Source organism: Nelumbo lutea, chromosome 2, assembly GCF_056320005.1.
Source record: "Nelumbo lutea isolate HS-2025 chromosome 2, American lotus-T2T, whole genome shotgun sequence".
Classification (NCBI taxonomy): Eukaryota; Viridiplantae; Streptophyta; class Magnoliopsida; order Proteales; family Nelumbonaceae; genus Nelumbo; species Nelumbo lutea.
In genome coordinates, this window is record NC_142685.1 from 51,998,869 (window position 1) to 52,070,957 (window position 72,089).

The 72,089-nt window shown below is 37.9% G+C and overlaps 3 protein-coding genes across 6 annotated transcripts in view; 2 read left to right on the forward strand and 1 right to left on the reverse strand.

The window, feature by feature from the left end:
• Positions 1 to 580, forward strand: part of LOC148870657 (mannose-1-phosphate guanylyltransferase 1-like) — a 3,606-nt gene extending 3,026 nt beyond the window's left edge. For all 4 annotated transcript variants that reach the window (XM_088970650.1, XM_088970652.1, XM_088970653.1 and 1 more), the window contains one exon: positions 1 to 580. This exon is cut by the window's left edge and continues 366 nt beyond it. In XM_088970650.1, coding sequence (XP_088826776.1) covers positions 1 to 306 — 306 coding nt within the window. In that variant the 3' untranslated portion in view covers positions 307 to 580.
• Positions 581 to 31,946: 31,366 nt separating this feature from the next.
• On the reverse strand, positions 31,947 to 37,139 carry LOC148870658 (CASP-like protein 5B2). The gene is made up of 3 exons (XM_088972617.1): positions 36,435 to 37,139; positions 34,484 to 34,616; positions 31,947 to 32,291 (listed from the first exon to the last, which is right to left on the reverse strand). The coding sequence occupies exons 1-3, from the start codon at positions 36,563 to 36,565 to the stop codon at positions 32,091 to 32,093; spliced, it is 465 nt and encodes a 154-aa protein (XP_088828743.1). The 5' UTR covers positions 36,566 to 37,139; the 3' UTR covers positions 31,947 to 32,090.
• Positions 37,140 to 48,945: 11,806 nt separating this feature from the next.
• Positions 48,946 to 54,138, forward strand: LOC148870659 (NADPH-dependent aldo-keto reductase, chloroplastic-like). Its single transcript, XM_088969130.1, has 7 exons — positions 48,946 to 49,709; positions 51,197 to 51,247; positions 51,524 to 51,600; positions 51,700 to 51,787; positions 52,994 to 53,269; positions 53,370 to 53,618; positions 53,787 to 54,138. Exons 1-7 carry the CDS (start codon positions 49,590 to 49,592, stop codon positions 53,871 to 53,873), a joined length of 948 nt encoding a protein of 315 aa, XP_088825256.1. The 5' UTR covers positions 48,946 to 49,589; the 3' UTR covers positions 53,874 to 54,138.
• Positions 54,139 to 72,089: the final 17,951 nt, after the last annotated feature.

The following is a 72,089-nucleotide window of genomic DNA, read 5'->3' on the forward strand; positions in this document are numbered from 1 at the left end:
GCTGTGATTGGAGATGGCTGTCTGATTGGGCCAGATGTTGCCATAGGTCCAGGATGTGTAATTGAGTCAGGGGTTAGACTTTCGCGTTGTACAGTAATGCAAGGAGCTCTCATTAAGAAGCATACTTGCATCTCGAGCAGCATCATTGGGTGGCATTCCACCGTCGGGCAGTGGGCTCGTATTGAGAACATGACCATCCTTGGGGAAGATGTTCATGTAAGCGATGAAATATACAGCAATGGGGGTATTGTCCTACCCCACAAAGAAATCAAGAGAAGCATTTTGAAGCCTGAAATTGTTATGTGAGAGTGAGAACCAGAGAACAAACTGAAGCCTTGAATTAAATTAGAATGTGTCTAGATTTTAAGGTTGTGTGCGAAAAGCTTTTGTTTTTTCTCCTTTCTTTCTTTCATAAATGTAAAATTAAGTTTTAGTTTGAGCAAAATTGGTGGATGGTTCTGTTTTCCTTTTTCCTAGGATACATATGTATATTGGTGTGAGTTGTAAGCTTGCGTTTGTAGATCTGTAGATATAAATTATCAATGCCAATGGCTTCTCTGGAGTTCTATTTTCTGCACCAGGAATTGCCTTTATTGTTCACCAATCAGCACATTTTGATAAATCTCTTTTCCTAAAAGCATTTGAGGATCAATCATCAAACAAGCAATATGATTTTTTTTTTTTTTTTTGGGGGGGGGGGGGGGGGGGGGGGGGGGGGGGGTGGGGGGGAAAGTGAATAAAAAACACTAGAATGAAATAAACTGTTCAATACAATACAAGGAGGGCTACTCCACCACACCCGATCCTCACTCAAACAAACAATGTGATTCAACTCTGGAATGAGTTGTCGGTGGGCAATATTATTGCATTTTCACTGCAAAAAGCGCCTCATTTCTTTTTGGTAATGTAATTGTAGGCTACCAAGGAGGCACATGACTGCCCGATGGTTGGGGCGTCATGTGTTTCAGAAGTCCCCACGATTAGAAAAATAGCTCTGCCAGTCTGCAACCCGATCCTGTATACAATATTGTTTGATTGGTTATTAACTTATTATTCAATTGTTGATGTTATGATAGTGACGCAGCACTTAAGCGGCCAGGATTAGCAGGAAGCATGTGAGCCCGTTGATCGCTTTGATTTATTGGTGGGGCTGCACCAAAAGAATGGCGCTATAGATGGGCGGTTAGCATGGGGCCAAACCATCTATTTGTCTAGTTTAGTGTAAGAGACAATGACTCTAGTTGATCTGTGCCTTAAATCAAGAGATGAAGAAAGAGGCAGAGAGTGTGTATCAGAGAGAGATGAGAGATGAGAGATGAGAGATGAAAATGAATGAAGCGTTGGTTTGATAGGAAGAGAGGAGTATTAAATATTAACTACCAAGTGTTTGATTAGGTTTGCTTTGTGGTCTGCGAGAGTTGAGGAAGACCCCCGAGTGCGACTAGTGTGCGGTTAGCTTCTTGCTGCCTTAAGATGGAGAAGCCTTTGGGGGTTTATGGCATGAATTGAGTTGTGGGTGGCAGTCCACATCTTTCCACATACATATTGGCCGAGTTTCTCGAAAGAGCAATTAAAAATTACAATTGCTATTACATGTTTCTTTCGGGATCTTGGCATGGTTTCCTGGAAAGAATCGTGGAAAGCTCCCACTGTTCCAGAAATGAATAAGACATTAAGATTGATGTATATATTATAATGTCAAGTGGATAAAACGAGAAGAAAACAAACCAAACACGTATATTGGCTGATATGTGAAATTGCAATTTTCGTCATTTTCGTGTGAAAAATAATAGCAATTTGGAAAACCACTAATCCATATTATGGGGAAGATGACGGTGGCAATGAAGCATTATTCCAACTACTTAGGGACCGTTTTCTTCACTGATTTAGTGAGGTGTTCTAGTGGTTCAAAAAAATTTAGGTGCTTGTGTTCCATAATCTCACCACATTTTTCTCTGGGAAATGGCAATATATTTTTGAATTATGTATAACGTTTTTCTTTTCTTTTTTTTTTCACAAGATCGTGGTTGTCTTTTGAGCCACATAATATCACAACCCACTGTCCTCTTTGTGGTTCATTTTCTAAACTAGACATGTGGTGAGTTTTTCTATATGACTTACATGTACAATACTGTTTCATCTATTATCATTAAATTTAAGGGTTTGACTATGATACCGGAAAAGATATGGATTCTGAAAAACTTATGATCAATCAACCCGTCCCATAAATGTGATAATCAATCAGGTGGTATTTATCAAAATTCACGGATGGATTTTAATTGCTCAAAACTCTTTTGATATCATATCTTTCCGGCATCATAAATTTCCCTAAAATTAACCATACGACAATTTTTTATCAAATGCCTATGGGCCCAAATGAAAAATGTGATTTGGATTTTAGTTCATCATTTTATGATATGTTTAAAATAAATCATACCTACTTTGTGGTAGGTATACTAAAAATAAATAAATTAAAGGATGGGCCATCTTATGGCTATGAATTTTAGTCCATCCTTTGATACACGTAAAATATATAATATAAGCACATGCAGAATTATATATTAAAAATAACATGTCAAGGAAGATAACAAGATGATAATATATCTAAGAGGAGCCCAAAGGTAATGCATTTCCCATTCTAAGACGGAAAATTGGTGATGTGAGATACAACTAATCTTTTGATAGCGTCAGCATACTTTTTGAACCATGTTGCGGGGTTCAAGAAGCTATCTATCTTAAGTCTTTGCAAACTGCTGAAATTTTTGGTTCTATCTATCATTCTAGAACTAGAAACAATGCCCCTATAAACTATAAAATAGTATTGCATTCATGAATCAAAAGAAACATAAAACACTCCCTTGCTCCTAGTGAAACAAGATAAATAACTTATTTATTGATCTTAGGGCCTGTTTCATTTGTCGTTAGAATCGGAATAGAATCGAAATCTTTTAGAATCGGAGTTAGAATAGTCTATTGTTATAGTTTGTTTGATTCAAACAGGAATGAAAATGTGAATTAGAATCAGCAGGAATGGGATTTCCTCAAATGGGGGATCCGATTTCATCCAACCAAACAATTAGAATTTAAATAGCCCGTTTTGATTCCAAACCCCTATTCCCATGAACCAAATGGGGCCTTACATCTTGTGAGTTTTATCCATGCCTCCACATTCAGTGGGATGTTGAGTGACCATTTCAGCCTTTGGATCATCCTCAAGAATATAATTTAATTAATACATATGCATGATAAATAAATGCTTAGATACATCTGACGTTGTCTGATATGAGGTGTTCCAAATCGAGGACACGATTAGATAGTCTTGCCAACTGGATGAGACCAAGGTGGAATGACGAAGCCGCACATCGAGATCTACAACTAGGAGAAGGGTCAGAGGGCCGAGGAGTTGTTCCCCAGGTAGGCACTTCGATGCTCTAGTTAATAGGATAAAGAGAGATGTGGTTAGGACAAGCAAGTTGAGGTAGTGTTGGTCTAAGCCGAGGGGATAGTGCAAAGAAGTATTCAAAGAATGTAGTTCCAAAAGTCCCTTACCTCGAGCGGGGAATACCTACTTATGGTCGGGCGTTCGTGTCCCATATGGATAAGGTTTTTGGGGCTGTTGAGATGAGAGCATCCGCTGAGGTCTTTGGGAGTTTCCCTCTTCCTCAGTGGAGTCTGCTTCCTTATCCATGTAGGACACTCCTTAGTTGTGCTCTCCCGTTACGGGTGGCATTGACATGGGCCGAGAGGGGGTGGCCGTGGAGATAGCCACATGGCATCCTTGGCCAACTCAACCATCACCCGAACACTACTCCCCCAGTTCTGAAGTTGAGGAGTGTAGTGCTTATCCACGGTTGGGTGTGTAAGAGTTCTACGGTCTTTGGTTGAAGAACTTTAGTATCTTCGAGTTGACTAACCCGGGGTAAGATCGGTGCTAGGAAGACCAGATGGTTCAACACTCGTGCCATTCCCGTTATAGATTGGCTGATGCATCGTTTTGTCTTCTCGAGGTCATGCACATGCAAAGTGTGGCGTCGTTGGTTTGAGCTGATCTAGACCGTTGGTCTTCTCTAAAAACAGGGAGGTGGAGAGCCATTTTACTTGTCATTTTGAGTGAGTGATAATAGGAGCTCGGCGAGTGTTAGTCCTCGGCTGGTGTTTCATGTGTTCCATGGTGTAGTTCTTCAATAAGATGTCTTTGTCTTCCTCCAAGTCTTCTTGCTATTCCTCTTTCTTTAGTAGCACGTCCGATAGTGAGTTTGAGCCAGGGTTTCACCCTGAAGCTACCGCACTCAAGGTTTGCGAGACTGACACCCGCGGAGCCGAGGTCGATGGGCCTGAGGGTGAGGGTGTCGTGGCAGAGGAGGCTACAATCCTTCAACGGGATGATGTTGAGGAGATTGGCAAGGCCAAAGTGGACATTGTGTCAAAAGAGGTGTTTGACGCTCTTGCGCAGTTTGGTAGTTGCTTTTCGTCTTCACCCTCTAGGTTAAAACTTGGAGACCTAGACCAAATTAGGGCCCTTTACTGCATTCCCAAGGAGTACAAGCTGAGGTACCCCAACATCGGTGAGAGGGCCACCTCTCCTCAACCGGGGAGCTTTCCGTCTATGAGCACAACCTAATAGCTGGGCTGAGGTTTCCTCTAAGCGAGGGTATTGCAACGATGCTAAGGTGGTACCGCGCCCAACCAATCCAACTGATGTCCAATTCCCTTAGATACTTGGTTAGACTTCTTTGCTACTACTCGATCATCACCCTGCCGATATTCACATACTTCCTACACTTGAAGAAGCACTAAAGGGCTATTATTACATATCAGCTCGACACAATAATAAGGTGTTCGTCGGAGCCCCCTTCTTGGTGAAACACTGGCCTAAAGGAAGGGTTCTTCTTTGTCCGCTGTCTGGGGGTTGGTCGGTCCCTACCGAGCTGTCAATCCTGAGGACTAGGGTGAGAATGCCAATCGAGACTAAGCTTTCAAGGGAAGAGTTAACAGCCATTAAGAGGATAGTGCCAAGAGGTATTCAAATAATGTACTTCCAAAAGTCCCTTACCTCGAGCATGGAATACCTACTTATAGTTGAACGTCTATGTCTTCGGGATGCTACCTCTTCCCCGATGGAATCCACTTCCTTGTCCATGTGGGACACTCCTTAATCATTCTCTTCTGTTATGCATGACGTTGACTGAAAAGGAGACGGGTGTGGAGATAGCCACGTGGCATCCTTGGCCAACTCAACCATCACCTGAACAACATCTTACATAACCCGAAAATCCTTTCCAACATTGTGGCTGGATTGCCAAAGCTATGAAATATACTTTTTTAGTATACTTTTAAACCTTAGAGGTGGTGCCCTAACAACTTAGCGGGTGTTCGAACACCCTCCTATTCATAAATCATTTTTCAAATGGTGTACAAGAAAGTTAGTTTTTTTTTTTTTTTTGTGTATATATATATATATATATATATATATATATATATAGAGAGAGAGAGAGAGAGAGAGAGAGAGAGAGATTATCAGTTACAATATTTTTAATTGAAATCAAGTACTGAGTTTTTTTAGGAAAATAATGATAACAACGTATTAATAATTATTACAAAAAATTATTAATAATTTAATTAACAGTAGTTTTCAAATAATCTATAAAGTTACATGTGTAGAAAACAATAATATAATTTATAATAATAAATTAGTATATTATTTTTCAATATTAGGAATTAATGATAACAACTTATTAATAATTATTATCAGTTATTGTAATTATCAGTTAGAAATCCCAAGAAATTATCAGTTACAAATTTCCGATAACTTTCATTTTTTCAAACAGTACACAAAATTCAGTATTTTTAACTGAAATCAAATACTTTCTTAGGAAATAATGATAACAACTTATTAAGGATAATTAAGAAATTAAACTACAAATAGGAAATGGTTTTTAAATAGCTAGTATTTATTAATTATGGTAATTAATTACAACAATTAGGAAATTTGTAGTTATTTTAAATAATTAATAATTAATTTATAGAATTATTTTAATGAAATAATTTTAATCCATATAAGAAAGTGTTTTAAAATTGCTAATAATTAATAATTAGTGTAATTTATTACAAATTTTAGGGAATTATTAGTTATTTTAAATAACTAACAATAATTAATTCTATAGAACTTACAAATATTATTGAAACATTTCAGTAATTTTTTGGAGCAAAATTAATTATCAGCTGAAATTAGTAACACTGAATTCTAATAATTTACATATTTTTAATGCAAAATTAATTATTAGCATATTATTTAAAAAGCATAAAAAGAGAAAATATAAATACATAAACTTGAAATGGGATCGAATCTCTGGTCATCGTCATCGGCATGAAATGAAAAAACAAGGGATGGGTGGAGGCATCATTTTTTGTTAATTTTTAATAGGGGCACACTTATGAGATAAAATTTTCTCTCCCATGTTTGTTTTCATTTTAACGGAAATAGGTCTTTGCAAGTAGCAGCTTCGAGCATCTTCTTCGTCGAATCTTCGCCGTATTGAAGAAGACGAAGAGTCCATGAACAGGGGCATCTACTTTGATCGAGAGAGTCTACAACTCATAGGTTGATGCAGCTGAAGCTTCAAGGTCACCAGAAAGCTATTATGTGTTTCATTCGGCGCCAAAACTTCTGCAAAAGAAAGTGAAGACTTCCATTTCTCCCTTGCGGGAACTTCTATAATTCCTATCGGGCAATTCCTCTTTCTCTCTCTCTCACTGTAATTCCTATGTAATTCCAATCAGGTATCAACTGTGGGTGTGTATGTCTCTATCTCTAGTTTCGTTGCCATTCTGATATACCTTAGTGGGTTCTCTCTACTTTCGTCTCTCTCTCTCTCTCTCTCTCTCTCTCTCTCTCTCCTCAAAGGTAAATGAGTTTTCCTAGAATCCAACTACCCGCCTAAGTGGAACGGGTAAAGCTAGCATGGCCACCAAGGAGATACTCTGAGAATATGGCTCCTCTTAGACAAAATTCCAATAGCAAATTGAGAAGGTCGAGGGAGTCAATTAGCGAGTTACTTGAAAAGAAACTGACAATAACTAACCTGCGACGTTCTTCCATGGGGTATAGGTATATACATATTGTCAGTTTTGGATGCATTGGTCTTCTTGTCAATGGACAACTAATGGTGTAGTTATAAATTTTTTTGTACTCACATTACGAGTCCTCAAATGTGGAAGATGATTAGGAGGCAGAAGCTGCAATGGAGGACAGCGAAAGCGATGATGATTAAAGGCCAGACAGCCTTGTTGTTAATGACAAAGCAAGAAAGAAGGAAATGAGAAAGAGTATTGATCTAACTACTACGCTGGAATATATTGAGAAGAACTTCATCATTACTGATTTGAGATTGCCTGATAACCCCTTCGTAAGATTTCAATTCTCTGTTCCCTAAACTTGGTAAATTGTACGTAGTCGAAATATTGAACGTAGCCCACCTTCCAGTAAGTGAATTCCTAATTCGTACCAATCATATTTGCCCAATTCTGACCGCTCAAATTCGCAAATATTTGCTCGGACAGCTTCTTGGAACTCACAGAGTATAGCCGTGAAGAGATCTTGGGAAGAAATTGCAGGTAATTCTGGCCTTCAATGTCTCTACATGTACTACGAAAACTTGTTAACATGTACTAAAGTATACCATTCTGGTATACCTTAGTAGGTTCTTCTCTCTACTTCTGTGAATTTGCAAATATAGCATGTTTAACAGGATTGAACTGGGAATGAAAGAAACTGAAAAAAAAACAGTAAACTGTAAAAAATAGAGCATGTATTACTAACTCAACTAACCTGATCGAGAAAGGTTGCAGCATTGTAGATGATGAAGCTTGAGATATGAAAAATTGTCGTTTGTTGCACTTGAGAGGGAAAATGATAGTTCGGTTAGATGAAGAATATAGGCAGAAATAGGTGTGGATAAATTTTTGTTTTTGGCAACAACTATTTATAACTGTAATATGTGATTGTTGCCAAATGTCGATTTTCTTGTAGTGTGAACAGCTATTTATTCAGTTAATCTGAATTCCCGAGAAGGCTTTTTTATATATATTTTTTTTTGAAGTAATATCTCTGATTCAAAAAGAGCACTGCCCTTAAGGAAGCTCCTGATAAATTCCATAGAAAATAACTTTATTTAATAGGGACATGATAGAATTCTTCAGTTTTTTTTTTTGGTAATAAATTCTTCAGATATTTAGACCATTGCTAATTAATAATTTCTCATTTTGAGATTCTAGAAAATAGACTCTCATTTTTAGATAAATATAAATATTAAGTTTAACTATAAAGGGACCTGCATGCCCTTATGGAAGTCAAAACTAATTTTTTCTTCTGAATGTTGGATAAATTGAAGAAAATATCTTCTAAAAACTGAACCACAGCGTCATCTTGGGGGATGCTCTACAAGATGAATGTTTTTTCTTTTATTTGTTTTTGAAATTGTATTGAACTCTATTTTTGTTTTTGGTTTTGTTAAAAAAAGAAAAAACAATACATGTTTTTGGATCCATCAAAACAATCGTTTTTAGAACAAAAATAAATTTTGTAGTGTAGAGCTTATATGATTTATAGAACATGATATTAAATAACTGAAACATGTTTTTGAAACTACAAATTAAAGAACATGCTTTTGGTTTCAACATTTCCCAATGTATTTTGATAATTCCACTTTATATAAACTACCAAGTATGCATTTTTTATGCATATATACCTCATTTATAGTAATATAAGACTCAGATTCAGTTTTATTGACATATTTTGGAGAATTTATTTGAATTTCTCTAGCATATCCATGTGTATTTATGAGTATCCAAGGCATATCTCAATGCATCTGTTAAAATAACCTTTACAATATTCTTTATGTTTCTATACTTTAAACCAATGTTTTTCGAATCATCATTGACCTGGACCATCGGACCATTTGGCTCAAGAACCATTCAGGCAACTGGTTACATTTTACCCCAAACCCGGTCCTTGTCTAAAAACCATTGAATTGATCAGTAACCCACTGGCCGAGCAATCAAACCGTTGATCTGTTCGACTCATTCAACAGTTTTTAGTTGTTTTTTTTTATTTTTTATTGAAACAAGCCATCCATTTGAACCAGACGATAAAATCATCAACCCAAAAACCAGTGGTCAGAATGGTTCCAATTCTGGATTAATTTTTAAAACCTTGCTTTAAACCCTAGTTGGCATAGCTTTATTAATAATCTCTTTGGTTCTATCAATTGAATATCAATTTCTATTAAAGTAATTCATCCATGAAGTTGTGATCTTACACCAACCAATCACTTTGTGGCAGGTGTTCCCATTTTACATATGTAGCATACACAGTTTCTTTTGAAAGCCCTGTTCCTATGTTTAATTCCAATTCATCAAAAGAAATCATTACAGATCATTGTCTAAAGTGGGGCATAAAAAAAGATAGTGGTGAACCTTAACCTCACCTTTTGTATTTGCAAATTTTACAACACAATGGGGAATAGCATTACATAAGGCGGGGGTTAAAAGAAACAGTTGCACTAGAGAATAGCTGAGATGTAGTAGTCTTTAATCTTTATTGATGTCTTCTTATTCTCGAAGGTGGGTCTCTCTCAAGTTTCGAAGCTGAACAATATGTAGTGCGTCAGCCTCAAAGATTATGTTGGTTTAATGCTTTTCTACACAAAGAATTAACCATTTAGCTGTATAGAGAAGTTTCAACTTTAGATTAATTCTTTTTGATTTTCCTTAATCTAGAGAATAATTAAGAGGTTTGGAATCAGTGCCATTTTCCCAAAAATGATGTCACATCAGTGTTATGTTGGCGTTTCGTGGTTTGAAGACACGTTTTCTATTTTGTATATGATTGGCATGGATGTTTTCAGCATTGGGTTGGAAGCATCAGAAAATTGTCTTTTTTTTTGTTTGGAATTGTTGCTGTCAGAAAATGTTTCCAGCACTGATACCCATTATTATGTGCCACATCATTGCCACCTCACATCCCTGTTGGCAGTAATGAGTTGCAGCTTCAAAAAATGTCAAATTCGGTTTTTTATGGCTTAGAACACCATTTTTTATAAAAAAATGATTTCAAACACCTATTTCGTGGAGCACCATTTTTTCCGACATGATGCTAATGTAGCACCATTTTCTGGAGCAACCACAACGATGCCAAACAAGTGGATTGGAGTTTCTCTAGAAAACAGTAAAAAAACAACTGACTAATGTAGCACCATTTTTTCCGACATGATGGTAATGTAGCACCATTTTTTCTCATTTTTATAGCATTGCTAACAATGGTTAACTGATGTAGCAACGAAAAATGTTTAGGTGGTGGAAATAAAACCAAACAAAAAAAATGTTGTCGTTTTTTAAGAAAATAGTACACAATTGCATCACTGTTTTTTTAATTAGAAAACAACAATGAAGAAACAATATCAGTTCCAAACACCACCTGAATTTAACATGTTACTCAACAAAAGAAAAATGAAATTTACTTGTCAGTTACACTTATCATGCAATGACTGGTTTAATATAAGAAATGTAGGAAAAATGTCCAGCACATATGGTCTTTCATTAACTTGTATACAAGTCACCAAGGTGCATTGTCATGGTTTTCAAAACCGGACCATACCGAACGGTCGAATTGGAAAAATTGGGAATCGGTCAAGTGACTGGTTCCGTTTTACTCCAGAACCGTTATTTTCTCAAAAATCATTGATTTGATCAATAAACCACTGATTTGGGTGGTTAAATCGTTCGAACCGTTCAACAGTTTAGCCAGTTTTATTTTTTTGTCAGAACAGGCCATCCCTTCAGTTCAAACTATCAGACCATTTGACCCAAAAACCGACCCCTGACCGGTTCATTGTGCAGTTCAGTTTTATAAACCTTGTACATTGTATGTTTTATTCATGGGGAGATATTCTCATCAATGCAAGGGGCTTGTGAGGACAGTTTTGTAAAAACAAAATCAGAATTCCTTTCTGCCCAATCCTACTGAACCTGCATTTAATTATTTGTGGTAATTTATAAACCGACCAACCAGAACTCATCATAATTCACGATTTCATGGAAATTGTTTTGATGGATTATGTTTTGCTGAGTATCAGCGAATTCAGATCAGCTGAACGCTTTAGGTTTGTGGCGGGTTGTGAAGCCAATGATGATGCTCCATCAATGTTTTAAAAAACGATTTGCAATCAGAATCGTTCTGGCCATTACTTTTTGGGTTGATGGTTTGATCATTCAGTTTGAATGGACAGTTCGTTCTGATAAAAAAATTAAAATAAAATAAAATAATGGTAAAAACCATTGAGCATCAATAGGTCGTTGACTGATTTAATGGTTTTTGGCCAGAAAATGGATTTAGGGTAAAACGGAATCAAATGCCTGAACGATCCTCTGGCCAAACGGTCCAACCATCTGAATCAACAACAATTCGAAAGCCATATGCTCCACACCAGTAATAAAATACACTGGATCCACAGTAAGGGGTTGAATGTTTGTGGTGACCATGTATTTTATAACTGATGTGGGTCATTCTTATTGATTCCACAGGTTGCTGAACAGCTAAACCTATGTCAGTATCAACAGAAAATAAAATAGATTAATAGAACGATTTAGAAGGAGTAGGTGAGAACTCAGAACTCAGAAGGTGATCCCCAACCGGGCCAACCCCACCATCATCACGAATTCAAAACAATAATATGCGGCACATGGAGGGCCACCTCACATTCTCATGTTGCTTTTAGATTTTTGTTTGCTTTTTTTTTTCTTATTATTTCACTCCATGTTAAATTGTTATTGACAGACTTGTGGCACTTTCTGTGAGAAGGAAGAGTGTGCGGATCTGCTAATCACAAGATGCTATTTGATGAAGGAAGATTTGGCCCGACCTCGTAATCACTCAACACGTGGCAAAGGCAAACAGCTCGGCACAACAACGCACCCAGGGCGCAAGCACCAAAGGGAAGAAACCAGCAGTCCGAACTCCCTACTAGGAGCCTGAACTCCCTACGAGGAGCCCAACCTCCCTACTAAGAGCTCGAACTCCCTACGAGAAGCCCGACCTCCCTACGAGGAGCCCGAACTCTCCCTTAGGCCCCGAGCCACACAAGGCAATGACCCGAACTGGCCTGTCTCATGGCAGTTCGAGACACTCCCCTATCCGAACTCAAGACCACCTCGTTCGCCACTCCAGCACTTCGCCTCCGAGACGCCGAACTGAACAAACGTACCATACCTGACACCGAGGAGGTCCGTATCCAAGGGCGGCGCACCTGATTGACTTGGGATCTGACGCTTGACAGCCGCACCTCAACGGTCACCTACCACCGCCACCTGCCACCGTCATCGCCAGTCGCAGAGACGGCTCCGACAAAAGGGAGTAGTGGTGGTTCTGTCCAGCAGAGGGGATGACACCCGAACTGGCAGGAGACCAGAGGTAATCATACCCAACCTGACATAAGCTTAGGAGTGAGTGCACGAGGTGGCTATAAAAGGCTCCCTACCCCCAAGAACAAGGTACGTGAACTTTGCGCCATCTGGTTTTATCTTGCCTAAGAATTCTAACTTGAGCTTCGGAGCATTCATACTGGGTTCCCCCCAGAGCTTCCCCATCTTCTCTGTTTCAGGCTCCCTGTAGCTCCGTTCAGAGGCAAGATCGTTGACAGTTAGGACCAGCCGGATTGCGCACCATCAGTATTCATGCCCTACCAACAAAGTAGTATAAGCAGATAGTACGAATATGTATTTACTTGTATATTACCATTCATGCATGAGAAGATATGCCTGATGTATGGCTGTAATGCATTGAGTAGTAGATCCTATTGGCGTGAGCTGTAAAACTAGGGGATATTCCTTGAATTCAGGGACAACTCTCAGCCTAAGTTGTATGTAACTAGGAGAGGTAGAACCAGAATCTATGTATAATTAGGAGATGCTTGTATATATATTTCTGAACCCCTGCAAAGGAAGGATAATAAGAAGAGAGGAACAGTTTCTCATTCTACTCGAGTTATCATGGTATCAGAGCATACCGATCCATGATAAACTCGACGATCTGATCGCTGCGAAAACTTGGTCGCCGGGAGGTGACCACTGCTATCACCGTCGTAGGTCGTGATCGCTGCGAAAACTCGGTCACCAGGAGGCGACCGCTGCTATCTCTACTACAAGTCGTGATCGCTGCGAAAACTCGGTCGCCGGGAGGTGACCACTACTATCACCGTCGCAGGTTCTGATCGCTGCGAAAACTTGGTCGCCAGGAGGTGACCGCTGCTATCTCCGCTGCAAGTCGTGATCGCTGCGAAAACTCGGTCGCCGGGAGGTTGTTCTTCCATATCGTTTTCTCCACCTAGCGATCAAGACGATCAAGGAAAATTTTTTCTCACCAGGAGGAAAGCGAAGAAGCTTCCTGGTTTCGGAGATTGTTCCAGAGCATTCGTCGACAAAAAACATTGAGGATTCCTCTGCTCTCTGCTTCTTCTTCTTGAGGTTCAATCAAAGTTCTCAATCTGTCAGCCGAGATCTCCTGTTATTGTTTTTTGTAGATACCAGGAGGGGACCACCACTATCACCGCTGCAAATCCTGGTCACCGCGAAATCTTAGTCACCGGGAGGTGACCGCTGCCATTACCGCTGCAAGTCCGACGGTGGCTCTATCCATTGCCATTACCGCTGCAACTCCGGCAGTGGATCTATCCAGAACTATCAACCTCACCGCGAACCCCGGGTGGTTGGCTACTATTACTGTCGTCACAAGACCGACAGGTGCTCTGCTGCAATCTCGCCACCCCATCGTGGTCGACGGTGCTACTACCGCTACAACCCGCTGATAATCATGTCTGATTCAGAAACCTCAGATCCGTTTGGAGAACAACAGCCTAATCCTACTCTCACTGAATTGACCACCAGAATGACTGAACTCCTGCACAGACCGATCTCAACTACAGAAACCTCTGCTGCTCAGATCGGTATCAAGTTGGATGGCACCAACTATGCCCTTTGGTCCCAAGTTGTTGAGATGTATATATCTGGCAGAGACAAACTGGGATATATTAATGGAGAACTTCCTCAGCCTCCACAAACTGACCCAACCTTTTGAAGGTGGCGCACCGACAACGCTATTGTCAAAGGTTGGTTAATTAACTCCATGGACGTATCCTTGATTGGTAACTTTATTCGTTTCCCTACAGCAAAGATGGTGTGGGATTCTGTGGCTACCACGTACTCTGATGGCAGTGATACCTCGCAAGTATACGATCTCCGGCGCCGTGTGACCCGCTTGCGCCAGTCTGGAGGGTCTCTTGAAAAGTACTATAATGATCTCCAAGGATTGTGGAGAGAAATTGATTTTCGTCGTCCGAATCCGATGGAGTGTGTGGTAGATATTCAACGGTACAATACTCTCCTTCAAGAGGAGAGAGTGTATATCTTCTTGGATGGTCTTGATGACAGACTAGACAAGATTCGGGCAGATGTACTCCAAATGCACCCGTTTCCCACTATTGAACAGGCTTACGCACATGTTCGAAGAGAAGCTATCTGACAGAGGGTCATGATAACCGGCAACCATATTGAAACTCCAAGAGCAGTATTGACCTCTAAAGGTGTTAAGACTGGGCAACCTATGCCTTCTTCAACGAGCTCTCTGCCTGCAAGTAGCGAAAAATCAGGTAAAACCTCTAAATCTCGAGCATCTTCTGGTGGTACTAAATGCTCTCATTGTGGCAACTCAAAGCATACCCGGGAGAACTGCTTCAAGCTACATGGCTATCCCGACTGGTGGCATGAACTCCAAGCTCGGAAACGTCAAGACAAGGCTGAAACAAGTGGTAAGGCTACAACAGTTACAACAGAATCTCAACCCTCATTCGCACCACAGGGAGAAGTTCACCTCTCGGATTCAGGTAACAATCTTCCCAACAAGACCATTGACAACAAGGCATGGATACTTGACTCAGTAGCCACTGACCACATGACCTATGATGCTACTGATTTTTCAAAGACTTCACCACCAAGACGAACTACAATTGCTAATGCCAATGGGGCAATCTCTCAAGTCACAAGAGCAGGCACTGTGACCTTGTCACCTGCTATATCCTTGAAAAACACCTTGCTTGTTCCCTCGCTCTCCCACAAATTACTATCTGTTAGTCAAATCTCCTCTGATCTGAATTGTGTTGTGCTCATTTATCCCACTTTCTGTCTTCTTCAGGATATTCTCACCAAGGAGATAATTGGGCGTGGTACTAGGCAAGGGGGGCTCTACTACATGGATGATCTTAGCACGGGTCAAGCGCATCATACACATCATCAAGGGAATGCCAAGGAACAACAGATTTGGATTTGGCATTGCCGGTTAGGACATCCATCATTCAGTTATATGAGACATTTATTTTCGGAGTTATTTTCAGATATACAGCCGCATGTTTTTCAATGTAACACTTGCATCCTAGCTAAGAGTCATAGAACAATCTATCCCTTAAGTATGAATAAAAGTACAGTTTCATTTGCTTTGATTCACTCGGACGTGTGGGGGCCATCCCCGGTGAATACAGTCTCTGGATTCCGATGGTTTGTAATCTTTGTTGATGATTGCACTCGCATGACATGGTTATATCTACTTAAACATAAAGATGAAGTGCTGACTGTCTTTCAATCCTTCCATATAATGGTGAAGACTCAATTCAAATCACAGATTCAGGTACTCCAGTCTGATAACGGCGGGGAATACATGAATCAACAGTTCCAAGATTTTTTTCGGGTCCATGGATTACTTCATGAGACTTCATGCCCCCAAACTCCACAGCAGAATGGCATTGCAGAAAGGAAGAACCGGCACATACTCGAAACTGCCCGTGCCTTGTTACTTGGAGCACATGTACCTAACCGACATTGGGTTGATGCTGTTGCTACCGCCGTGCACCTCCTTAACCGAATGCCCTCATGGGTCCTGCAGTTTAAAACACCATTACAAGCTCTTTCATCTCATGTCTCATTGCCTTCTGTTTTGATGATTCCACCTCGAGTTTTTGGTTGTGTGGCGTTCGTGCATCTACATCCAAATCAACGTACAAAACTGGATCCATGGGCAGCTCGATGTGTATTCTTGGGGTATGCGCTACACCAGAAAGGGTACCGATGTTATGACCCAGTCACCCACCGCACCTATGTTACCATGGATGTCACCTTTCTGGAATCTGAAACCTTCTACTCTCGACCTACAACCAATTCTTCTCTTCAGGGGGAGAGTCAGAGTGAAGAACAGAACTGGTTTTTACCCGACTGGCCGAATACGAGTGCTTCAACAGAAATGGTGGACCATGAAGCAACCAATAAGGCACCTACAGAGACTACACTAGAAGTATCTACAAAAACCTCAATGTCGGCATCACCTCTGCCAACAGAAGAAGTAGAGACCCCAACCTCGCCAGTACCGGAAAGCTCACCTCCTGAGGATATCCCGGAAGCACGTGAAAGCATCCCTGAGGTAACCTCCCCTACCACTCCTTCAAGCTCTAACGATACTTTGGTTGGCTACACCTTGCCTTTCAGGCATAATCGTGGCAAACCGCCAAACAGATATTCTCCAGATGTTGAGGATAGGAGGACAAAGTATCCAATTGCCAACTATGTATCAACGAAGAGACTCACCAAACCTCTAAAATCATTTGTGCAAGAATTGTCATCTAATCATATTCCCACCAGTATCCAAGAAGCTTTGACAAACCCAAAATGGACTGAAGCCATACAAGAAGAGATGGAGGCACTACTGAAGAACAAGACATGGACTCTAGTCACCCTGCCTGAAGGGAAAAGACCAGTAGGGTGTAAATGGGTATTTTCCGTCAAATACAATGCAGACGGGGCAGTCGAGAGATACAAAGCAAGGCTGGTCGCAAAAGGATATACCCAGACACAGGGCATAGATTATCAAGAGACTTTCTCCCCAGTAGCCAAGCTGAATACGATCAGAGTCTTATTATCTCTTGCCGCAAATCTTGATTGGCCACTACACCAGTTCGATGTGAATAACGCCTTCCTCCATGGTGATCTTGAAGATGAGGTATACATGGACATCCCACCTGGTTATACAGCGAACTCCAAGAACCAAATTCTTTGTAAGCTATAACGAGCACTATATGGACTAAAGCAATCTCCACGGGCATGGTTTGGGAGGTTCAGTCTTGCGATGAAAAAATATGGCTTCCAGCAAAGCAATTCAGATCATACACTATTCTTAAAGCACCAACGAGGAAAGGTGACAGCCCTAATAATATACGTGGATGACATGATTATCACAGGGAATGATTCGGGAGAAATAGCAACACTGCAGAAGCAATTGGCATCCGAGTTCGAGATGAAGAACTTAGGTGAGCTAAAGTACTTTCTAGGGATTGAAGTTGCTAGATCAAAAGAAGGCATATTTCTATCCCAACGGAAGTACACCTTGGACTTACTCTCCGAAGTAGGACAGTTGGAGTGCAAACCAGCAGACACGCCTATCGTTCAGAACCATAGACTTGGAGAGTTCCCAGACCAAGTACCTACCAATAAGGAGAGATACCAAAGGCTGGTGGGTAAACTCATTTACCTTTCCCATACTCGCCCATACGTCGCCTACGCCGTCAGCGTAGTGAGTCAGTTCATGCACTACCCAAGCGAAGATCACATGAATGCTGTAATGCGGATTCTTCGATACTTGAAGTCCTCACCCGGAAAAGGACTCATGTTCTCAAAAAACGATCATCTGAAGATAGAAGGGTACACAGATGCAGACTGGGCCAGAAATGTCTCAGATAGAAAATCCCCCTCGGGGTACTTTACATTCGTCGGAGGAAATCTGGTTACATGGAGGAGTAAGAAACAGAAGGTCGTGGCCCTATCAAGTGCTGAAGCTGAGTTTCGAGGAATGGCTAAAGGGCTGTGCGAGCTACTCTGGCTGAGAAGACTGATGACTGAAATTGGTTTTCCCCCAACCTCTGCAATGGACCAATTCTGCGACAACAAGGCTGCCATTGAATCTCTCAGAATCCAGTCCAACACGATCGAACAAAGCATGTGGAGGTGGACCGACATTTCATCAAACAAAATATCGAAGACAAAACCATTCGATTTCCCTTTGTCAAATCTGAAGACCAACTAGCAGATATACTTACAAAGGCTGTATCCAGTAAAAACTTCTACAACTCACTTGGCAAGTTGGGCGTCCAAGATCTGTACGCACCAACGTGAGGGAGAGTATTGGCGTGAGCTGTAAAACTAGGGGATATCCCTTGAATTCAAGGATAATTCTCAGCTTAAGTTGTATGTAACTAGGAGAGGTAGAACCAGAATCTATGTATAATTAGGAGATACTTGTATATATATTTCTGAACCCCTGCAAAGGAAGAATAATAAGAAGAAGAGAGGAATAGTTTCTCATTCTACTCGACTTATCAGATCCGGGCTAAGAGAAAACTGACGACCATCGAGTGCATAACAATATACGCAATAAGTATAATACACGTCTCCATTCATTTCTATCACTTGGAAACCGATGCCTATTTCTTTCTTCGATTATCTTTTCTTTGTTAAGGCTGCAAATAAGTCGTCGGATCAAATCAAATTCTGTATATTACGAACAAAAACAAAATAAATTGAAAATTAATTTATAAGAATTAAGAAAGTTGAATCTCATACAAAATTACAATATTAAGACCAATTTCACCAATAAATGTAATATAAATTTAAATAAAATCGAATAAAATAATGTCATATCTGAATCCAATAAAGAAATATATACGTTTGCAATCCTACGTACTTCAATCCTCAAGCATGAAATGAGACATAAATAAAAGGTTAAAGTAATAAGGCAAAACTTCCTCTCAAAGTTTTCAGTAACTACTCAGGAAAGATTACTTTACAGCGTAATCAACATCTACTGCCTGCAATGAAGCAATCAACTTCCTCTCGTGGTTTGTGCAAATGAGAAGCCATGATTCATGAATCTGGCCCGCCGTAAAACATACTCAAGTCATTCTTGAGCTCTAGCTTTATTTCAGCAGCATTCAAAATCCTGAATAATCAAAAACCATTGATCAATTTTTCTTAGGGGTATTATATATTCAAACTGCTAGACCTTGTCTGATTATAGATCGGCTTCAGTGTTTACAAAACTGTGTTAACACCGTTTTAATAGTCTTTTATACAATGTTTTAAAAATCGATTCAGAGGTTGAATTAATTTTGTCTTTGAGTCGTGGGTCACCTGTTCAATTGGTCGATAGAATAGTATATATGTTTAAGTATATATGTGTTTAATAGTTCAAACCATATCACATCAGCGTATATATCTATTAAGTATATATGTGTGTATGTGTATATAAATATATATTTTAGATATGTTTATATATTATTTTATATTTTTTAATTCAGTTTTAAATTTTTATTTATAAAACATATTAAAATTTGCAATTTTATGTCAAAAAATGGGTTTTTTCGCAAAAATAGAAGGGTACAGTACCTTAGGATGCATAGATCTCGAAAAGTTACTCAAAATAAGAAAAAAAAAATCATTCCAATCGAATATCGGAATGCTGTTATGGCCTCCGAAAGTTTTATATGCATTGAGTGTGTAACCCACGACCCAATCATAAGATTGAATGGATCAATAGTCGAACCGGTCAGATTGAATGGTTCTTGACCAAATCAATAGTTTTTGACTGCCTGGTGAGTCTTGACTGAATCAGATCTGAAATCCTGGTAAGGTGACAATTCAAACGGTTTGACCGACTGAATTAATGATGGGTTAAAAACATTACTTTTACAGTCGTACATTGGAAATATATTCATATGTTAGGATTTGTATCCACAATCGTTGGATTTTTCTTTTATAATTTGCAAACATTGGATTCAACCACAAATAAATTTAATTCAAGAACCATTAGGACCGGGGTCCAATTTGTACAATTTGGATTAACTGATGTAGCGGGCTGGGAAACCAATGAAAATGTGCAAGTGTCTAACGTCCCCAATTTTCATTCGTTGGGTAATGGGTTGGGTCCCGATCCCCTTTCTCATTATCTGGATTTAGCGGGTAACGACTAACGAGGTAAGCATTAGGCTGAGCTTGTCCAGGCCCAGACAATCTCCGATCCTGTCCAACTGTCCATGAAATATTACACTGACGATGGAAGTTGAACCCAATCAATGATAAAACCCACCAAGTGACAAAATTAGATAGCTCTTTTCATGACTCCTACCTTGTTTGTATGATGAGAAAATCCAAAATAAAAAACAATTGTATATCTTGATCCTCTATAAAAAATAGATTATATGATAACTTTGGATCTATGTTTCTAAGAAAACAACTTTGGGTCTACTTTTAGGCCCAGATCCAGCCTTAGTTTTTAATGGTCCATATCGAGAACAAGGCATGGCCAATTTTGGGCTGGGCCTTGTGTCTTACCTGTAACTAAAGTTTGCTACCGATGACCCACATCTCTACCTATGAGACACAACGGGATCTGCTACTCACACATGGGAGCCTCACATGCATATCCACCGTGCATTGAGAACATCTCCTGTGAATAATAACTTATAAGTACGAGAGATGTTCTCAATGCATAGTAGAATGTATGTGTGAGGTTGGTGTGAGGTGCTTGTGTGAGGTCTATTTTCCCATAGGGATGGCAATTTTCCCCATTTCCCCAATCTCCGTGTGGATCTTCCCCAAATAGTGTGGGGATAGGGATGATTTTCCCCCCACAAGGATGGAGATGGAGAAATTTTCATCCCCGCGGGGACCTCGATCCCCGCCTCGTTGGATCCCCACTAATATATTTGTATATATGTATATATGTATATATATACACATACATCCATATATTAATATTTTTAAAAATATAGTTGAATATGTTTGAGTCTTTTCTAATAGGATTGTAAATTTTAATTATTTTACTTTTATTTTTTAAATAAAATAAAAAACAAAAACAAAATGGTTAACATTATAAAAAAATCACAGGGAATGGGGATCCCCGTGGGGATGGGGACGGAGATAACCTTGTCCCCGTTAACAGGGACGAGGATAGGGAGAGGCTCCTCGTCCTCGTCCCGCCCTGTTGTCATTCCTAGTCTCCCATGAGACATTACAACTGTGCATTGGGAATATCTTCCTTGTCATTTATGGAAAAATGATTCCAATCCACGGTGGTGGTGCACTGTGGGTAGGGATTTGGGAACAACTTGTGGGTAGCAGATCCCAAGTGGTTTGTAAGACCTCGAAATCTCCTGGAAGCAAAAACTCTACCCACACCAAATCAAAACACACATTCAAATTATCTTCTCCTATATATATATAATAAAATTGGACTGTCCATGTTAGCATGTTTCTCCTTTGAGAGAAGCTATTTATCTATTTTCTCAATTTTTTGTATTTTTTATTTTATTTTGTTTTAAAATATAAAAAGTAATTATTATCCATTTTGACTATATTAATAAAGTTGTACACTATTATAATGAGAGAAGAGAGACCTTTGGATTTTCCAAAGCCTCTTATTTTAATGCATGTTAATATCACATTTAAAAAAGACATTTAAGAGAGAGAGTGCATGGGAATAGTAATACAAAATAATAAAGTAAAATATTAATAAATCAAATAATATAAGTAGGTTGAGGTTAAACAATCAAATATAAAATATAAATAAAAACATTATTTTAAAAAATTATTAATTTAAAAATACACTAAACTTTCACATAAAACTAATAAACATTAACAAAACTTAGTTTCAATTCCATTTAATAAGCACTAATAAAAATAATAAATGTAAATACAAAAAATATTAATTGATAGTTTAATAATATTATGTTTTAAACATGGGTTTGATATATTGCAAATAGAACCCACGTTCTAATATTGTATTTTGTTTTGTTTATTCTTTTTATTTTATTAGATAACTTTGTATTGATATATTTTTAATTAATTAATTAATTAATTAATATTATTAAAAATAATAATTTTTATGAGTTGAAACCTTTACTATGTATAGTGCCTATACTACACAAGAAACTTATAAATTTTAATGAAAATTTAAAATGTAGAACCCATTTTATCACTCAGACAAAGAAGACAAGTTAAATGGGTCTATATTAACCCATTTTTGAAAATATATAATAAATATATAAATAATAATAATAATTTGAAACATAATAACTATAGTTAATAAAAATATTAAAAGTTAATAAATTAATAAAGATTAGTAGTTCATAAATTAAAAAACTAAAAGACAATTTAATTCTATTTGAATATAATTAATATTAATAAGATAATTAAAATTAATAATGTCATAAGACTCCTACTTAGGGATGATCATTTATAACTTATCCCAACCTTGGGCTCAAGTAAATAATGCGGGTAGTAGGGTTGTAAAATTAATAAAAATTAAGAAATTGTATTTTAGTTTATAACTTAGCCTAACCTGATTAGGTCTATAAATTTTCATGCTTAAGCAACTTTTTTTTTCTTTTGGAGTTAGGTCTACCACAAAGTATGCACCAAGCTCACACATAATGTGGGTAGTAGGGCTCTAAACAGATCAGATTTAAATCAAATCCAGCTACACCCACATCAACATCAAATTATGAAATTTCTAGATTTGCATCCACATCTGATTATTATTATGTTGGATTTTGCATATATTTAATTTCTATGTGTATACAATAATTATACTACATATACAAAATAATATTTTTTTATTAGGCATGGATTTTAATCAAATTGGAAGGGGTTAAATCCACATCCAATCAAATTATTAACCAAATGTAAGTTCTAACATCCAAATCTAGGATAATTAGGTTCAAAGTCTAATTAAGTATCGAACTTTCAAAGTCCAAAGATCACGCTAGCAGATAGGGCCTAAGCTAAACAACCCTAAATAAGCTCAAACAATTTCTATATTAATATATATAGAAATGTAAAGAATATATTTTTTTTTTAATTTGTCAAAAAAATACATAGTTTTATAATTAACATGGGCAAGCCTATAGGATCAGACAAACAATTTCTATATTAAGATAGGGCCTAAGCTAAACAACCCTAAATAAGCTCAAACAATTTTTATATAAATATATATAGAAATGTAAAGAATATTTTTTTTTTAATTTGTCAAAAAAATCATAGTTTTATAATTAACATGGGCAAGCCTATAGGATCAGACAAATATTATTACACCTAAGGTGTGGGCTGCACTAGGCTAGGAAACATTAAAAATAAAAGGGTAAAATACAAAAACCTCCCCTGAAATTTCTGACAATCATAAAAACCTCCCCTATAATTTCATTTTAACAAAAACCACCCCTTTATTTTTTAAAAATTTGAAAGATACCTCCCTTCCATCAATGACCAAGATGGAAAACGTGTATAATTACATTTTTACCCTTGGGCGTCATCATATCTATTTGCAAAATTCTGTATTTGCCCTTAATAACCCTACCCATTACACGACGATATTGCTCGATATATTCCACCATTCATTTTTCTGGCGACTGTACTTCACTAGAGACAATCGTTTATCACCGCTCTTCAATGGAGACTATTATTCTATTCATTCTTTGAGAAACCAAACCATTTTCACTCTTTGAGAATCCAAAACTTTCTTCACCGAAGATTATCACTGTTCTTCATCGGAGACTATTTTGTTGTTCATTCTTTGAGAATAAAGACGGTTCTTCACTGAAGACTTCCGTTCTTTCTTTGTTCTTCATGGAAGACTATTGTGCTTTATACAACCACACTGATACCACCGTTTTGGGAATAGGCGGGTAAGGACGAATACCCAATACCGCGTGCTCTCCCAACAGTAATGACTCTGGATGAGAGAGAGAGAGAGATGTGGGCACCAGAAAGATGGGAAAAAAACTAAGTGCCCCTTCGCTTCCTAGCTGCAAAACTAGTATTAGATTCGGAGCTTTTGGGCCCACTGTCTAACCACACCAACAGCTTTGGCTTTGGTTTGGACCTGCATTTTACCATCTTAATTAATTTATTCCCAACAATGCCCATGCCCTTACCGATAATTTGCAATGCATCTCTTGCTATAGGTCAACTATTTCACACAACTCCAAGGGTTTTTGTTTATTCTTCTCACCTTATAAGGAATTGGTTTATCCATTCACTGACGTTGTTCTAAAAGAGATCATTGGATTTTTCTTTTCAGTCGGCGACAATTATTTTTTGAGTGGTAATGGACGTAATGTCACGGTGAACCACATCTTCCTTGAATCCAAATGCTCCATTATCCGTTCCATGGGCTTATCAGACGATGAAAGATTTTTCCTACCAATGGTGGGAGTTGGTCTAGACTTCTCCTTGGTTTCGTGATTACTGGCTCCTAGAGTGCTTCCAAGAGCCTTCCCTACATTGGTACCACTGAAGACCTCCTTGATTTTTGCTCAGTATGCACTCTTCGTTCCCAACATGGCTTCAATGAACTAGCGCCTTTCTCTATCATTAGACTCTGGTGCGGATTTCGACAACAACACTGGGGGAGTAGACGAACTTCGGCATAATGATCTCTCCGACACCATCTTCAAATCATATCTACAAATCACTGGCCAATCATCACCTGATCTCTCCAAGAACCAAACGTTCCTCACCTCATCCCGATGCATATGCCTTGAGAGAATCCAAACCTTTGATCCTACCTGGTCCTGCATCAATGGCAGTTTTGTTGTCTTCGACCTCCTTTGTATCCAAAGTTGGGCTCACCAAACGTCCAATCTCGTCGTTGAACGCTGTCTCTCACTTCTTCTGGGAACTCTTACCTTTACCCCACTCTCTAGTCTCTACAACTATTCTCAATCCTCAAACTGAAACTCTCTGCAACTATCCTCAATCATCAAATCGGATAGTTGTAGAGAACCAACCTAACCGAAATTCTTGGTTCGTTCTTCCTAAATTCATTCCCGTAAGTTGCTCCTCTTCGAAGTATAAAATGTTGATAGGGGTATTTTAGTGAAAATCAAATACACATTAATTCGTAAAGGGTAAAATAGGTATGTTGAAAAAAATAGTCATCAATTTAATGTTTTCCCGTCTTAATCATTAACAGAAGGGAAGTATCTGTCAATTTTTTTTCAAAAATAAAGGGAAGGTTTTTGTTAAAATGAAACTATAGGGGAGATTTTTATGATTGTTAGAAACTTCAGGGGAGGTTTTTGTATTTTACCCTAAACTACTAATGCACTATCAAAATTTAGCTCGAGAGTTTTAATTTTTTAGTTCATTAGGCTATACAATGGGGCTAGCCCAACCTTAGAGGTGTAAATTGGGTCATACCGTTTACAGCCCGACACGATGGTTAATGGGTCGTGTCGGGGCATGACACGATTGTATGGGTTGTGCCAAGCTTGGGATTTCAAGTCCATGGGCCAGGCCGGCATGGCACGATGGTCTGAGCCATGCCGCTTGTGGCCCGTGGGCTAGCACGGCATGGCCCGCGGCACACCCCATATATATATTTATATAAATAATATATATAATATATTATATATTATAATTACATAATAATATATAATATATATATATAATATTATATATTATAATTACATAATAATATATAATATATTAATAAAATAAACAATTGTATATATCAAAATTCATATAAAATAAAAATTTTAAGATTTTTTTCAACTTTTTTTAAATAAACCTTTCATAGTCCACGACTCACCCTGGCCCAAGGCTTGACCCATGGACCAGCCTGGCCCATGGAACACACGGGCCCACGTGGGCTCAGGCCGTGGGCCATGTCGGGCCAACCCCCAAACTATCCCAGGGGAGGGAGGCATGACACAACCAACACTTTGCACGGGTTACAAGCGGATCGTGCCATGCCAGCCCAATACGGCCCGTTTTATATCTCTTCCCATCCTTCATAGCTACTTTAGCTTCAATATTATTTAAAAATAGTTAAAAAAATCCAAAGAATAATGCATGCATGGGTTGCACTTGGTTTGGTTCAGTCCAATTACGAAAGTTATGATGCATGTAACTTAGGTGAGTTAGGTCAAGATGAGGATCAATCCAAGTCTAATCCAAAGTCTTAAACATTAAGTTTGGACTTAGATTAATTTAATTATGACTAAAAAAGTTAATTATAGATTAATTTAATTATAACTATAGCCTAATTTTATATGTTTGCTGATATTTAGGTATTTTAAATATTTAAGTGATATTTACAAAAAAAATTGAAACATTTAATCATTAATAAAGTAAAATAAATAAAATAGAACACTACCAAATAATATGGAAAAATAATTATTTTATTAAATAATTAGCAATGACTTATTTTTTTTGTTAAAAATATTAACAAAATTAATTCAAATTATTAAATTAATAAAACATTTTTGTAACAAATTATTAGAATAAAGATATAATTATTTTAAACAACATTGCATTTTTTATTAGTTATAAGTTTTGATTATTCTTTGATAAATCCCATGCATCGCACGGATCCCCGATAGTTCATTTATAAATAACAATTGGATGCCCATGCTTGAACAGTGTTGTGCAGAGGTTTACGCGTTCGCGGTTTGTAAACCACTTGGGTATGGTCCGGTTCATGGTAGACTAACTTCACTAATCTAAAAGCTCTTAGTAGCCAATAGGATAATCTAAATTCCAATTTACTGAAAAAAGTTGCAAAACAAAGAATTAAATGAGGAAAAATAATCTCTACAACATACAAATATATCAAACCCCAAAATTAAAAGTTAAACAAGCAAACCAAAACCTAAAGCTTCAACCGCCCAGCTAGTCAAATTAACTGTAATAGTACAGTTCATTTATGTGATTTTATGTTTTCTTCATTATCTTCATCAAGTGCACCTTACTACCCAACTAGGCATAACTGTTCAATGACAACATCCCAGAATTGATGTCACCGTTGAACCGTGTAAAATTCTGGAGGAGAAGAAAACTAGAAGATATAGAAGATTTTCTTGTATTACTTCTGCTTTCTGTACAAGATACAAGATAACTATTTATACAAGAAGTAAACTCTAGCTCAACTAATCTAACAAACTAACCAACTTGTACAACAACTTAACAGCTGTACTAACAGACTAACTAACCATAGCTAACTGACTAACTACTATATATAATCTGTACATCCCCCCCCCCTCAAGTTGGAGCTTGGGATTGGTGAAAATCAACCAAGCCCAACTTGGAAACAATGGAATGGAACTGAGAGCCAGCAAGACTTTTAGTAAACACATCTGCAAGCTGTAACTTTGTAGAGATGTATTTAGGAAGAACGAAGCCAGCTTTATACTTGTCACGCACCAAGTGGCAATCAATTTCCAAGTGCTTAGTATGTTCATGGAAGACCGGATTAGCAGTAATATGCAACGCTGCTAAATTATCACACCAGAGAGGAATTGGCAAAGGAAAACTGATTCGAAATTCCTGTAGTATGTAACTGATCCACTGCAGCTCACAAACAGTAGTAGCAAGGTTGCGATATTCCGCTTTTGTTGAAGATCTGCTGACTGGATTGTTTCTTGGTTTTTCAAGAAATCAATGAAGAACCCATAGATATATAGTAGTTAGTGAGTAATCGACGAGTCTCCTTACAAGCCGCCTAGTCTGCATCATAGTAGGCTTCAAGAGAGAAATCGTTTGTAAATGGAAAGAACAAACCTCTTGAAGGGGTTCCCTTGAAGTATTTGAGAACGTGAAGAGCTGCCTCCCAATGAGCCTTGGTAGGAGACTGAACATATTGGCTAAGCTGTTGAACAACATGCGTAATATCATGTCTAGTTAAATTGAGATAGAATAACTTGCCAACAAGCCTTCGATATTTCTCTGGTTCATCCAATGGAACACTAGCAGTAGAAAAATATTGCCCCTTTGGCAATGGTGTAACAGTAGGTTTTACTCCAAGAAGACCAGCATCTTGCAAAATGTCTAACACGTACTTCCTTTGGTTAACATAAGTGCCACCTGACCCTCTTGCAATCTCAAGGCCCAGAAAATACTTAGCAAACCCCATATCCTTGATAGTAAAAGTGTCATGTAGAAACTGTTTAACCTTTTGAATTTCACTTTCATGAGTGCCAGTGACAAGGATATAGTGGACACATTGGCAAGAAAAGACATGTAGAAACTGTTTAACCTTTTGAATTTCACTTTCATGAGTGCCAGTGACATGTAGAAACAGCTTTTTTGTCATAGCCTCAACCCCACTTTTCATTTTTGCTTGCATGATAATATGAACTAGGTTCAGGAATAGTGGACACATTGGCAAGAAAAGACATGTAAGTGTTAGTGAAAAGAGGTGATTTATGGTAGGGAAATGTTGGTGGTGTATAGGCTGTAGAACCTGGTGATGTAGCTGTATTTGAAGTTGTAATAGCAGTGGGCAAGTCAACAGGAACAGTCACATTAGAAACAAAGTCATTCATCCATGCTGGTTTAAATTTTTGTCTAGTGCTATGTCTTAAAGTAGGAACGGGAATATCTGAATGATGTGTGTCAGATGAAGATTGAATGGGGTCCAAAGACTGTATAGGATCTGAAATGATATCAGTATGGAAAGATTCAATAGCAATAGAAGGAGAAATAGTAGGAATACGATGAGTAGCAGGATCAATATTCTGGTTTAAAGGAGTTGTTGGCAAATGATTTGAATCGAAGACAATAGGATCATGAAAAGGAATAGGTAATGATACTTCACTGCTATCATTAGTAACATTTGCAAAAGGAAAGACATTTTCATGAAAAACCACATCCTGAGAAGTATAAAATTGATGAGAGTCTAAACCATAAACTCTATATGCCTTTTGACCTGTGACAAATCCTACAAAAACACACCTATATGCCATGGCTTCAAATTTATCCTTGTGTGGCCTAGTGTTAGTTGCATAGCATAAGCAATCAAAACACTTAAGTAGACTATAATCTAGTCTTTTGTTATGTAACACTTCATAAGGGGTGTTTATGCTTCCTCTCAACAATGCCATTTTGTTGAGGAGTATAAACACAACTCTTTTGATGCATAATTCCTAACTGAGACAAGAAAGTTTGACATTCATTGCTAGTAAACTCAGAACAATTATCCGTCCTAATGCATTTAACTTGTTTCTGAAATTGATTTTTCACCATTTGAAAGAAAATTTTCAATGTTTGTAATGTCTGATGTTTATGTGCAAGTAAAAATGCCCAAGTAGCTCTGCTACAATCGTCTACCACAGTAAGCATGTAATGTGCTCCTGTAATAGAAGATCAAAAATAGAATCTGCCCTAGTATTGCTAAGTGGAAAAGACAACCTATGTTGTTTTGATTTGTGACAAACATCACATGGTGAAAGCAGTGTTGTATCAATACCATTTAAAAAGGTAATATGTTGTAATGATTTCAATGAGGCATGACCAAGCCTGTTATGCCACAAAAGTTCAAAATCTTTATTCAAATTATTAGTAGCAGTACAAGAAAGATTGACTGAGTTAGAAAAAGATTTGACTAAGTCAATCTGATTATCACAAGAGACAAAAAATGTAGTATCATGGAATGAAGATTTGTCCAAAATGTACAGATTCCCAACCACTTTACCAACTGCTAGAACAACTTCAATCTAAGGGTCCTGCAGAATACATATGTCAGGAAGAAATACAAATTTAATTTGTGCAGTCTTGGAAAGTTTTCTTACTGAAAGAAGGTTAAATTTGAAACTAGGGACATAAAGTGCATCGGTCAAGGTCAGTTTAGGGCTGAGATGCACATCACCTATTTGATGAACAAGTTTAACAGATCCGTCAGGTAGGAAAACTGGAGTAATTTGTGATATTGGTTTTGGTTTATGAAGTAGTTTGGGGTTAATGCACATGTGGTTTGATGCACCCGTGTCCACTATCCATGTTCCACAATCCCAATTATCAAATGAATGTAAAGCAAAATGGAAAGCAGTACTAGAGTTTTTACCAGCAAAATCCTCAATATGTGCGAAATTAACATGATTGCCTTCAAAAGCAGCATTTCCCCTCATCATCTTCAACAATTCCTACTGAATCATCTCTGACAAAGACACTTGTTGATCAGTCGTTTTGCCAGCAACACGATCCATGTTAACATCCAAAGGATTATCAGCCATATTTGCCACATTTCTTCCTCTTGTAACCTTGCCTCGTTGCTCTTTAAGTTCCTTATACCACTCTGGATAACCATGCAATTTGAAGCATGTATCCCTAATATGACTGCCCATGTTACAGTGATCACAAGACAACTTCTCATATTTCTCATTCTTTTTGTCATTATAATTTGACTTCTTATGATTTCTTCTTCCAGCACCAGATCCTCTTCCCATAGGTGCTTTCACAAACATTGCTGAGTTCTCAACTTTCTCAGCCAAGTTAAGATTAACCTCTCGTTGCTTCTCAACTCGCAAGATCATTAATAAGCCTTGTTGACTGAAGGCAGGGGCTCCATCACCAAGATCTGGTTTCTCACATGATCAAAATCATCACTGAGGCCCATTAAAAACTGCATTAACCTGTTAAAACAAGCAAGATCTGAAACATTCTTCGCAACACCACATGTACAATTCTTACAAGTACATTGTGGTATTGGCTGCATACAAACCAATTCATCCCACAATTTCTTCAGCTTTGTGAAGTACTTCACCACTAACTGACTTCCTTGAGAAATAGCATTTATTTCTCTTTGAATCCGGTAAATCTACGGTCCATTAGATTCACCAAATCTCTCTTCCAATTCCAACCAAAGTTCTCTAGCAGTTGATGCATAGAGAAAAGCTTCCACTATTTCCTTAGAAATAGAGTTCAAGATCCATGATCTAATCATACAATCCACACGAATCCACTTATCATATTCAGCAGAATCTTCTTCTGGCATTACACACCTTTCATCGATGAATTCGAGCTTCACCTTAGCTCCTAGGGCTATCTTAATCGATCTACTCCAAGACAAATAGTTGTTATCTGTCAAAGGAGTCATGACAAATTGCATTCTTGGATGATCCGAGTTTGCCAAAGCCATTGAATCTCCATTAAAGGTACTTGTCGTTTCCTTGTGTACAGTTGCAGTTCCAATTTGAGATGCAATCAACACCGCTGGATCTTTAATGACTTCCATTCTTTCAGCTGACATAGAACCAAATACAGGCAGATCTGGATCGATTTGCTCTGATACCATATAAAATTCTGGAGGAGAAGAAAACTAGAAGACAGAAGATACAAGATGACTATTTATACAAGAAGTAAACTCTGGCTCAACTAATCTAACAAATTAACCAACTTGTACAACAACTTAACAGCTGTACTAACAGACTAACTAACCATAGCTAACTGACTAACTACTATATATAATCTGTACAAACCGTCTGCGACTGTAAACTGGTCGGAGGTCAGTTACAACGTGAGTTCGTGACATTCATCCTTTTCGTCTTTCTAGCCTTAGCCCGGGCTACCCCGATAGAATACAGCGGCCGTGGTGTTGTCGAATTTGAAGTGACCAAAGTTATTATTCACGACAATCTGGGCGAGTAGTCATGTTATGGGAAGGTGTCGCCCCAGTGACTATTTTCAGGTTCTCAACCGTGACACTCGTCAACTTAACACTAGGGTCTAGGAGTTCTGATCTTCACTTCAGCACGGTTAATGCCAACACAAGGATGATTACGGTCTGAAACACAGCAAATGCAGCGATATAAGCAAAAGTGTTCGATGTTTCCCTTCAGTTATCGAAATGGGTCGATCAAGAAATTGACTTCGGCTCTTAACAAATTGGGCTAAGGCTGCATTGCACCCTTAACTCCTTGCTCAGATTGATCGGGCCTGATTCATTATTTTTTGATACATTGCCAAGTAATTACTATCCCATTCATTAGGCCAGGTCATTAAGAACGAGAACCAGTTTCAGAGGACTGTTTTTGGAAGAATATAATGCATTTACCCTTTGGCTTCTCTGGTTCATTGCTGGAAAAAACTGTATCATACAAAAATGAAAATAACATGAAAAGAGACCATATAGCATGTGTTGGTGAGAGAAAAGGAAGAAGGGTAGGGGTCATTCAAACAGAGGCCAATAGCCAAAACATGATAAAAGAGGATATGGCTATGAGGAACCAGGTAATGAAAGCTAGCGCTATAGAAATTTGGAACCTGCTGCATGGGATTTGAGGTTGTGACCTGCAAAAATTCAAGTCCTTCGCATAGAGTACCATTACCCCAGCTGATGAACATGCTGCTGCAAGTGATAGAGTGGCGGTCACCTGCATTTTCAATTATTCTTATGCCACTCAGTTGAATTCATACCAAAAAATGAAAAGCTTAGAAAGAATGTTGTTCCTTTTCCACAGCCATTTTACATGCAACCAAACAATGTAAGACAGCAATTTTTCCGAAAATTGTTCATTTTCTTTCATTTTATGTGCAAAAAAAAAGGGCGTAAAACAGAACTACAAACTTTACATTGCAATCTTAATCTGAAAAAATCTGGATGCAAAGGCAATTCTGCAATATTGTATATCAGTACCAGGCGCACAATACAATGGTGATAGATACACATTTTGAATTCATGGCTTCACAGCAAAAAGAAACAGACCTCTATCAACAGCCTTCTTGGTAAGATATAAGAACAAACTTGGAGGGGCATTTAGAGAACATGGAGAAGAGGTTATATTGGTTTTCTTATGTCCAATTCGCTAAGCTACTCCTACTAGAGCCAAGACCCAGGCACTATAAGAGAATCTTGTACTATATCTTTGAGAGAAAATAATCCAGAGGTAGAAAGGGATTCACCAATAATTATAGAAGATTGGATGGGCTGGAAAAGTCCTTGGTCTTTGTGACATGCTATCAGAAGCCAGGTCCTTGATGCCCTATGTGATATAGGGGCCTAGACCCATATATAGTACATGTGTTCCCAGAGCCAAAGAAACTCCCTTACAAAAAAGAAAAAAAAAATGAAGAAAAAGAAAAGGGAAGCAAAACAAAAAGAGGAGAACAATTTTAATGAGAAGTTCAATAAAAAGTGTCTTTCCAACAAAAGCTAATGCAGAATGGGACATATCTATAAGTAGCAGTAACAAAGCTTTCTTCCATCTGAAAACAAATCAACATATGCATCCAGCCCGCAACATCCAAAACTTGTTTTTATCTGAAAGATACAAGCCTTCTTAGGGCAGAATTACTGCAGTCCCTTGGGCAAATGACAAAAGGGGAAGAACCAATCATAAATAAGTATCTGAAATTATGCATATCCATATCAAGGGGAAGTCCCTAATTTGCAGTGATTTCATGTGAATACAAAGGAGCTCCACACCTTAGGGCATTCATCCGGTTAGCATCCAGAAAAGATTATGTAGGAAACTGCAAAACATGGGAGAGCTTCTCCCACAAGTATTATGAAATAAAACCACCTCATCTGGGTTTTAACCATTGAATTTCCCCTATCAAAACTGACCTTTGCAACAGCACGGGAGACCATTCATCTATGACTTGATTACTCCAATATGAAAATTTTAATAGGCAAAATAAAAAAAAAAAAATGACATTATAATGTTATCCAATTTAGAAGTAGTCCACCAAAACATAGGAAAACAAAGAGGGGATTGATAAACAGATCGATATAAGGTAAGCTTAAGCTCATATTATATGTAACATTCCACAAGTCAAGAAGCTGTCATACCACATTTTTCTAGGAATAGTTCGTGATACAGTTCCTTGAAAACAAGGTCCATTACCCTGTCAGGCCAGGCAATCCAGGGTCTTGGGAGGAGTGGATTGGACCTAACTTCTGTCATTCTGTGCACGAAGTGACCAATCACAGACTTGAACCCACATTTTTATGCTTGATAACCCGATACAAAATATATGTGCTAAATGGAGGAAGAACTAACATTATGACCTTGTTCATCATCCTTATGAACTAAGCCACTTCATGCAATGTGTTACAAGAAAGGGTAGCACCACATTTTTTTGGAGTTTCTCAATGTACATTTCCTTCAGAGGAAGTCATGAATTAATTACATGGGATGCAAAGGAACAAGAAAAATAAATGAAAATGATATTATAACCCATGCATCCTCCCATGTATCAAAAAGTGACATGTATATGAAGAAAACGACAACTTATGTTGCTAATTTGCTCAACATTTTTCCAAGAAAATTTAATTACAGGCTATGATATCTTGAATAGAAAATATATGAATAATTAATGTGTCAAAAGAACATAGCTCAAATAGTTAAAATGAAAATTTAAAAAGGAAATAACCAAAAAAAAATTGACTGCCACGAATATTTTCAGCAAATATCATTGTATCAAAGTCTGAAAATGTCTGTGAAGTTTCACACTGAAAAATCCATACATACATAGAAACAAACAAAATTCACCAAAAATATCATGCTGAAATATTCATGTACATAGTAAAGTTAATGAAGCTCAAGAGCAAAAGGATAATTACCCAGTCACCAACAACAAACAGGCTCACCAACACAGGACTCTGAAGGTTTCTCTTTATCCTCAAAGCATAAGCATCAAGACAAGCAAGTCCAAAACTCCATAGTACTTGAAGCCCCATTGAAGCAATTAAATAGCTGAATTTCAATGATATGAATTAACACATAACATTATGTTTATTAAGGAAAAAATAATTCAGTAAATTCACTAGAAAAGCAACTAGCCCATGATAACTACTATTGAAATTGAATGCATAAATAAAATAAAAGAGTTATCTATTGCTTATCAAAAAAATAAATAAATAAAATAAAAGAGAACATCCAATTAAAAGAAACAAACAACTCACGTATGCAGATGCCTAGGACCTAGAACTTATAACTTCAAGGACTCAGATGTGGTCCTTGTTCAGGTCTTTGTCCAAGGTACCTGGCAACTTAAGTCAGCAGCATTTTGTCATGTTTTACAGAGATCAAAATCTTTTAGTCTAATGATTGTGGGAACCTTATAAAATTGTCAGGTCAACATTACAGGGATAAATATTAGTTAAATTTTCTATAGGCAATGAATAACTATGCTGTAAAACTGAAAGAAAACCCACTGTGACAGGGGAACATGGATGATCACATGAAGAAATTTTTGAATTGGCCTTGTTGGGTGAAAAAGAGAACAATCACTCCATATCGGGTCTATTTTTCTTCATCTGGCAGTTGACTTCTGTGGACCTAGGGATGATTCTGGAGAATGTAAAATCTTGTTGTCTTCTTTCTTCTGTTATTTTTTCTGCTAGTCTTTTTTTGAAAGTTCTCTGCATGGCTGCACTTGAAGCCAACAGATGCAGGAAGAAGCCAATAAGGCCCAGAAATTTTCATTTTTCATATTGAAACTAGCACAGCCTAAATGCTGAAAACTACAGTACTTATTTAGCATCTTGCACATGTTGGGAAACAAATTGGAGAACCTCAAAATTTTTCATTTGACCCAATAGAACTGCAAAGCTTAACCTCTATACCGTAGCCTAAGATCTTTCTGGAAATTCCATTATTTTATAAGATATTCTCCATGTTATTCATCCATGTTAATGACCAGTTAGATTGATACCTTTAAATAAGTCAAATAAAAGCTATATTGACACTAGAGAAACAACAGCATGAACATGGAATGCCAGAGTTTGGTATATGTCTATGTAAGAAAACAGTCCTAACAGAAAAGAAGGAAGACCAAATGGTGAAATATCCCAGTTAGAATCACTCCATTCGGCTTGATCGAAAGAGCAGTTGGAATCAACCCAGATGTCAAAACCTCAAAAGTTGGAAATGAAGGCAATATTTTCAAGTTCAACCGGTGGCCATAGATGTCAATGTGTTTAATGTGGTCAGACATAACTAGATTTGGAGAATGGTTCGACTAAACAAAGCAAAAACACATAACCACATAAATGGAAACTTAACTACAAGAAAAGACAATATCCACAGATCGATCTGAAATGATATATTTTACTGCATATTGTGACAGTAACTAGAAATAATGTAAGAAATTAATTCAAACTCGTATAGTGCAGAAGCCCAACAAACACCAGTCAACAAAGTGTAGCTTAAACAGAAAGAAACAAAATGGTTACCATTTACCAAAAAACAGAAATAAACAAAAGAAGCAAAGTAGAATTGAATCATTTCTATACCTATTGTGATGAGCAACTTAAATATGCAAGAAATAAATAACGAAAAAATGGGGGAAAAAAGATAACCTCACAAAGTCTTTATCCATTACGCTCATCCAACAAGAAAAAAGAGATAAACAATCATACTATCATACTTCCACTAAAAAAGTCTATCGAACATGAACCTAGAAATAAGGATATAAGAAAATACATACAAGTACAACGATATAAAAATGAAAAAAAAAAGAAATATATCATATTTTATAAGAGAAGAAAACTGGGAAGAGAGGAAAGATACCAGAAAGCAGTATAGTTAGAAAAGCCGAAGGCAGAGGCCATCGCCCCAATTGAAGCAGAAGCAACCAAGCACTGACCTACTCTCAGGATAAGCCCACTCACCGTACCAGGGGCCCCAAACAAATACTTCATCTCTCTGTTTTTACTCCAAGGGCCCTTCCACAAAACATAGGGCCCTATAGAAACCCTAAGTTTCGATCACTCCCCATGAACGGAACTCCCTCCAAATGTCCTCCATTTTTACGCGATTTCAACTAGTTCTTGGAAAATGAATAAAAACCGAGGATCCTTTAAAGCCTCTACTACCAGATTTAGATAGATGCCAGCCACGACATTTCTATTCGAGTTCCCTGAGTATTACGAGCTCCAGAGATTCAGAGACTGAACTGGGTTTTGGGCACTTTCTCTCTTTTCAGACAAGGAAGCAGTTGCTGAATCGATTCATCTTTAAGTGACCAATAATCTGTTATTTACAGAAGCTTTGCGAATTAAATATACTAAATAGTTAATAATTAATTGCAAAAAAAAGTGGGGTTGGAGCAGTTATCATCTGAGAGAATCAGTCGTAACTAGCACTTGATTTTCTTCTTTAATTTTAGCTTTCTTTTTCTTTTTCACTTTCTTTTTCCCTTCTGTTCTGTTATCTTCTTATCTTTTGGAGGCGACCAGCTACTGCTGCTGAAACTGGGCCCCCGAGCATCAGGTTTTGATCCGTCTATTTTATTATATATTTATAAAAAAAAAAGAATAATTGGTCACGGGCTCCGACGAAAATCATTACGGACAGATGAAAGCGTTAGGAAGCCCCTGTTTTAGCCATCAAAATTCTGCTATTGATTCTGTCTACCACTCGTTGCCTGCTTGGTCTGGAAAGCAACCTTTGCCTTCTTGTAATAATTTTTTCCTTCTTTTACGAAGAAGAATGTTTTCAATGATTCAGTCTAACGAGGGAATTCCTCCTTTCCCACAATAATAACATCGCATGAGCTATAATAATAAAAATCAACCGAGGGCTGAATCGTTGTCGTTGGTGTGTTAGCTGGTTTGTTCCAGCGTTGACGCAGAATCAAACCCTCCAATCAGCAATTTGGGTAAAGTACTGAATACCAAAAAAAAAAGAGCTGATAATTAATAGGGCTATTCATAAGAATACCCAATCCGATTAAACTTACCAAACCGGACGGACTCAACCCAAATTGGTCAGGTTTTCTTCAGCATCGGTCAGTTTTGGGTTGTAAAAAATCATAAACCAATGGTTCGGGTCGGTTTTGGTTTTCAATCGATTTAGTAGTTAGTAGTTAGTTTCTAATTAGTATTTACAACCTACTTAGTTCCTACTTAATTAATTTGTCTCTATCCTATTTACAACCTAACTTAATTTCTAGTCTTCTAATTAGGAATGACATAAATGGCAAGTATTGTAAGACAACTAAACAAGGAACTTTTTTGGAAAAGTTCAAAGAAAAGAATCAAAGGATCCTAGTTTTTATGGTCTTTTACACCAAATAGGCAACCAATTACAATTAGAATTAGGTGTCCTTTTTTACTTAGATTAGAAGGTTTCTTGAAATATACAAATTTTAGTCATCTTTCTCTAATACAGTTTGACTTTCTATTTTCTTGATAACTTTTATTCTAACTTGGTCCGCCCCTACCAATTTCAGTCTTCTTTCTCTAATAAAATTAGGTGTCCTTTTTTACATCAAATTTCAGTATTCTTTCTCCAATCTACCAATTTATTACCATGGTTGAACTTAGAGCCGAAACCGACCCAACCCGACTCAAACCGACCAAGTCGATTTTGCTTAACATAGGGTCGGTTTCGGTTTCAATTTCAGGTAACCCGACCAGGTCGGGTCGGTTGAAAAATCTCAGTAAACCGACCCAACCCTAATAATTAATATGAGTAAGCTATGTCCGAAATCGACCGGCATACGTTGATTGACGGTGCCACGTGTTGTAGGTTGGATCGAATTTACATGGGCCCATGTCGTGCCATGTCATGTTGTCTAGGCCGGAAGGGCTGTAGGCTGTGCAATGGGTTTAGGCTGAAACGGGTCAGACTCAAACTTTTTTTTTTTTTATATTTTGATTTTTTAATTTTTTTTGTTAAATAAAATTCAAATACATTGAATTTTTTTTTAAAATCTAACAAAGAAATAAAAAAAATATTTATCAAAATATAAAATAGACAACAAATTAGAAAAAAAAAATGAATTTTATTTTATCTAAAATATAAAAAATTATAAATTGAAAATAAAAAATTACATTGTTAAAAAATAACAAATAATTTAAAAAAAATTGAAAAAACTACTCCATCTCCTCGACTTCATTACTCCAATCATTTACTTCGTAAGGTGTAGTAGTGTCATGTCCTTTTTTGTCTTGTAATTTATTCTCACCATCTAGCAAATTTTTGAAGTATATGTCTTTTTCTTGTTTCTCATGGAAGAGCAAATGTCTCTCCAAGTGGTTAGTACCACTCTTGCTACTGAAACTACAGTCAATCCTACATTTTTTACAAATGACTCTTTTTTCCCTTCCCCTCAACCTCCTCTGTTTTAAATACTTTCCAAATTAGGCTAGTGAACTTATTATTGGGGAATTGATTTCTAGAGGAGGAACTAGCCATTTTTTAATTCTAAAAAATAAAAATAAATTTAATTGCACTTACCTGGCCGAATGGCTTGGATTACTGATTTAAAATATCAACTTGATTTCAATGGTTGAAGCATCAAAGACCAAAGCCTCATAAATTGCATAGTGTATGACATTATGACAATATGAGATGGGAGACTGAGAGAGTATGAGATAATGAGAATAAAGAATTATGAAGAGAATTCAAAATTGTTGATTGGTATGATGAGAATGGTGGAGGATTGGGGCTATTTATAGGAATTGAAAATAATTCAACTAACCAAAACACCCTAAAAACTAGCCTTTTTTTTAATTATTGGGAGAGGTATTTTGATCGTTATAAAATCATTTATCACTTTACCCAAATGCCCCCTAAGTCCCAAACTAGATGTTATATTATAGGATATAAATGTTGGAGAGGCAATATTGTCTTTTTCTTCCCCCAAAGCCAAAATACACAAGTACCCTCCTATATAGGTGTTTATAGGCTTAGAGTAATATAGTTGTTGATTGAGGGGGTATTTCTGTAAAACCCTCCCCCAAAAAGCTGAAACTAGCAATAGGGGGGGGGGTCCTTAATAGCTAGTTTCTTGGGCAGGCCACGTTCGGCGCATAGGTCATGCTATGCCATGAGGCATGCTACAAGTTGGATCGTTCTAGCACGTGGGGCGCGGGCTATGTGTGTCGTGTCATACCGGCCCGTGGAGTTGAAACCCTTGGGCCAGCACGGCCCACACAATTGTGTCATGCCTGGCACAGCCCTCGTGCCGCCTTACCGAGCCATGGGTGTATGCGAAATCTAATCACATACACCCTTAATTGTCTTATATTTTTTTATTTTTATATATAATTTAAAATATGATTTTCATTTTTCCCATATTTTGAAAATTTGGATCATACATATATTGTATAATTTCTGAACAATTCACATTTTTCATATTTTGAAATATATATACAATTCAAGATATTTCATTAGAAAACAACAATACTTATATAATAACATGATATACATTAATTTGCTAATTATCGTCAGCTTCAATCCATCATATAGGAGAGCCATGGGGTTGAGCATTAAGTTTAGATTCATAATTTATGGGAGGATTCATAAGTATCATTTTGACTTTATCAAATTTTATTTCTATTAATTGATTAGCTTAATTCAAATACAAATCTTGATAGTATTTCGGATTATGTAAAAATCACTTTGAAAGATATACTATCTTGACATTTAGATGTTTTGTTATATATAGTGTTTAATGGCATTTATGTGTATTAAATAATAATAATAAATAATTGTAATATTGTATTTTTTGTTTATATCATTTTTTTCCTCGAATGCAATGCAATGCCGCAATACCAAACACCCTTTAAAACAAATGCTATGTGACATGTTATTAGGCTAGGTCAGTCTGGGCTTGAATTGGATCCGCCCAAGTTACACTCCTAATTGCCTTGGCAATTTTGAGTATTAACATAAACTATTAAATATTTTTATTATTTATAAAAATTTTCTCTCCAAAATTGAGCTTATTACACAAACTTTGCTAACATCTTTAGCTAATGTTATTTACTTATTCATGAATACAAGTAGAGGTGACAATTAGACTGGATTTGGTCCAACCCAATCCAGTCTAATGTGAGTCTACTTACAAATGATCTGGACCCAATTCAGTCCAAATCCAATCCAATCCATTAAGATGTAAATGGATGGGATTGGATCCAATCTAAACCAAACCAAATGAAATATAAAAAATAGAACATATAAAAAATTACAAAAATATATTAAAATAATGAAAATCTGAAAATTATAAAATATACCCTTTTGGCATTGAAAAAACACTTTTAATGTGCTTTGATAAAATTACTTTTATAAAAGTACTTTTGTAGAAGTGCTTTTGTAAAAGTACTTTTATAAAAGTACTCGTAGAAGTGCTTTTGTAAAGGTACATTCGTAGAAGTGCTTTTATAAAAGTGCTTTTGTAAAAATGGTTTCGTAAAAGTACTTTTATAAAAATACATGTACTTTTATAAAAGTACTTTCGTAAAAGTGCTTTTATAAAAGTAGTTCCATAGAAATTCTTTCGTAAAAGTACCTTTAAAAAAGTACTTCCGTAAATGTGCATTTATAAAAGAAATTTTGTACTTCCATAAAAGTGCTTTTATAAAAGAACTTCCGTAAAAGTTCTTTTGTAAAAGTGATTTCATAAAAGCACTTTCGTGTAAAAGTACTTTTATAAAAGTGCTTTCGTAAAAGTACTTTTGTAAAAGTGATTTCATAAAAGTGCTTTCATGTAAAAGTATTTTTATAAAAGTGATTTCGTAAAATTACTTTTTTTAAAAGTGATTTCATAAAAGTATTTTTGTAAAAGTGCTTTTATAAAATTGATTTTATACCAACTTCAATTTTAATTGGTTTCGAATTGGATAAGGGTTTGGCGTCATGATCGAATTATTGAAATTTTGGTTTAGGTCCAATTCAAACCAATAAAAATATGGACCAATTTATTTTGGATTGGCCCAATCCAATAATTACAATAGGCTACCCAAATCCGATTTAATAAGATTTGGATCGGATTAGATCCAAACCAAAACCGGTCGATTGACACCCCTAAATACACAAGGTGGGGAAAAGGAGAAAACCTTGGCTATCAATAGGACTCTCATAATGTGATATGGTGGTTCACCCAACAATGCATTTAGCTCCAATACTTGTTCTTGAGGTTGTGTTTGGTTGTAGTGCAATTTTATTTGCACTAGTACAAATAGGTTTGGTTTCAGTTGTAAACATTGGTTTCTTAGAGTTCAATTTTTGTTTTTAGTTATGGTATTTAGCAGTTCAGTTAACTGAAAAAAAATCAAACTTTCAAGGGTAAATAGGTAAAATAGCTTCCTTCCTTACTCTCAATTTCCTAAATCCTAATAGTAATGGGCATTAGGCAATTTCGAAAAAACACAAAACCCCTTCCCCATTGTCTTCCCACCCAGTTCTCTAAATTCCCTCCAAAGGTTTTAGTTACAGCCCTAGTGTCAGCGACCTTTGGGCTTCATCTTCCGTTATCTACCATTGGAAATCAGTGACGCCAGTTAGTCCAATGGCAATGACGAGTTTCAGTTCAACTTCTCCAAATTATTACAACCTCAAGTAGCGAGTATCTCTGTATTTGTTAAGTGAAGAATGAACTATGCAACTGTGTAAAACTCAGAGACACAGAATTGATGAAGAAATAGTAGTCTCTTTCAATAAAATAATCAAGTAAATATAGTCATTTATTACAAGAAGCCAAAAGAGGCTGATGTGGCATTTACAAAACAACCAAAACAGATCCGTAACCGATTAATAGATTGGTAACAAACTTATTCCTGAGAGTAAACCACATCGCAGCTAAGGCTCATCGCAAGAGTAAAGTTCATTGCAACTTGCATCAACTGGGTATATTGGGTATTCTCCTAATACCCCCCCCCCCTTCAAGTTGGAGCATGAGGATTAAAAATGCTCAACTTAGGTAATAAAGATGCAAATCTATCTCAGCCAACAACTTTAGTAAAGATATCTGCAGGCTGAGCCAATGTAGGTAGATGAGCAGTAGTTATAGCTTTGGATTGAAGGTACTCTCATATAAAGTGGCAATCTAGTTCAATGTGTTTGGTGCGCTCATGGAATACTGGATTAGCAGCGATGTGGGGTGCAGTTGCCTTGTTGTCACAATATAATTGCATCAGTTGTGGATGAGAGAGACCAAGATTAGAGAAGACTTTCTTCAGCCATAATAGTTCGTTGGTGGCAGCTGCCATTGTACGGTACTCTGCTTCAGCAGAAGAGTGGGCAATTGTTGCTTGCTTCTTGCTCTTCCATGACAAAGGAGATTGTCCTAGGGTTGTAAGATAGTTGGTGATGGATTTTCGGGTGGTTGGGCAACCAGCCCAATCTAAGTCGCAATAAGCTCGCAATTGGAGATCACAATCAGTTGGAAGAAGTATACCTTACTCAAGTGTAGCCTTCAGGTATCAGAGGACGTGTATTATAGTATCCAAATGTTGTTGTCTAGGATCACTCATAAACTGACTTAGAATGTGAACTAAATAAGTGAGTACTGGTCTCATAATGGTGAGATAGAGAAGACGACCCACAAGTCGTTTGTACTGATTGGATTGAACAATTGGTTCACCAGATTCAAGTCCCAAATGATGTTGTTGTGCAATGGGAAATGTACAAGGTTTGTATCCTAGCATGCCTACATCCTGAAGGATGTCAAGGGTATATTTCCTTTAACTGAGAAAAATGCTGGAAGAAGACCGAGAGATCTCAATGACAAGAAAATATCAAAGGATGCCAAGGTCCTTGATTGGAAAACACTATCGTAGGTAGTCTTTAAGAGCAAAAGTACGGCTTGTGTCATTTCTAACAATCACCAAGTCATCAACATATGCAAGTACCACAAGAATGCTGCCTGATTGGACTGAAGTAAAGAGGGTATTATTGCTTGAAGCCCCGTTGGCGAAGAGCATGAGCTAGAGTTTCAAACCAATTGCGCGAGACTTGCTTGAGGCTATAAATGGATCTGTTCAAGCGACAAACTCGCTGATCCTTAGGAGGCAGGAGTCCTGGTGGACACACCATGTAGATTTCTTCATTGAGAGTACCAAGAGGAACACATTGTCTACGTCCATCTGATGCAGTTCCCAATTTCGGGCTGCAACCAGAGCTAAGAGGTAGCGTACTTTACTAGCTTAGCAATCGGGGCATATGTCTCTGTATAATCAATGCCTTCAGTTTGAGTATAACCTTTTGCTACCAAGTGGGCTTTGTAATGCTCAACAGTTCCATCAGATTTGTACTTGACTTTGTAAACCCAACGACACCCAATGGGAGTCTTTCCTGGTGGTAGGTAAGTCAAGGTCCAAGTATGGGTGTGCTCAAGTGCAGTTAGTTCGATTGACATAGCTTGTTTCCAACAGTCATGTTTGTTGGCTTCATTATAACATGAAAACTCAGGTTGTCCAAAGGAGATTGATCCCATAGTTAAAAAATTAGAGATTGGGTGGTGGGTGCTGCATGACTTAGTTTGTCACTAAAGTGTTGGGAAAATGTAGTCAGCTAGGTGTGGAGGAGGTTTCTTGGAGCGAAGTGGGCGGTGGTTATGTAAGGTTGGATGGCAAGAAACAGCAGGTCCAGAAGTTGGTGAAGTGATGAAGTCCATGTTACTAGTGTGTTTGAGCAATTTTGAACTGACAGAGGGTTGTGAGCTGTCACAAACTGGTTCAGTTCTAGGTGTTTGACTTGGAACTGTGTCAACCACTATATCATCGACTATCGACGGAGGTATGGTTGATGGTGGAGATGGGTCCAAAGACATGTCTTCATCAGCAAAGGAAAATTTTGTTCAAGAAAAATCACATCTCTGGACACAAACATCCGCTTGATTGTCAAGTCATATAATCTGTATCCTTTCTGACCATCAGGATACCAGACAAATACACATTTGGTGGCACGAGCACCAAAGTTATCACGCCCGCGTAGAGATGTACTTGCATAGCAAAGGCAACCTTTTCTTGATTGTCAGTGCTATTATTGGATGTGGACTTTGATCGAGTTCCCCAATTCGTTGGATACCCGAACAATTCAAAACAGTGATCCTTGTTGTGACCCTGTTTCTTGCAATGATCATAGCAAATCTTGGACTTTTCTTTTCCTCCTTTTGGATTGAATTTTGGACCTGCCACATGAAAAGCAACAGCCTCCGTAGTTGAACCATGTTGAGCAATTAAAGACTGATGTCTTTCTTCTTGTGATACAAGTGCATAGACTCTACTGATGCTGGGTAGAGGGTCTATTCTCAAAATGCTAGATCTGATGTTGTTAAATTTTTTCATTCAGACCTACCAAAAATTGATACACCTTATCTCTTTCCCGTTCTGTAACAAAATTTTTCTAGACTCCACAAGTACACAACCCGCAGGTACATAATGGTCCAGCAATGTAGGCTGACAATTCATCCTAAATTCCTTTGAGTTTTGAAAAGTAAACAGAGACAATGGCAGTTTCTTGCCTGAGCAGCATGAGTTGTCTCTTGAGATGAAAAATTCTTGGTGCATTTCCTTGTGAGAACCTTTCTTCCAAATCTTTCCACATTTCTTGAACGTTTTCAGCATAGGTTGCGCTTGCATGGAGATCTTTGACTAAAGCATTGAAGATCCATGAGACCACCATAGAATTACATTTCGACCAAGTCAAGAATTTTGTCTAATTCGTCGGATCTAGCTTCTAAATCATTCCATTCACAAAGCCAATCTTGTTCTTGGCGCTAAGAGCAATAGTTGCTCTTTGCCAAGTCATATAATTGTCTCCATTAAGGAGACAAGAAACAAGCACTATGCTAGGGCTGTCAGAGTAGAAAGGTGAATTCTGATCACTAAAAGAGGAGATCTGATCAACAATAGTAAACATGGTGTTTCCACTTCTATTCGCGGCCATCCTTGTTGATGGCGAAAAAGGGAAAAACGAGAGGAAGAAGAAGATTGGAGTCAAGAAGGGAAAAACAAGAAGTAGAAGAGGATTGTGATCAACAATTGGAATTTTCCAAGAGGGCCTGTAGCTCTGATACCATGTAAAACTCAGAAGCATGGAATTGACGAAGAAAAAGTATTCTCTTTCATTAAAATAATCAAGTATATATAGGCATTTATTACAATAAGCTAAAAGAGGTTGACGTGGAATTTACAAAACAACCAAAATAGATCCATAACCGATTAACGGATTGGTAACAAACTTATTCCCGAGAGCAAACTTCATTGTAACTAAGGCTCATCGCAAGAGTAAAGTTCATCGCAACTTGTGTCAATTGGGTATTCTCCTAATAAACTATGAGCATATGCGAGTATGCAACTGTGAACCTACCTTTTTCGGCATTGGCGAGACTGCAGCTTAAGGTATAGGTAATTTTTCTTTTTTCTTTTTTTGTTTTTCCCTTTTTTATTCTTCAATTATTCTCTCGCTGGTTTTTTTAGCCATTTGGATATGGACTATGGACTATAGTTTGTAGTCAGTTGCAAAGTTGTAGTAGATGACTAAATATTGCTCTCACTTGTCTCTTGATTTCTTGATCATTTGGCATCTTCTTGATAGAAAATAAGAGTGGAATAGAAAGATGGGAACCAAACACAACCTTATTATCTTTACTTTTTAGTTTAACCTTCCCCAAAACCACTCAAAGTCAAAGATCTGCATATTGGCTTGTAAAGCTAGCCATTTCGTTTTTTATCAAAACAATCGAATTAATTGAAAAAAAATTGTTCGGTTTGTTTGGTTTAATCACACATTGGTTTTGGTTCGGTTTTCAATTTTACTAGTTCGGTTTTGAAAAATTCGGTTCTAAACCGAATAAACCGTTTGCTCACCCCTAATACAAATGAAAAAAAATGCAAATTCTTGTTTAATTTTATTTTGGGTTTTACTTTATTCTGCTTCATGTCTTAATTTACTTCATTTGTAATGCACTCAAACAAAATAAACTAAAATAAAAATATGTCAGAATTTACAATCAAACCATTTGCACTGTCACAGCTTCGCATTAATGCAAATTTATTTGCATTGCAAGCAAAACACAACCTTGAAGGAAAAAAATGGCTATTTACATTCTAGGTCTCTACCATCAAGATCGTGATTTAAAAAGTGTTGAGGCACATGTGACATGTCTCACGGTGAGACAAAGTCAAAACGCCTAGCCTTAAGCGTCTTATTAATAAACTAAGTATATGTTTGCCATCGATGCTGCAAAGGCAGCACTGTTTTCTGATGTGTGGGTTGGAAGCACCAAAAACGATGCCTTTTTCTGTTTGGAAACATTGCTGCCAGGTAGGACGTTTCTTGGAGCAATAACAACGTTTTCTGTTTGGTACCAATGCTCCAGGAAATGTTTTCAATACTGGTATCTATTATCTAGTGCCATGTCACTGCCACCTCACGTCCATATTGGCAGCAATAAGCTGCAACTTCAAGAAACATCAAATTCGAAGTTGCTCCAAACCATGCCTTCCTGATTCCTAAGGCATGACTTGGAGCACCATTTTTTTTATAAAAAACAGTTCCAAACAAATGCCCGTTTCATAGAACACCATTTTTTTCGACATAATACTGATATGGCACTATTTTCTAAAGCAACAGCAAAGATGCCAAATAGACGCTAAGAGGCTCTCACCTTGAATTTTAAAAGGTGGATGCTTTCACTATCCTTTGTTATCTACATCATCACTCCCTTCAAACAAAATTTGTTAATACATTACCAAGTTTCACATATGTTGCACCAAGATACCTTACTTATGACCATACTCAATTGTTAATTACCACTAAAAAATCATTACCCTTCACTAAACTCACTAAATTGCTTTTACCAATCATTCTAATAGAGCTATAAAAATTTACCAATCATTTTAATAGAGTTATAAAAATTACAATATGCATCTGTTAAAACTCGTGCCAATTTTTGTTGGACTCACAACAACAATCACCCATAAGATAAATCCCAAAGTATTTGAAACAAAAGTTAAATTATAAAAATTTAAAAACAATAAAAGTACATGAAATCTAAGCAAAGAAGAGAAAATAAACTGCCCGTTGGCATTAATGTTGTTTTTTGAGATTGGTGCCACGTCATAAAAAGCAGTGCTTCTGAAAACAACCTTTTATTTCACATTTTCCTAAAAAAACGTTGCTCCAAACCACACCTTGGAAATCAGAAAAGTGTGGTATGAAGAAATGTCAAATTCAATATTTTCTCAGAAAACAACCCATTGTTTCAAATAGTGCAATGATGTGGCGTCATCTTGGGCGTTGGACAATGTAGACCAATGATGAAAACAGTTATACAACATTGGTACTAAACAAAACCAGTGTTGTTTTCCCAGAAAACAACATTGGTACTAAACAACAGACCTCATGCATGCAGTACCGTTTTCTCATAAAACATCTTTGAAGCAATGACATCGATGCCAAACACCTACTAAGGTTCTAACCCATTGTTGTGACACATCATCTGAAGCGTTGGATAATGTAGACCAATGCTAAAAATGGTTATATAGCATCGGTACCAAACAAACCAATGCTATTTCCCCAGAAAAATCCTATGTCGCAACATCGACGTCGACCAAAAGAGTCATTTTCTAAGAAAACGGATTGGGATCTGCTCCTCACATAGTGCACCTTACAGGTGCATCTTACTATGTATTGGGAACATCTCCCATGAATAATAACATAAAAGTACTGAAGATGTTTCGGATAGATGGTGGAATGTGCTTGTGAAGTTGGTGTGAAGTGTGCTCTGAAAAGAGTAGATCCGGGCTCACAGCAGACCCTCATTATATAGAGACAGGATCTGCTCCGCTCCTCACACTTGGGCACCTCACATTCACATCCACCGTGCATTGGGAACATCTTCCGTAAAAAATAACTTACAAATACGGAAAATATTCCATGATAGAATGTGCGTATGAGGCGCCCAACGTGAGGAGCAGATCCGGTCTCGTTCTAAGATGGGGCTCTTACGTCGGTGTGAGGTGCACATATGTGACGTACACATACGTGAGGAGCAGATCCACATTCCATCATACAGCACCGTTTTCTCGTAAAATGACTATGAAGCAACGGCATCGATGCCAAACACCTACAAGACCTCCACGTCGTGGATTCGTGAAAGAGGACCTAACTCTTATTATCCCAATCCAACGGCTCCCGATCCGGAGTGCAATAAATAGAATCAGATCAGCTCCCTCGACAGTCGTCGCGCCAGTCTTTCTCGGGATCTCCACCTCACTTCTCGTAACTAGTAATAAATGTGTCAGTTTGGTAGGATATAAGGAAACCGGATCTGCTCTTCACACCTGGCGCCTCACTGACGCCTTACACGTAATTCCCAATGCACGGTGGATGTGCGTGTGAGGCGCCCATTTGTGAGGAGCAGATTCCACCACGGATATAAACCCTCGTAATCCACCTCAATTATCTTATCATATGACAGCAAATCATTCCATTTTAACGTTGATCATGAGTTTCAGTATCTAAAATTAACGCTTTATTATGCCTCACAAAACAGTTATCCTCTATGCGCTTACAGGTGATAATATATCGTGCTCCTCCTGAGTCGTGACCACAGTGAGGCTCTTCCATATTTGACAGCCGACTCTCCTTCCTTCGCCAAGTGGCCCAAGTCTAACACGTATTGAACTCTACGAATTCAAATCAGCTACTCCACTTGAAGTGGCGCTGCGCCAAAACCGTGAAATCACATTCAATTCAAGGCGGCCCACATTAATACATCGAGGGCCGTGATTCTCGGTTTTAGCTGAGCACTACCCGGTCGGGAGTAGCTGATTTTTCTGTGTCTGTACTCACGTTTAAGACGGTGGTTTCCCGTTCACATGCTGGCATTTACCTGCTGCAAGGCTGAAACCCATACAAGTCGGGGAGCAAAGATTCGTCTCTGGTTTTTTGTTCTTCTCTTGGAAGTTTGATTTGAAGTGATTGAGGATGGTGACTGAAATTCGATACTTTGAGTTGAATACTGGAGCCAAAATCCCTTCGCTAGGCTTAGGAACGTGGCAGGCTGAGCCAGGACTCGTTGGAGATGCCGTCGCTGCTGCTCTCAAGGTATTTCTAATTCGGTTCATCGCTATCTTTTCTACATTTAGAATTACTACCGCGCTTTTGTCATTGATGCCTGACTCTGTGTAAGGGGGTTGGATTTTCTTCGTAGGGAGAACGCAGAATTTCCTTGTTGTAACTGTTTCCCTGGCTTTATTTTTGTCTTTGATTTTTATACTCTTTTCGATCCGTGACCTATCCCTCCCGAAGCATTTTTTTAATGCTTGTCGTTTTGGGTTTTTTAGTATGTCTCAATATAGTTGGTTGTATGTTGTAACTGTTCCACTGGTTTGGTTTCTTCGGTTGCTTATGAAGCTGCCAAGAGAGGCTTGGTCAAGAAGGATTCTTCACTGATTCATGCCCCGGTTGGCTTCTGGACAGATTAATTTTTGACTGCTATGGTGTTGCAGTTCGTGATTTGCTGTTATGTTTTTACTTTTTACCTAGGCTGAGTTTGGAAGGAGTACAAATGCAAATATGTAGAGTGCAAAGCCTTATATTTTGTATTATTTTGTATGTATTTACGCTGTACATATTTGCATTTGTAGTGCTTCCAAACTGAGCCTTAGTTTTTTGGTGGTGTTTGGTTTTTTTGGTTTAAGTTCTTTGGTTGGATGCTGCCCTCTCCTCTGTATTCTTTCAATGAAAGTTATATGTAGAGTGCAAAGCCTTATATTTTGTATTATTTTGTATGTATTTACGCTGTACATATTTGCATTTGTAGTGCTTCCAAACTGAGCCTTAGTTTTTTGATGGTGTTTGGTTTTTTTGGTTTAAGTTCTTTGGTTGGATGCTGCCCTCTCCTCTGTATTCTTTCAATGAAAGTTGTCTTCTACCCCCCCCCCCCCCCCCTCAAAAAAAAAAAAAAAAGCAAAAGAGTTTTGTATGTGACCCAATAGTCATGCCTAAGACTGGCTTGCAAACCCAAGCCTGACCCCAAGTCAAATTGTAAGTACTAGTTGAGAAAGATGCCCTCATAAAATCTAAATATTTGATCTCATCAAAATTCAAACACCTACTCTTTATGTGATGCTCTGTTTTCCTTTTTTTTTTTTCTTATTTCTTTTTAATAGATGCATAAACACATGTTGGTGATAAAATTATGATAGATTGCTGATCAAAAAAATGAAATAAAATTATGATGATTGCTTCTTACAGGATATACCATTGTGAATATAAATTAGTCATGAAATACATTGTTTCAAAGGAAAACTATATTCTTAAAATGTGCAACCTTGTCAATTTAACAAACAGATTCTGCTGACATGGTTTTTCTCTAACACTTACATTTTTCAAGTGTTCTATTTCATTGATGTAGAGGCTTCTATTTTCAGTGTCTTTCTTATATAGGTAGATAGATAGATTAGCCTCTGCAGACTCAAACTACATGCTTAAGTTTTCCGGTAGTAATTTTTACTCATGTGGTTCATACTCGATAATTAATGATGGATATTTAATTGCTTTATTTTATTTATTTATTTTTGCCAATGCAGGCTGGCTATGGACATATTGATTGTGCTCAGATTTATGGAAATGAGAAAGAGGTAATTACAGTGCATACTGCTTTATTATCAAGTGGGGGTTAATGAGCTTGAACGATACTTGCACTTGAAGTGTGATCATTAGAATTTCTTTTTAAGAAGACAAATATCATAGGTTTCATAGATAATGAAATTCATATAAAAGATCACTTGAACCACCATGAGAATATTATCTATCAAGAAAATAAGTACCACGAGAATATTTCATTTAGCATCATCTGGTAAATAATATCCAAATAGAATCTAAATAACAAAATTATTGCCTTCTGGCCTTTGTAGATCGGTTTGGTCTTGACGAAGCTTTTCAAAGATGGTATAGTGAAGCGTGAAGATTTGTGGATTACCTCCAAACTCTGGTTTGTTTTCATGTTACAACCTTGTTCAATATTTTATCACTTACTTACCGAGACATAAGATTTCTTTACTTTTGCTATTTGAAATGGATTAATTTGCAGGTGTACTGATCATGCACCAGAAGATGTCCTAAAAGCATTAGATAGAACTTTGCAGGATTTGCAGCTTGACTATGTTGATTTGTATCTTGTAAGTGGTTCCTATTCAAATGTAAAAACTCCTTTACTCTTTTATGCAGAGTTATTTTAATGTTTAAAATGGTGCATGTGTTATGCTGTAAGACCTTTTAATTTATGTTTTGGACTTTGTACTATAAAGCTTCTCTAAGACCTTAATTAGGACAAATCTTAGGGAAATGGTAGTGTTTCACATCTGCACTGTTTCAACTATAAAAGTTAGGTGTAAGTGTTCAAAATTGATTGTTCCTTGTGTCTTTCTTTGTATTGGATAGAGTTGCTATAAGATGCCCAATAACATAAGGCTAATGGAGATGGTAACTTGCTGATTTGCACCAGCATCTAGGAATGTTTTATCTATATATTTTAAGTGTCTAAATTCAAGGGTTTAGATATTTTCTGCATTAGTAACCCAGTTTAGAGTGTTCTAGGCCCTCAGAATGTTGTTTTTTTGTCAAGAAAAGGTGTGAGAGGTCCCAAAAATCCATGACTATGAACTGTTTCATATATATAGTTGTTCATAAATGAAACAATTGTTGTTAATGAGTACATTAAATAATGGTGGGCACCTTTTTTTTTTCCTTTGCTTCATGGGCCAACACAATGGGGGTAGCCTGTCCCCAATCCCATAACCTTCCAACCCTGGTGGCAGCAGGCTTTGATCCCAAGTCTTGACTACAACCAGCCAGAGGACTTAACTACCGAGCCACCATCAGTTGGTATCTCACTCTTAAGTTTCTGTGACATTATGTCCTGTGTCTAAGGAGTTTCAAAAAATGCATTATGACTTGGCTTATGACTTTGACAATGCTGGGAAATCTGCAACTTAGGAGTTTCTCACTCAGTCACTTGTATAAAAAAGGCTATTTACCCAGTGTTGGTCCCAGCTATCTATGGTCTTGGGAGGGATGGACTGGATAATTAGTATTGCTTTTAAAAGAATTCATGAATAATTCTAGGCACTGAGATCCTTTTGAATAAATGTAAATATATGCCCTGCTTTTGAATCAAGTCAGTACATTCTTTTCTGTCTCCATTGAGATCTGGTATTGCCTAAAAGTTGTCATATTTTCAGATTCATTGGCTAAATTCTTGATGATTGATGCCATCTTTCTTGCTGATAACTTGTACTATTGAGTGCTGTCAAAGTCACATATATGATATATCTAGTATTATTGTTGTTATGCTTTCACTAAGTAGGGTCGTTAAATTCTTGAAGATCCATTGGCCAGTCCGCATGAAAAAGGGGTCAATTGGCTTTAATGTGGAGAACGTTATAGAACCTGACATTCCCAACACATGGAGAGCAATGGAAGCACTCTATGATTCTAGAAAAGCTCGTGCTATTGGTGTGAGTAATTTCTCTTCAAAAAAGTTGGGGGATTTGTTGAACATAGCACGCATTCCTCCTTCTGTCAATCAGGTGGAATGCCATCCTATATGGCAACAGAACAAGCTACATTCATTCTGTAAATCCAAGGGAATTCACCTATCTGTGAGTATGGAAATATAAGTAACTTAAATTTTGTAGGAAGGAAAATATATGTGGTTGACGCTCTTTATGTTTATTAATTGTTTGATCAATTCTCTTTCAGGGGTATTCACCATTGGGTTCTCGAGGCACAGCGGGGGTAAAGACTGATGTCCTTGAGCATCCTATTCTGAACATGATAGCAGAGAAGCTTGGCAAGACTCCTGCACAGGTGGCTCTTCGGTGGGGACTTCAAATGGGTCACAGTGTGCTTCCTAAAAGCACCAATGAAAAGAGGATTAAGGAGAATTTGGATGTTTTTGACTGGTCTATACCAGAAGATTTATTTGTCAAGTTCTCTGAATTTGAGCAGGTAAGTAGATTCGTTTTCATTTTGCCAGCAATAAACTTGTGTCATGTTGTGCTGCTGCAACTGCTGAAGTATTTATTTTGTATTTTGTGTTACAATGATCTCTCTGTAAGTTTGTAGGAGCTTCAAGTCAATATTCTCGTACTTATCGATTGATTTCTAATTGTGCAGGCAAGGTTGATTACAGGAAGTTTCTTTGTTCATGAGACTCTGAGCCATTATAAAACCGTCGAGGAATTATGGGATGGCGAGATCTAAGAATTTCATTTCATGGATGAATCTTAATCTACATCTTTATCGGAGATGAAACCCATCAGATGTTCTCTTTGATTAGTAAAACTAAATTTCTATGTTCAAATTCAGACTGAGCAATAGGATTTTTAGATGGTAAATAGAATATGATCAGTTGATACAATTTTCTTATTTTGAAGTGGTCAACGGTTTTAGCCTTTTAGGTCTCTGACTCTGGTGGTTAGGTCTCTTATTTTATATGCATGATACTGTAGAAGTTGCTTCTTTTCAAGTGCTTGGAAGGTTTTAGGTCTTTGATTTTTTTTTCAAGAGGAGCTACTACACCAGACGGGGTAGCACGTCTCCAACAATCAGCAAAACAAATAGAAATAAGATGAGGATTATTGTTATCTACAACAACTAAAAAAAGGTTTTAACGTCTAAAGACTCTAAACTGTAACTTAATGACCAGGTTAAATAGTTCAACCAGATGGATCAGTAGGTCATTTGGCTGAGTTACCCTCTTTTTGTAAACAAATGGTTCTACTATGTTGTAAGGTCTCTCGCTGGTTGTAGCGAATCCTGCCTGCATCAATGATAGTCGGGGTCTCCTGCCACACGAACTCTGTTCACGTCTACACACAGTCCGGAGTCCAGATGTGCGGTATAAGTGGGACCTTTCATGTATGAGATGTGCGCAAGTTTCATTGGCAGGTGATCCACCCTCCTGCCCCCACCCACCCACCCAAAAAAGAACCAACTTGGGGCCTTTCTTAGCAACTAATCAAGTAGGGCATTAAGGATCACTTTTAGTCATGGTTTTCAAAATTGGATTGGATCAGACGGTTGTACCGGAAAAATTGGGAACCAGTTAGGTGATTGGTTTTGGTTCTCTTCATAATCAGATTTTTTATAAAAATTGTTGATTTTGGTCAGCCAACTGTTGATCCGGGCAGTTAATCGTTTAAACGGTTTTGACTGTTTTTTATTTTTTTATCAAAATAGACTGACTGTTTGACCTGGTAATTGGACCCCTAACCGGTTTGATCTCCGAGTCAAATCTACGAATTGATTTTAAAAATCATGCTTCTAGCAATGCTTTAATTTTCAGCTCGGAGACAAAATCTATGATTCATCAAAATCATAGACAAATTCCAAGGTTTTGCCATTTCGCCTTGCTTTTCTCTTAAAACAGTCCACCTTACGTCTTAAAAGAAACACCTACGTGGCATACTCGAAACGACAATGCCACGCCACACTATTAAGCATCGCCTATATAAACATATCATCCAAATCTGAAATAATCAAATTGGATGTCAGCTATGGATTTTTGGATATCATTGACTAGAGGTTCTCTAGAGATTTTAATTTTTTCCCTTTTATCTTGAATTGGCTAGATGCTTTTGATTTATGTTGATGAGGTTATTCCTCAGCAAAATTGCTTTATACAAGTAACTTCAAATTATCAAAGTCCCCCCCCCCTCTCCCCCCAAAATAATTAAATAAATAGTTCCAGAAGTCAAAACAATAAATAAATAAATGGGTAAAATGCTGAAACCTATAATGAGGGTTTTGATTGTTGCTAACATATTTGCAAGTAGATCTCTTTTGTTAAAATCATCTAAAAAGAGACATGAAAATGTCCAAAAAAACTCATGCTTTTACTTTTACCAAAACATAAAATTTTCAAAATTCTCTTCATATGAATCGCTTGCCCAAACTCTTTCAATCTCTCTTCTGAAATTGATTTAATTTTCAAATTTGCCCTTCATATCAATTGCTCAAATGTAAAATTGCAATTTAATTTTTTTTTTTACTATTATTGTTTTCCATAGAAACTAATCTCACTAATAATTGTATTCATATTTTAGACATTTTCATATCTCTTATTAGCCGATTCTAAGTTTCTAACAAAAGACATCTACTTGTGACTGTGTTAGATGTTAGGTAGCTGATGCAGGGCTTTGGGTAGGGATATATAATTCTGTGTTTGGTATTACACCTTACAGGTTTTATTAAAAATAAAAAAGAAAGAAAAAAAAAAAGAAAAGAAAACAAGGTTCCTACTTCCGAGTTTCACGTTAGCTTTATCCTTTGTGACGATTAGTGCAGTTCTGGGGAAGAACAGGTTGACAAATTGAACAAACGAGATTGAGATATAAGAGTATAAGACCCTCCAACTTACATAAGAGAAAGAGGAGAAAGAGAAAATTTCCATATTTCTACAGTAGAAAGGAAGATGGTGAGTCTCAACGCTTTCGGAATCGGAGTCGTCTGTGTGGCTATTTTCATCACTTACATTATAATGATGGTGCTGCTGATTCGACTCTGCCGCTGTCTCTTCTGCTACTGCTGCTGCTGCGAAGAGGAGGAGGAAGAGATAAAACTCGACCAACGCCAACAAGTTTCTCTTATTATTGACGGTCGTCGTGGTGGTTATGGTGCCCGCCGGGGCGTCTGAGACTCTCTTTTTCTGTGTGTAAGAGTTGGTTTTGGCTTTGTATATCCATTGTCTTTAGTTCTTTAGTCCCAATTCCCAAAGACAACTCGCTATGTTTTCATCCCTGTGTAGTTTCTTCATTTGATTAATTATTTGTTATTTGTAGAAGGGAATACTGCTTTTTGTATCTCATTTTTATGGAGTACACGAGCCTGGGTTTATGCTGTTTTCTTCAACTGAAACTGTTTCTGCTTGCCCAAAAAAATGAAATTCTCTGGTTCTCTAAGAAATTTCTGACTGGAAAGGGGGTTAATTAGTATTAATTTCACCACTGGATATCAAGAAAAAGCTTGTGTGGTGCATGTTCTTTATGAATTTCATCACCGGAGAAGCCTAACTAATCAGGTTACAAGAATCGTTCCCTTTTCCTGAGCTTGGGCGTTTAATCTCAACTCCCAAGAAATCAAAGACTCATTCCCTTTCCCTTACCACATAACGCCTACGGTTTTGGTTTCTCTCTTTTTTATATTTGATACAGAAATAGACCCATTACCAAAACATATTTGTTTATGAGCCATCGTCAGCTTTGCAAATAAAAAAACAAAAACAAAAATTGTTTTCTCCGTGGGTAGAATGTCAAGCTACCGTGATTATTCTCTTCGTTGGTCTTATAGTTTTATATAATTAGCAAGACCTACCCTATAATTTTCGTATTATGACAGCTTTCTATTTCGCAACTGATTCATTTGGATGGAAGTGTAAAATGACATTTCTGGCCTTAACATTTGTTTTACCAAAATAATTAAAAGAAAATAAATAATTAAAATATCAATTTAAAATAAAAATAAAATAGATAATAATAGAAAAAATAATAAATAAAATAGAAAAAAAGAAGATAATAAAAATAAAAAAGATAAACAATAGAATAGACAAGAGGGGTGTTGTTTTTGTGGTTTAAGAAAAAGGCGGTTCTGTTTCAGAACCATACCACCTCTTTTTGAAAATCAAAATATTGGTTTTAATCATTATAGGCGTTCTACTATGTTCTGCAAAGAATCACAAAAACACACAACCACCGTTTCGTTTGTGGTTCATCTTTTTGCGTTCAAATACATTGTCAAGCTTTACTATGTGGCTCATGTATAGAAATAAATCATCTATTATTATTCAACTTTGATCATGAAGCTTTTTATCTATCATATGTGAATGTTAAAAATATAATGTCATATGTAAAACTGTAAATAATATGTTCATAAGTATATATAATTATATATTTTGTATGTGCATAAAATATATATTATATTTTATACCCTATAGGAATATGGCCCAACATATACATCAAAATTGAGATTTTGAACCACATGATTGTATTGAAAAGCCTATAAGAATGGAGATTTTGTTGGTTCTAGAACCATGTGGCTTTTTGGTTATAGAACTGGCAACAAAATAATAAAATAAAAAGAAAGAAAAGAAATCACACAATCATGCACCCTAGTAGTGGGTACACTCAAGCCTAACTGTCAGTTATCTTGTCTCTCTCTTTCTTTGTCTTTACTTCTATAAACATTAGCACGAGAAGTGGAAACTTATTTGAAATTAAGACTGCATTTGGAAACGATGCAAATGGATTGTAAATCTTGGTTCATGGTAAATTTATACTCTGGTTCACTTTTGTTTGTGTTTGGCAACATTACATTTATGCATTGACAAATGACAGACCAATGAATATTTGCATTGATAATAAGATGTAAAAGTACATCAATAAAAAAGAAGTAAATTCGCATTCAAGGAGGCTTTTGATAAAAAAAAATGCATATGCTTTATTGAAATTCATGTTTGTATCCATTACAGCTAAAAGTCTGTTTTGGTAAGAAGGTAAATTTGTCAATGCAAAACTAACCCAACTTTGCAATTTATATGAACCTTTTTACACTCTACATATTTGCATTCACACGTATTTGCATCGTTTCCAAATGCAGCCTAAAGTGTATTTATCTGTAATTTATCCTAAACATTTGAAGGTGTAATGGGTTTTGGAACATGAGATTCTAGCAAGGTTTTAAAAACTAACCCCAAAACAGAACCGCTCTGGTGATCGGTTTCCAGAACGGTTTGACCATCTTACCCATTAGATTGGAATATTAGGGTAAAATGCATACTATATAAGAAAAAAAAAAGGGTTGAAACTAGAAAGAAAATTGTTGGTTGAACTGAAAGAGTTTAGAAGAAGAAGAAGAAGAAGAAGAAGAGGAGGAGGAGGAGGACTTGCAGGCTTGCAGTAGCGACGGCGACGGCGATGGCGAACTATAGCGGCAACAGTGGCGGTGTTCTCAGTCTCAAATCTCACACACTCTCTCTCTCTCACCTTCTCGTGCAAGAAAGACAGATCTGAGATTTCTCAGTCTTAGATATGAGATTTCTCAATCTTAGAGATTTCTCAGATCTGAGATCTGAGTAGCAAACCGTTCTCCAGGTCAAACGGTTTACTGATCAAACCGTCTAGGTCAATGGTTCGTTGACTAATCCAATGGTTTTTGACCAAATGCCGGGTTTAGATAAAACAGAACCAGTCGCCTGAATGATTTCCAATCCAAACGGTCCGACCGTCTAAATCAACAACGGTTCTTAAATATTGGATTCTAGTGTGATGAAAATATTATGATATATTCAACTCCAGAACACACTGTAGCCCATACCAGAACTCGCCACAGCATAAAAGAATGCCGTTCTTTGTGATGCATTTTGGAATTAATCAAACAAAATGAGCCACACAGTCATGCTACAAAACACCCCATTGTAAAACAAATAAATCAAATCCCGTTGCCACCACGGTTGCGGATTAAAGGGGTGGGGATGCGATATCTCTAGCTATTCCCTGCGGTGTAGCTCCCAAAACTTAAAAATATATATATAAAAAAAACAAAAAAGACAATTCAAATTGTGGATCCTTAATTAAATAATCTGTATAATATGTGACATGATTATACCTGAAACAGTGCTTGACAAAGGGAACTCTACATTCTTCAACTCTTGATCGTTTTATTTCTGCTCGATGGGAATTTCACCATCTGATTTGTGCATAATATAGAAAGCTGTTTTGTAATGATGACCTTTCCCTCTCTACCCTTCAAATCAGAAAGCCATTATCTTCTGAGAAGTGCTGGTTCTTGGCCCAATTGGCCTAAATGTTAGTCAAAACATTTTGGTCGAGATATTGGATTATGGATATATAAGCGTTTCATTGTTTGGTTCAGTCGATTATTAAAAAATCGGGTATGTCTCGAAAATCAGGATTCCGCTGATACATGAAAGTTAAATTTAGTGTTTCATGTATTGGTGAACTGTTTTCCCAACGGTTGACTAATGTATATACTATGCGGTGCTTATCTGTCAGTACATACATAAAAAAGCAGTGATGAAAATTATCTTACCAAATAATATAGTGTTGCTCGATGTTTATGTGGCAAAAACATTTTTTTATGAAAAACAAGTCTTAAAAGCATGGACTTTTTTCTTAAAAATCAATACTACAAGGTGCCCATACTTCCAAACACCATGATAATTAGGAGGTACATGCGAGAGAGTTTTTTTACGTAACCTCCTCAGCTGGATGATGTGTCAAGTGTCAACCTCTAAGTGGTTGGATCCTTGATCACGCTAAAGTCCTGTTGCCGTTGCGATTTCCTTGATTGGCACGTCCATGTTTAATTGGAAAATATTGTGGCGGGCCCCCTCCCCGATCCATTGTGCGGCCTGCTATATAGTGCTGGTGGTGCAAGCAGCACCGCAAAACTGTGCCGTGCCGACTCATTATGGCCGAAATTATCTTACATTCATTCTTGTCTCACCAAACAAAGGGTTCGACTATGATATCCGAAAAATAAGTGACCAATAAGCAGTGTTTTCAAACTCTTGTTAACTTGGCTGGTTTAACTGTTAAATCATTCTTTGGTTTTGATTTTGGGTCCGATTCTATTGAAACCTGTCAATTAGTCAAACAAATGTTGATTTGGTTAAAAAACCATTCAATCTGAGTGGTTTCATCGTTGATCAATTGGATCCAGTCACCAGGTCGACTGGGTTGTACATAATGTATGTGTAAATCAAGGTTTTTTAAAATCGAACTGGACAAAACCATTCAGGGGTCCGGTTTTTGAGTCAAATGGTCCAACCATTCGAACCAAACGGATGGTCCGTTCTTAGAAAAGAAATAACAATTTAAAAAATTAAAAAAATAAAAAACAGCCAAAATTTGTTGGACAGTTCAAACGGTTCGATTGCCCATGTCAGCGGTTTTCTGACTAAATCAATAGTTTTTGGCCAAAAAGACGGTTTTGGGGTAAAATGGACTAGTTCCCAGTTTTTTCGGTCCGGTTTTGAAAACCATGGTGTAAATCACAATTTTTAATATTTTTCATAAATAAAAAATAAAAAATATAAATTAAATATAAAATAATATATATATTATATATAAAACATAATTATACACTATTTATTGATAAAATATGTATTTACACCCACGTGTAACAGGTGACCGGCAAAAGTAGGTCAGCCTCTGGGTGAGTTTTTAAAACATTGATTATAGGTTTCTTACAGCCAAAATAAGAGATTGTAGAGAGGATTACATATCCATAGACCTAGAGAACTGCTGTAACAATTTAGGTTTTGTTATATAAAGTGAATTGTTTTTCTTGTTGCTGGTTTCAAAAATATATCAAAATCACCTTATTTGAAAACAGATTATTTCTTAAAACAAAAAGCATGTTTGTACATGTGTTTTTTGTTTTCAAAAATCAAAACCAAAACCAAAAACATGTTTTTATCTGATTATTCAACATCATGCTGTATAAATCATATAATTTATATACTAGAAAAATTGTTTTTGTTTTAAAATCCAATATTTTGTTAGTTCCAAAAACATGTATAGTTTTCTGAAACAAAACATAGTTAAATAACATGTTTTTTTTTTCTGATGTAGTGATTCCAAAAACCGATGGAAACAAAAACATTTATATCGTAGAACCAGCTAAATTAATCAAAAAATAACTTTTTTTTATTACTTTTCTATGAATATTAACTAATTTGGTAATTACACAACTTTTTAATTTCAAAGAAGATGGTAGCGGGACTCGCATCGGCATCTTGGCTGGGAAAAGGGTTTTTAACCCAATAAATCGAATGCTGACTATCGTTCTGTGAATTCCACATCATCGACAAGGAAGTCAGTGAACGAGGAAGAGTCGTCGCAAATCAAATGAAAGAATTATGTGCTGGCTGTGTCACTGGTCGCTAAAAGCATTTTACCAGTCAAAGTTTGTTGTATTTGACCCCAAATATGGATGTACCCCAGAGATTTTGTAACATTTGCGACGGTGACAATGATTTCCCAAAGCGCAGTGGTGGCGATGGTGATGGAGTGGTGGGGGGTTAGCTTCAGTAGTCTATTGTGTGTGCTCCAACGAGGAACATAACTCTATGGTGATAACAGTTACCAGATCTGAGCTGTCGTGATAAAATCCAATTTAACAGGGATTTAATTTTCTCATTGCGGTACGTCTTTCACCTTTCAGTCAGTCAATGTATTACTATTCTCTCTCCTAAATGATATAATTGCGTGATCCGAACAATCTTCTGGACCTGGTTGAGTGAAGGCCTATCTTTATAAGAGCAATTCTTCACAGAAAATAGACAACTTGGAACTTGGCTCTCACAAGAAAGATGAAGATCCACCCAATTGCTTTCGCTGCTTGTGCGTTTATAATCGGCTCAGTTGTGCTGGTTTGTTTAATAATTTTCCTCCAAAGGAGTTGCCATAAGAAGGGAGATATCAACAGTTGGAAGGTTGGGGGAAGCGGAGGTCGACGTAAAGCTTTTCATCACGATGTAGAACGAAGAGCAAGTAAAACGGCTTTCATTATGTCATGGATCAACTCGGTCATAGCACCAATGGTGATACCGGCAGTGGCAATAAAGAGGCCGGTGTTAGTAGTTGAAGCGGGAGTCATGGTGCTGATTGTGGCGGAGATGGGTGATCGATGCCAATGCTGCTGATCGATCTTGGGATGCGGTGGTGGTCATGGCGGAGACAGCTGACATTCATCTTGACATTTGCTTTATTTGTTATAGATCTATAGTTGACTTGCATTCAATTTACGTCAATTAAAATCAAGAACCATGATTTCTCAAATCTTTCTAACGCCATCTCTGTGTGTTTCTCGTTTAATGGGCTATTTCTTGTTATGGTACAGTGAAATTGATTTTCATAAACTTTTATATTATCAATTTGGTGAGAGGTTGCAGCATGTCGGAGGAACTAATTATAGGATAGTACTGTTCTACTTATTAGCTTGGACCTCTAAGCTCTAAATAACTGAGTTCGAATCCACAACCGAGTCAGGATCTGTAATTGAATTGATCAAATCCCGTGATGACCACACCGGCAATCATAAATCCAAGTCAAGATCTGCTGCTAACCTTGCAACGCTAGTCTCGCGCCTAACCCAATTAATCACAGGGCTATGTGTCCCAGGCTCGTGTGATATCATTCCTGCGTGCAACTGCAATCAATCCCACAAGGTTAGCAGATCCTGGGTTCATAACAGCCAGAGTGAACATATATATGATCTTTTCTTCAATTCTTTTTCTGTAGAAAAGAATGGAGAAGACGATCCATGTTTATTTCATGCCGTTTTTGTGAGAACGGTGGCCCTCAAATGATCAGAGCTGCAGAGGAGATGGTGTGGCTCGAGGTTAGGCTTTGAGAGAGAAGGAAGAAATGGAGTCGCAAGGGGTGACGTGCGAAATGCGGTGGTGTTTGTCGGAGCTGAAGGAATGGTAGGATCCATCTGGTGGACGCCAATAAGGTTGCGGAATGGGTGGGCGAATTTTAAAAATTTTCCTACCTTCTTCCAACCGGGAATCATATTCCTTAAATTTAGAATACCATATTCAAGGATCTTACTTGAACCACAATCGAACCAGATCAGAACCAAAAAGGTAAAAGGGAAGAATATACCTGATCCAGAGAAACAGTATCTCCCAAAGTTTGTGTTCACGCCCAAAGAAGAAACCAAGATCCGCTCCTGCTGAAGATGACACAGTTGTGGATGGAACGGAACCAGCAGGGTGCGTCCTACACACTGGATCCTTCGCAAGAATCCTCTAGAAACTCTGAACACCGAATCTTTTTCAATCTTTCCTAAAAGACTAATGTCAAGAACTGATTTCTTGACTTCCTATTGCTACAAAGATCGAATCTTGCAAGAGGGAATGGCGGCGGTAGGAGGAGAACTCCAGGGACGAAGATGGCTGAATTGCTTCTCTTCTCTCTAGAGTATGAATGAGATCTAATCTCAATTCGCAGGGAGTTTTCTTTCACACAAAACCCTAATTCGAATTCTGATGTGTTTCTATTTTTTCTCTTCCTTTCTTCTTGATTAAGAAACCTCCTAATTAGGAGTTATCCCAATCCAAATATGTATTTGGATAGGAGATTATCTTAATCCTTTCTGCAGATTATGTTAGTTTACTCCTGATCTTATCAGGAGGTTATCAGATTCAAATCTAATTTGAATTTGGTCTCCTGGAGTGGATAAGGTTAAAGGCCCAATCCTTTTACTAACATCAATCTCAGATTCGCCCCTTAGATGGGTGATCATATCAGCCCAGCTCGAAATGGGCTTTTGGCCCATTAGATGTTCAGTGTTTAATTAGTTTCCAATCTGTTGCCCAGTTGGGCTTCTTTGTATGGCATGGGACCCAAGCATTGATCTACACACCAGCCACATAAATTCGGCCCAGCCTTTAATACAAGGCCCAGCCGAATTCACTGAAAAACTCAATAAACCCTTGAGCCCATCATATGAACCCTATGGGCCCAACACTTACATTAAGTGGTTACTGGGCCAAGCCATCTTATAAAAAACCCAAGGACTGTGGGCAGGTGCAAGATTAGCCCATCAGGTACTATCCTAAATGGTCTTACACTTAACCTCTCAACCCTTAATGATCAAGCACTGCCCGACAAGAGAGGACCTCTCCCTCGGCTGCAAGGAACAGTGTCGCACTCTCCACTCACATGGATCCCGGGAATTAAAACCATTTGCAAACAATTCGAAACCGTACATATATATATAAATATAATAATTTTGCAAAACAAAATTCCAACGATTGAAATCAACTATCGGCAGTTTGGTTTCCATCAGAGAGAGTGCATTCCCGATCATTACCCTTTGTCCGACAAAGGGGCTGATCCTGTCACTACGATCACCCACTCAGATGAATTCTCAGACTGTCCCAACATACCCAGGTTTTGATCCCCATCTAAGGATCTCACTGATTGGCATATCAAAGACAACCCGATCCGACACCTAGTGAAAAGTCATAATCGAGTCTAGGGGTCAGGTGTAACTTTCCAATTTTGCCTATCTGTCTCCAAGGTCCAGGGCAATACTGGAAATCTGGTCTGATTCAAGGATTCAAGTAATCCCATACTGCATGTGCCTCGGGTCTTACCCTGGTGGCTGAGACAGGCCATCCCAACACTTGGTGGCACACCAATATCAGCCTTGGCAGGATAAATCTCCCCAGACTTATCCAACGGCTGTGAATATTTAAAACTAACACGAGTCTCTATAAGTGTCCAGTTTTAGGGTCTTACACAGAATTAAACCAAACAACATGAACCAAACATGCACTTTATTTATTTCCACTAAATAACAAAAGTACATCAAATCGGATTGAAGCTAAGGGCATACAAAACTATCTAACAGCTCCCACTTGCACTTAGGTCCAATCTGGTACAAGCCGGAGTCCCATACTTTCCACGTGTTTCTCAAACACCTTCTGTGTCAGTGGCATAGTCAATGGGTCTGCCACATTATCCGCTGATGCTACCTTCTGAATTAGGACGTCCCCTCTACCAACGATCTCCCGCAGTACATGGTACTTTCTCTCGATGTGCTTTGACTTCAAGTAAGCCCGTGGCTCTTTGGCCTGGGCGATCGCTCCATTGTTGTCGCACAACAACGGGGTGATGTGCTGGATGAAATCGCTCCCAATTCGTGTATGAATTTCTTCATCCACACGGCTTCCTTGGCAGCTTCACTTGCGGCAATGTACTTGGCTTCGGTTGTGGAGTCTGTAGTGGAACCCTGTTTGCTGCTTTTCTAGCAAACAGCACACGATCCTATCGTGAAAACATACCCAGATGTAGACTTTCTATCATCTGGATCTGACTGGAAATCGGCATCGGTATACCCTAGAACTTGTAGTGAACTACCATCGAATACCAGATAAAACTCTTTTGTCCTTCGAAGGTATTTGAGTTTGTTCTTCACAGCAGTCCAATGCTCCTGCCCTGGGTTTGCTTGGAATCTGCTTACCACACTCACCGCCTGAGAAATGTCCGGGCGAGTGCACAGCATGGCATACATGATGCTCCCTACGGCTGAGGCATAGGGAACGTCTCTCATGCTCTCAATCTCCTCAGAAGTCTTGGGAGACATCTTCTTAGAGAGAGTGACTCCGTGCCTGAAAGGAACGTTTCCTTTCTTGGAGTTCTCCATGCTGTATCTTTTGACAATTTTGTCAATATAAGCAGCCTGGGATAATCCAATTATCCGCTTCGATCTATCTCTATAGAGTCGAAGACCCAGTATGTATGAAGCTTCTCCAAGATCTTTCATGGAGAACTGTTGTGATAACCATACCTTGACCGAAGTCAACATTCCTACATCATTCCCAATGAGTAGGATATCGTCCACGTACAACACCAAAAAGGTGATCTTATCCTCACTGGATTTTCTATAAACACAGGGCTCATCCGGATTCTGCTCAAAGTCAAACGTTTTGATTGCAGAATCAAAACGGATGTTCCAACTCCTAGAAGCCTGCTTAAATCCATATATGGATCTATTAAGTTTACATACGATGTGTTCCTGACCAGCAGCAATGAAGCCTTGCGGCTGCTGCATGTAGATATCTTCACTAAGATCTCCATTCAGGAACGCGGTTTTGACATCCATTTGCCAAATCTCGTAGTCATGGTACACTGCTACAGCTAGCAGGATCCTAATGGATTTAAGCATGGCCACGGGCGAAAAAGTTTCCTCATAATCGATGCCTTCTTTTTGAGTATACCCTTTCGCCACCAAAACAAGCTTTGTAGGTCTCAATCCTGCCATCGGGGCCCTTCTTCCTCTTGTAGATCCATTTGCAACCAATTGCTTTTACCCCGGAGTGCGGGTCTACTAGAGTCCAGACTCCATTGGTCTCCATCGAGTCCATCTCAGCTCTCATGGCCTCCACCCACTTCTGGGAGTCTATGTCTAACATAGCTTCCGCGTAAGTCACGAAATCCTCTTCACTAGTCAAGGCTTCCACCAGGTAACTATCCTGGTCATAACCATATCGGAGTAGTGGTCTGGATACTCGGGTGGACCTTCTAGGTTGGTCATTACCTGGAACTTGTGGGACATCTCCCACTGCTCCTGAGCTCTCCTCATCAAGAACTATTTCCTAACAATGGGTGTTCAGGATGTATTCGGATTCTAAGAAATGGGCGTTTCGACTGCAGAACACTTTCTGCTCACTTGGGTCATAGAATAGATAACCCACTGAATCCTTTGGGTAGCCTATAAACAGGCAACGGCGGGTTTTAGATTCCAACTTGTCCGCACTTGTTCTTTTAACGTGTGCAGGACAACCCCAAATCTTCAAGTGTCTTACACTTGTTTCCTTCTGGTCCAAAGTTCATATGGAGTTTTCGGAACTGATTTGGTTGGAACCCGATTCAGCACGTAGATAGCAGTCTCTAATGCGTATCCCCAAAAGGATGTGGGTAATTCTGAGCGTACGAGAAGTGACCGGACCATGTCCAACAAGGTCCTATTCCTCCTCTCTGAAACATCGTTGAGTTGAGGTGTAGCAGGAGGAGCTAATTGTGACACTATCCCATTGACCTTTAAGTAGTCCCTGAATTCGTTAGAGAGATACTCGCCACCTCGATCTGATTGAAGGGCCTTAATTTCTCTCCCTAACTGTTTCTCGACTTCCTGTCTAAACTCTTTGAACTTTTCAAAGGATTCACACTTATGTCTCATTAGGTAGACGTAAGCATATAGTGAAAAATCATCTGTGAAAGTGATGAAATACACGTGTTGATTCTGTGTCCTAATACTCAGGGGACCACATACATCAGTATGTATTAGGTCAAGTGTGCCTTCAGATCTTTCAAGCTTACCGTCAAATGGCCACTTAGACATCTTACCTTGAAGGCAAGGTTCATAAGTGGGAAGATTTTCTACGGTTAGAAAATCCAAAGGACCATCCTTTACCAGTCTTGTGATTCGGTCAACACCGATATAGCCAAGTCGGTAATGCCAGAGGCACGTGGGATTTACTGTATCACGACTCCTTTTCTTGGGATTTTTGACCGACGTAGTTTCGGTTAAGTTAGTTTCAGAGAAGGATGTAGAACATAGAGACCGTTCTCCAGTTTCTCGCATGTGATGAATTTGTTATTCCGTTTAACAGTAATCATATTATTAAAATAAACAGTATATCTATCAGCACACAGTTTAGAAACATAAATTAAATTTCTTCTCAAGTTCCGTACATAAAGACAATCTTTAAGCACAAGTACTCCTTCTCTAAAAACTAATTCTACGGTTCCTATTGCCGCAGCTGCAACACTTGCAGTTGTTCCCAAAAATAGTGTCACTTCGCCTTCGCTCAATCTTCTGCTAACTTTGAACCCCTACAGTGAGTTACACGCATGAGTTGAAGCCCCAGAGTCAACACACCAGGACACAGAAGTAACTAACATATTAGTTTCTATGACACAAGTTTCGATGTTACCTTTCTTAGATTCCAAGTAGGCAGGACAATTCCTCTTCCAGTGGGCGGTCTGCTTGCAGAAGTGACAAACATCAGATGCCTTGTTCTTCTTCTGCTTCTTAGGTTTGGCAACTTTCTTCTGGGGCTTCTTTGCCTTTCTCTTTTTCTTGGCCGATTTGTTAGCTTCAGCAAGCATAACCACAAGCTCATCCTTCTTGAGTAGATCCTCGGCTCTCTGCAACATATTGCTGAGTTCCTAAACGCTGACATTCAGCTTATTCATATTGTAGTTCATTGTGAACGCATTGAAGGAAGAGGGCAAAGAATTTAGGATGGCATCCACTTGCGTGTCAAGATCTAGCCCGGATCCAAGAGCTTCTAGTTCGTTAATGTATCCCATCATCCGAAGACAATGGTCATGAACTTTCTGCCCTTTGGACATCTGCGCGGTCATGAACAATTTCAAGACCTTCTGTCGAGTAGAACGGTTCTGCTCTTCATACATTGTTCTTAGACTGTCCAATATGTCATTGGCTAGTTCGATCTGATCGAACTACCTCTGTATTGAGTTGTCTAATGAGGCAATGACAAAGCAGCGGGCTAGGGAGTTCTTATCCTCCCAATCTTGGTAGTCCCTCCTACGGGCCTCAGAAGCCCTATCACCCGGACGTTCCGGGGCAGGATTTTTCACCACCTTGTCTAACTTTTCGGAAGTCAGGACCAGCATAAGATTTTTGTACCAGTCGGCATAGTAAGGGCCCTTAAGCTTATTATCGTCTAGCAGCTTTGCAAATTGACCGTTTGCCATTTTCTGATAAAACAGCAAAGACATTAATCCACAACCTTAGTTTGATTCAAGTTACCTACATAGATATGGATTTTAATCTATGTTCTATTCTCATTTGTTCATCTCTGAGATTTCCCTTATTTCTCAGTGATGGAGACGACAAAATGTCTCTGGAAATGTAGGAAATCACATGGGGTGCGTGAAGCCAACTGTTTCAGCTGCATAACCCCACCACCTTTCTGTGACGGATCATATCCAATCATCAAATGAGTTTTCCTTTTTGGCCTCTGTTAGACAAGGTTCAGAGCCATTTTCAGGTAAACCTTTCTGTCCAGTGAGTGCTTATCCATCATATTCAGGTTACGCCAAGGTACCGTGAGAGTGTTCCCATTTTCTGGTGAAGCCCCTCCCACATCGGTCTATGACGCCCCTATCATCTTATGAAACACTCTGACAGATCCAACAGCAAATGGATAGCCCAATTTTATGGTGTGTTTCCTCATTACTGAATGACCCATCATTGTGCTAATGATGGAAGGCCTTTAGAGAGTCCATCACATGGATCTCCCTATAGCATGCATTCATATTTGCTAGAGGGAACGAAATTACACCCTAGTTCTAGTTTAGGTCAAACCAAAGTGGCTCCCATTGACTTTCATAAAGTTAGATTTCTGGTGGGCCTTAATCGGCTAGGAGTTCCGTACGCATCCCTTTTCAGGGTTGTGGGACCCACCAAACAAAGAGGGGTCATCTAATGACCTTAAGGGACACCATGGCAATGATGTGCATTCAGCCACGGTGTGCGCAAGAGCCACTAACGAGTCTTCATGGGCCAAATGCTTATGGCCCATGGTCACAGCACATCAAACATCCAAACATCACATGTAAAGGAGGAATTGATCCAATCAATTAACTGCTGTAAAGCCCATCTAATAGCCCATTTAAAATCTAAATCATTAACAATTAATGTCTACTAGGTGTACGGGCTGAATCGCAGTTAGCAGTTCGGCCCATACAGCTTGCTATCACAATGATGGGCTTTTGTAGTTTTAACCCTTTAAAACTGGGCTTTACAGGTGGGCCGAATTAATCTCTGTAATTGAACATCAGATTTGGAACAACAAGTGTGAGAAAATTGGACTGAAAAACAGTCCCCTTTGAAACCCAGATTCGGTCCAAACAGTTTTGGTACAATCTAGTCCGAAAAGGTCCAAAACTGATTTTCAATTCAAGAATTAATTCATGAAAGATCTGAAATTAATAATCTTGATTTTAAACAAACACAAATCAACTATGGACTGTTCGCACCACCTGCAAAATAGAGGTTAATCACTAATGTTGCAGTTTCACAAACTGCAAATCGCAGGAAGCGATTTCTCCATCTGCAAATCTCCAGCGCCGCCATCTTCTTCCTTCTTCTTTAATCAAGAAAATAAATAACAGAAATCCTATTTCTATTAATTAATTACATTCTTGATCAAATCCTATACATTCAGTCTAGAAAATAAAAAAAATTATTTACAGACCAAATTGAATGAAAAAAAAATAAATAGAAAAGAAAAAAGGGTGCACAAACCATCTGCGCCAAATCTGCACTGTGATCTCCAGGTTCGAACAGTCCATTAAATCAAAATAAATAAAGAACAATTCTAAATAAATTTTAAATTTAACAAAATTAATTTCAGATCAATCGCCCTTAACAAGAAACCATTTCTTGAAAAAAAAAGAAAACAATCTACGCAAATCTTGGAAGAACAACTTCTATCCATATGCGCAAGGTCAGGTATGATTTTCTTTTGGTTCAAGATTCGAACCTGTGGCTCTGATACCACTGAAGGAATGGTAGGATCCATCTGATGGACGCCAATAAGGTTGCAGAATGGGTGGGCGAATTTCAAAAATTTTCCTACCTTCTTCCAACTGGGAATCAAATTCCCTAAATTTAGAATACCATATTCAAGGATCTTACTTGAACCACAATCGAACTAGATCTGAACAAAAAAGGTAAAAGGGAGGAATATACCTGATCCGGAGAAGCAGTATCTTCCGCTCCTGCTGAAGATGACACAACTGTGGATGAAACTGAACCAGCAGGGTGCGTCCTACACACTGGATCCTTCGCAAGAATCCTCTAGAAACTCTGAACACCGAATCTTTTTCAGTCTTTCCTAGAAGACTGATGTCAAGAACTGATTTCTTGACTTCCTATTGCTGCAAAGATCGAATCTTGCAAGAGGGAATGGCGATGGCAGGAGGAGAACTCCAGGGACGAAGATGGCTGAATTGCTTCTCTTCTCTCTGGAGTATGAATGAGATCTAATCTCAATTCGCAGGGAGTTTTCTTTCACACAAAACCCTAGTTCGAATTCTGATGTGTTTCTATCTTTTCTCCTCCTTTCTTCTTGATTAAGAAACCTCCTAATTAGGAGTTATCCCAATCCAAATCTGTATTTGGATAGGGGATTATCTTAATCATTTCTGCAGATTAAGTTAGTTTACTCTTGATCTTATCAGGAGGTTACCAGATTCAAATCTAATTTGAATTTGGTCTCCTGGAGTGGATAAGGTTAAAGGCCCAATCCTTTTACTAACATCAATCTCAGATTCGCCCCTTAGATGGGTGATCATATCAGCCCAACTCGAAATGGGCTTTTGGCCCATTAGATGTTCAGTGTTTAATTAGTTTCCAATCTGCTGCCCAGTTGGGCTTCTTTGTATGGCGTGGGACCCAAGCATTGATCTACACACCAGCCACATGGGTTCGGCCCAGCCTTTAATACAAGGCCCAGCCGAATTCACTGAAAAACTCAGTAAACCCCTGAGCCCATCATATGGACCCTATGGGCCCAACACTTACATTAAGTGGTCACTGGGCCAAGCCATCTTATAAAAACCCAGGGACTGTGGGCAGGTGCAAGATTAGCCCATCAGGTACTATCCTAAATGGTCTTACACTTAACCTCTCAACCCTTAATGATCAAGCACTGCCCGACAAGAGAGGACCTCTCCCTCGGCTGCAAGGAACAGTGTCGCACTCTCCACTCACATGGATCCCGGGAATTAAAACCATTTGCAAACAATTCGAAACCGTACATATATATATAAATATAATAATTTTGCAAAACAAAATTCCAACGATTGAAATCAACTGCCGGCAGTTTGGTTTCCATCAGAGAGA

Excerpts from the sequence above, each read along its gene's own strand:
- LOC148870658 (XM_088972617.1), bottom strand. The coding sequence starts at position 36,565 with ATGAAGTATTTGTTTGGGGCCCCTGGTACGGTGAGTGGGCTTATCCTG. Across the intron at positions 34,617-36,434 it reads TCTAACTATACTGCTTTCTG|CTATTTAATTGCTTCAATGG; the intron begins GTATCTTTCCTC and ends ATTGAAATTCAG. Across the intron at positions 32,292-34,483 it reads TGTTTGTTGTTGGTGACTGG|GTGACCGCCACTCTATCACT; the intron begins GTAATTATCCTT and ends TTGAAAATGCAG.
- LOC148870659 (XM_088969130.1), top strand. The coding sequence starts at position 49,590 with ATGGTGACTGAAATTCGATACTTTGAGTTGAATACTGGAGCCAAAATC. Across the intron at positions 49,710-51,196 it reads CCGTCGCTGCTGCTCTCAAG|GCTGGCTATGGACATATTGA; the intron begins GTATTTCTAATT and ends TTGCCAATGCAG. Across the intron at positions 51,601-51,699 it reads TGGATTACCTCCAAACTCTG|GTGTACTGATCATGCACCAG; the intron begins GTTTGTTTTCAT and ends ATTAATTTGCAG.